A 71,133-nucleotide genomic window follows, 5' to 3' on the forward strand; every position below is an offset into this window, starting at 1 on the left:
ACAAAGTTCCGCCTGCCTAGTCTCTATCCTGGTGGTGCATCTAGCGTCATCAGAGGGCGTGTGTACATGTGTCTCCGACGGATCCCGTGAGATCCGGTCGGTGTTTGTCTTTGATGGATCCGGCCTTCGTTCGTCTACGTGTGTGTGGATGCACGTTGGATCCTTCCGATCTATGCTTCTCTTTCTCGGCAGCGGTTGCTGTTCTGGTGCGCTGGTTCTATGGGGTCTTAGAACAACAACAACTTTCCGACTATCTAATACAATAATATTTGCCCGGCTCCGATGAGGGAGGTGCGATAACGGCGGCACGCCTTCGGCTCGCTTCAACGCTTGTAGTCCTGGTGTTCTTTGTACTACCTTGACTGTTGATGAATAAATCAAAAGTTTTCTCGAAAAAAGAACATGTTGTAGTTGTGTGAGCATAGATGGATGTCATGTTGAAATAAATGATGTGGACCTATTGTTAGAGATACGACAGGTAAATCAACTCGGTGAAGAACGAAAAACACACAGGAGACACAAGATTTAACAGGAAAAACCCCTCCAAAACGAAGGGGGAAAACCATGGGCGCTAGCCAGCCAACCAAACTTCACTATATCGGAGGAGGCTACAAACGTCGGGGATTTACAACTGATCAACTTATCCTATGCAGCGGCTTACAAAAAGTATATATAACACAGGTGACCTAGGTTAATACTGGGTCCGTACGCTCCGCTTCGGCCCAAGCCTATCGGCGACGGGCCTCGCGCCGCTTGATCGTTAGAAGTTAGTCTTTCTCTTTATACTTGAATTTGAAGTATAACATAACACCTATTGGGGTATCGAGTCATGACCATGGGGTTAGGGGCGGGTAGGATCTATTGTTAGTAATCACCAAAAGCATATCATTGAATCTGTAGAAAATTCTTATATATATATATATATATATATATATATATATATATATATATATATATATATAAGAAAATGGTTGTGTACTCCTGGGAGTACGTACTCCCGCTTTTCATATATCACATAGATGAATTTTTTATACCACTTTATTATTTTTAATATACTTCATTAGTAATTATTAGATACCCCAAAATGAGTTCCATGAAAAAATTCATGTGAGTCTACATATTTTTAAATGTTTACGTATATACTGATGTGTTTGTACGTGAAAAAAGTATATTATAAAAAGTACATCACAGATGATATTTTTTCAACAAAACTCGTATTGGGGTATCTTAGAATATTTAATGAAGTATATTGAGAATAATAAAGAGGTATATATATATATATATATATAGTGTTACTATTCATCACCCAGGGTGCAGAATAAGTTATTCTTCATCCGAGGTAATCTTACGATCATTTCATAATTAAATTACGTTTGGAATTTAAATAGTAACATTTCTATTGATTCACTACGTAAAATTTGATATAAGAAAATAAAAAATATAGGTTATAAGACAAGAAAAATTGTAGTTTATGTGTATTTTAGACTATCTTTTTACGTTTGTAATTTTACATAACATAAAATATTTTTTATGGCGATTATATATTTTATTACGGTCTCTTTTTACGTCGGAAATAAGACAAAACTTATGGAACGTAAAATTGCGGTGCAAAAAAAGACCATAAGAAAATATATAATCGCCGTAAATAATATTTTATGTTATGTAAAATTACAAACGTAAAAACATAGTCTAAAATAGACATAAACTGCAAATTTTCTTGTCTTATAACCTATATTTTAATTTTCTTATGTCAAATTTTACATAGTAAATCAATAGAAATATAACTATTTGAATACCAAATGTAATTTAACTATGAAATGATTGTAAGATTACCTCGGGTGAAGAATAACTTATTCTGCACCGTGGATGATGAATAGTAACACTATATTCACTTATGACACATGTTTGATTAGTCAAATTGCTATCTTAGATGGTACATAGCCGAATTTTGGGTAAGTGCACCTATCCATCGATTTGGTCTTTTCTTGCATGCATCATGCGTGGCATCTCCCGCTTGCGTACGCGTCGCGTGCAATCGTGTCACAGGCGGGCACAACAAACACATACGAGTATTTACGTAGCCGCACGCCGGCACCACACGAACGCACGCATGCGACTCCTCCTCAACGAGAGAACACTTCAGGACACATGGCGGCGGCGGCGACGACGACGACAACCAACGGCGAGGAGGCGGCGGCGAAGGCCACCCGAGACAAAGAGGCAGACGCCGAGGAGGCTTACCAGCGCGCGGAGTTGCTCTACCACGCCGGCAACTTCACGGGGGCGTGCCGCCACGCCCAGAGGGCCCAGCAGCTCTTCCCGGCGCTCCCAGGCGTCGCGAACGCGCTCGCTGCCTACTCCATCCACGCCGCCGCGGCCGCTGGCCGCCCCGGCCGCCCCAACTGGCACGCCGTGCTCGCCTTGGAGAAGCAAGCCACCCCCATGCGCGACGCGATTCCTGCGGCTGTCCCTCCTCGTCCACCCTGACAAGAACCGCTCTGCCGCCGCCGAGGGCGCCTTCAAGATCCTCCGCCAGGCATGCGACACTGCGCTGATGTTTGCCGGCGACCGGAAGGACGCATCCGCTGCCTCGCCGCAGTCCTCCAGGCCGCGCAGCTCTGCCGCCGGCGACACCAATGCCGACACAAACAGAAACAGGCCTCCTTCCGGCGCCGAACACAGGCCGCGCCAGTCTACCGCCGGCGACACTAATGCTGGCACGAACAGAAACAGTCCGCCTGCCGGCGCCCAACACAGGCCGCGCAGGTCTACCGCGGGCGACACCAATGCCGACACAAACAGAAACAGTCCGCCTGCCGGCGCCCAACACAGGCCGCAGAGGTTTGCCAGCGGCGACACCAACGCCGACACCAACAGAAACAGGCCGCGCAGGTCTGCCGCCAGCGACACCAATGCCGACATGGGCAGAAACAGGCCGCCTGCCGGCGCCAAAGGAGACGGGCCGCGCGGGTACAAGTGGATCTACTGCTGGCACTGCAAGCGCGAATTCGGGCGGCAGATAGGCCCCGTCGAGGAGCTGGTGGGCACGGCGTGCCCACGGTGCAACATGCGGCTGAGGCCGCCGTGGGATAGGAAGACACTGCTAGATTTCACCGTCCTGGAAGCCTTCGCGCGCTGAACGGCCCGATGAGAGACACCGTGACTCCGCTGGCTCCTGGGGAGAAGACACGTGAACATTGAAGACTTTCTTAATTTTCTTCTTTTTTGCTTTATTAGTTGTTGTTTTTTTTGCGAGATTCATTAGTCAGTTTTGCTAAAGCACATCTAGATGTGCTATAAGTATTGCACATCTAAGTACTATGTCATTGATCTTATGTTAAGATTCGTGTAGATATTTTCTTTTTCTTTTTTCTATTTCTCTCTATGCTTAACTCATTCACTTAGGTGTGCAATAACTAGAGCACATTTAGATGTGCCCTAGACACACCCTTCATTAGTTGTTCCAAAGAATGTTCGTTTAGGAGTCTTATTATAGAGTAGAATTTTAGCACCCTGCATTATATAAGCAGCAGGCCCTGGTTGATTCTAATCACAAGAAAAAACAATTTTGAATCTTTTTGACATGAAAAAAAAAGATTTTGAATTCGAAGAAGAAGAAGCTGCCTAGTTTTTATTATTGTGTGGCATGCCCCATGCTCGTATCTTAAGACAACCTTCTCTTACAAACAATCCGTTGCTTTTACTATCAGTTTTGCTAAGTCTCAGTCAACTAAGACTTCGTTGAGTCTCAGTCAATGTTATATTTTCCAGAAAGTACATTGAGATCCGTGTAAAAAACAAATTTCATTTTTTCTTTTTTCTCTCTTGCATGTAATGTCATTTGATTAGGACTTGGTTAAATCTCAGTCAACTGAGACATAGCCACACGCTTTTACTATCGCGTGACGCGAATGGCTGCATGGTCGCCGCGATGAATAGGAAACATGTTTGACAGTTTGGGGTGGGATACATGGCCATCGTTTCACAGGAGATGATGGGCTTTAGAGGGAAGGGTGGGGGCGGCGAGGTGTGGCAATGCCACCGGCCATGGATGGCAACAACAAGGGTTCGGCTGTCGTCGAATTGGGCGGGTTAGGAGAAATTAGAACAATATAATCTGCGAAATCGACTCGTGCAAAGACTTAGGCCTCCTTTGGTTCACAGGATAGAAAAGTCATAGGAAATGATATGACACATATCTAAAATGATATGTGTTGCCCTGCAGGCGAGCCATTGTAGGGCTCACTACAGGCGGGACATAGTCGCGCCGAGCGTAGCCTGCACTTTTTGTTTCATTCAGAAAAAATGTATGTGGATTCATAAACTTTTAGAAAATCTTTGTGCCATTCACAAAAATATGTCAATTAAAAAAATGTTCACACATTCCAAAAGAAAAGTATGAGACATTTCTGAAAAAGGTTATACAAGTTCAATAAATATTCCATACAATTCATAAAAATTTTATGGTACATCAAAAAGTGTTCCCATGTTACAAAATATGTTGGCGACATTTAGGAAATTGTTTCCACAATGTATTTTTTTTGCATAGTTTACTATCAATCAAAAGAAATGTTTCAACGTATATTTGGAAAATGTTGACACATAAATGATTATTTTAATAAAACCCTAATCATGTATTTGTAAAATGTGTGAACTTGTATAAATGTTTTTTGGACATATACGATTCTTTTGCAATGTGTATTAAACATGTATAAAATTTGTTCCATGGGTATACTAAAAATGCACAATGTGTACAAAACAATTAGGCACGTGCTGATAAAAAACAAAACAGGAAAATAAACAAAGAAAAACGAAGGAAAAAATAATGAGGACAAAGAAAACCAGAAAAAACCATAGAAACCATGAAGAAAACCAATGCAAACAGTCTTTTTCAGTCAAAACGATAAATAAAATCACAGCAAAAAAACTTGCGCGGCAGCTATTTTAATAGGCTCAGTAACTCAGCGGCCAGAAGGTGAGACCGAGTGAAGAAGTCTCGCAACGGGCGAGAAGGGATCTCCTAACGCGTGACGCGCTGGCAACGAGCCAGCGCGCACGTCCATTCCCCACAGCGCGCCCCTGTTGGGCCGGACCACGAGCCGGCCGGAACGCCCTCCTGTGTATTAATTTCGATTAGTTTTCCTTTTTTCGATTATTTTAGTTTTTCTTCTTTAAAATAATTCGTGATTTCCAAAAATTCCAAACTTTAAAAAGTGGATTTTGAGAAAAAAGTAATCATAAAATGTTCGTGGATTAAAAAATGTTCACGATTTTGACAACCATTTAGTGGATTTGAGAAAAAAATCGAATTCAAAAAACATTATATTTATTTTTTAATGTTCAAAAAATGCACATTAATTTTAAAAAACAGTTCAAAACATGTCTACCTATTAAAAAAATGTTCATCGATTCAAATATGTTCACCGACTCAGAAAAAATGGTAACAATTTCAAAACAAATTGCAAAGGATAAAGATATGTTCACTATTTTGAAAAATGTTTGCCAATCTGAAAAAATTTTACGGTTCCATAAAAAATGTTTTCTAATTCAAAAATGTTTACCATTTAAAACAATGTTCGTGAATTTGAAAATTATTCATGACTTCAAAAATATGTTCATGAATTCAGAAAAATGTTCACCAATTTGAAAACTTGTTCACAAGATGAAAAAGGGAAAAAGGATAAAGATAAGAAAATAATAAGATGAAAAATAAAAATAAAAAACTAAGAGGGATAAAACAATGAAAAAAGAAAAAGACGGTCCGGGAAAGCTTCTAGAACCTTTCCAAAACCAGTATGGTGAAGAACCCGGACTGAACTGACCCATGCCGGGTTCTTCCCTCATTTTTTTCTTCTTTTTCCATTTTTTTCGTTACTATGATATTATGTGTTTATTTTATTTGTTTATTTGTGAAATATCCCTCCGTTTGTCAATAGTTGACATCGACGGAGGAAGTACATATGTAAGGTGGTATGAACAGCACCGACGATAGGTATGTCGCAGCATTGCTACAGCTACAAACTTTTTTTACGGATTGGAAGCTATAGACAAAGGTGTACTTATCTATTTGGGAAGAAGGAGGACCTCACCCCGAAATTCAGGGGGAAGGAGTGAATTATGAGTTGACACGTAAGTTCGTAAGATTAATTCTGTAAGAGTCATCCATAAGTATATCATTTTCGAGTATATCAGGGATCAACGATATTGTAAACGTTAAATGTTAGGAGATGTTTTTTGAGTGGTTCATCGAATCTATCTATCGAGAGGCCCACTTCGGCAGCCTCAGCGCCGCTTAGGCTAGAGGGCGCTCGAAGGCGAGCCATAGTGCGCCGGCCCAGGATCGGTGGCATCCAGCAACATGTTAAAAAACAAAACAGGATGGCTAACATCTACAGGCGTAGAACATTAACCACTGCACCACAATCAATATGATGTCCTATAACATAAACTGGCGCTATTTTACCGCTGTTTCAGTTCCAGTTAGGATTTTTCGAAAAACGAAAATGTCAATATGAAATAGAATTCATGAATATTGAAAATGTTGATCGATTCTGAAAAATGAATTCACGAGTTTCCCAGAAAAAAGTTCACAAAGTCGAAAAAGTTCATGAATTTGAAAAACATTCACGGGATTTTTGAAGAAAAGTTCACGTATAGAAAAAAGTTCGTCAGTTTTGACAAAAAAGTTCACGAATTTGATGAAAGTTCATCGGATTCTGGAAAAAATTCACTGGTTTGGAAAAACTTCATTGATTTTGACAAAAAAAGTTCACGAATTTGAAAAAAGTTCATCAATTTTGAAAAAACGTTCACGGATTTTCAGAAAAAGTTCATGAATACAGAAAAAAGTTCACCAGTTTTGTAAAAAAGTTCACGGATTTTAAGAAGTTCACTGGTTTTGAATAAAGTTCAATGAATTTGTGAAAAAGTTCACGTATCTTTTAAAAAGAGGAGCAAGAAAAAAATATAAGGTAAAAGAAAGGAGAGCATGGAACAAAAGAAGGAAAGGGAAGTAAAGAATCGCATGACGTTGGTTGTCCTGTTGGTTATCGAAGCTACTCCCTCCGTTCCAAATTACTCGTCGCGGACTTTTTTTTTTGAACCGGGCTTTAACCCCTTTCCATTGCATATGAACGGAAATACATCAGTTCCGGGAAACAATTCAGAGAGAGGGAAAGAGGTAAAGCGAGTTCGGGCATTGCTAGGAAACCCACTGCACCACGCCTGACATTGAGACGAGTGCCATGGGGCGAAAACCTAACAACGCCAATATAAAATCTGCCTACAGGAACAATTGACACAAACTCTAGGAACAGTCTAGACCCAAAACAAGACCACGAACAGACATATGAAGACCCAAAATGCCATCAGCTTCACTCGGATGAAGAAGCTTGAAAGCTATTCCCCCGCGATCGGACGCCTGCTCGCTGCGCACATCTTCATCATCTGCATCGTGTTTGACCTGGGTACCTCAGCCCCCGCGCGAAGCTCCTTGCCATCCTCTTCTTGTTGTAACCCTGTCTAATATAAGAGAAACGAGCACATAGCAAATACAATCTCAAACGGGGTTTTGATTTGCTTCTTTTCAAAAGTTGCCCGCTTTCGAGCCGGCCAAATGGACCAATAAGCCGTAGCAAGATCAACAGTATAGAACTTTGCTCCAGCAGGGAGAAAAGAGTAGCACCAAGCATAATATTGCCATTGGTTGCTGGGACATCTATCCGTTCCCAGAACCATCCCCACACAGCGCCAAAACCACCCTAGCTACAGGACCCTTGAAGAACAATTGCTGTGAAGTTTCTACTTCATTGCAGAACGAACAACAAGGATTTCCTGGCCACTTCTTTTTCTTCATCACTTGCCTCGTTAGCACAGCATCCTGGGCCAACTGCCACATAAAGATTTTGATTTTCAGAGGAACTTTTGCTTTCCAAATCCATTTATAATGGAAACCGCTTAAAGGGTTTTCCAGCCATTTATACATGGATTTAGTGGTGTATTTGTCGCTGCCATTAAAGCCCCAGAACACCTGATCACCCCCCTCGCATAGTTGAATCTCAGATATGACTCTACTCATTTCACCCCACTGCCTCAACATCTCAGGGTTGAGTCTACGTCTGAAGGAGGTTTGAGCATTCAAAAACTTGAACTTGTTAACTGTGCAGTCCTGGTCATTGCACACATCAAAAAGAATGGGGAACTGCTCCCGAAATGGGAGTGAACCCTTGATAGAGTCTTTCCAAACTCTAGCCAAGTCCCCGGATTTAGTATTGATCATTTTAGCAGCCATATATAAAGATGACCCCAAGACCACCTTTGTCTTTGGATCTGCATATCCTATTCCATTTAACTAGATGCTATTGCTTTTTCTTGTTGCAACCTTGCCAAAAGAATTTACGTCTATGCTTATCTAGCCTTTCAATGAACGTTTTGTTCATGAGCCACATGGACATATGGTACAGGGAGATCTGGGTGACCACAGAGTCTAGCAAGGTGAGTCTACCACCCATTGAGGCAGCATTACCAATCCAGGCATCAAAAATACTTGAGATATTTGTCCACTCGTCGCAGACATAGATGTATCTAGAACTAAAATACATCTAGATACATCCATACCTGCGACAAGTAATTCGAAACGAAGGGAGTAACTTCGAACGAGGAGATTGTGGTTGGAATCTCACCCGCGCAGAGTTTTTTGCCCTTTAAAACAGGAAAAGGGGATAAATGGGCCGGCCCAGCGTGCGTGCGTGCGTGTGGGTGGGGGGGGGGGGGGGCGTTTGTGGAAAGCGAAGTAAGGGGCGCAGAAGGAGCCGAATAGGGTTTGGCTCTATCTCTATAGAGGAGGCACAGGTGGCACGATCCGCCTGAACATTGGGCCAGGCTGGAAGTAACAAGAGGCACAAGTCCAGCCTTCTCTCTTTGGCCCATCTCGTCCCAACCCGAAAGAAATACGCGCAGCCTCTCCGATCTGGACCTGGAGTCGGCCACTCGGCCGCTACATAGCACACGCCGTACATCGTCCGATCTTCTCTCGCACGCGCGCGCGCGCGCGGCATCATATACACCGGCACCAACCGCCATTGCGACCGACTCCGCAGACACAGACGAACGACGAGCGCGGATGGCGGCGGAGGCGGCCAACAGGGAGGAGGCCGAGAGGGCGCTGCGGCGCGCGGAGGAGCACTTCCTCGCCGGCAACGTGGCGGGGGCGCGGCGGCTGGCCGCCAAGGCCCGGCGGCTCTCCCCGTCGCTCCCCGGCGCCGCGCACGCGCTCGCCGCCTACGACGTCCACGCCGCCGCGGCCGGGACCCAGCACCGCGCGGGCTACTGGCACGACGTGCTCGGCGTGGGCCGCTCCGCGTCCGCCTCCGCCGTGAAGAGGCAGTTCCGGCGCCTGTCCCTCCTCGTCCACCCCGACAAGAACCGCTCCGCCGCCGCCGAGGGCGCCTTCAAGCTGCTCGGCCAGGCCTGCGACGCCCTCTCCTCCGGCTCCGGCGCCGGCCACGTCCCCTACTACAACAGCAGCCCCGCCAACACCGCGGCCTCCGCGCAGGAGTGGTACCGATCGCACCACGCGGCGAAGCAGCAGTCCACGCCGCCGAAGCCGTCCAAGCCGCCCGCGCCCGAGGCGCCGCCGCCGCCACCTGCCGCCGAGTCGGCGTCGCGCGCGAGGAGGTTCGTCCGCGTCCGGTGTGAGCGCTGCAGGGTGGCCAGGGAGGTCCCCGCCGGCGACCTGGCCGCCGGGGAGGCCAAGTGCGTCCGGTGCCAGACCGTGTTGCACGAGCAGGAGCAGAAGAGGACGTACGTGTGGACGTCGTCGGGCTCGTACCACCAGGTGCCCAGCGAGAATCCTCCGCCGCCACCGCCACCCACGAAGCCGCCGACGTTCCAGTGCCCGGCCCGGTGCCCGCAGTGCGAGACGCAGTTCACGTCCATGGTGTCGGCCGGCACGTGGAACCTCCGGTGCCGGAACTGCCTGAAGCGCGTCATGGTCAAGGTGAAAGGCCCCGAGGAGGCGACGTGCACGTGAAGTGGAACCACAACGTCTTCAGAGTTCAGATTCAGATTACCACTTCGAGTTACAACCTCCAGGGAAGGATGCAATGTGGAGTAGCTTTAAAACCTTGCAGTAGATGTAAACCTTTCTGTATTTCGTTGACAACATGCATGCCAAGATTATATATTTGCTTGATATATGTGTATATATGTAGTACCATATGTTTCTTACTGAATGTTGTTGGTCCAGGGGAAGACTGCTAAAGAATTTACATGTTGGAAAACATAAGCAGAGGTCGGCCAGGAGCTTAGCAATGGCTGCTGTGCGTGCAAGAAAGCAACCCAGGTGCTAGGTTATAAATCAAAGAGCAGGAAAAGTTAGGTTTGATCGTGCATCGGAACACCGAAACCGCATGAGCCGTGCGGGTGAAGAAGCTATTCAAAATCCTATGGAACCTACGTGCATCATCTCTGTTCTTCAGAACCATATACCACTATCCACGTCGATCTGAAAGACGGACATCAGAGCACCGAAACCGTATGAGCCGTGCGGGTAAAGCTACCGAAACGCTACAGAACCTACTCTCTTTCCCCTGTGCATCATCTCTGTTCTTCAAAACCATATACTATCTATCCTCCACGTCAATCTGAAAGACGGACCATCTGGCAAGAGCCGTATCAGTCCTCCTCGTCGTCGGGGCTCAGGAACGAGGCAAAGGACTTGCGAAGCTTGATGATGGATTTGTCACCCTGCGAGACACAAACACAGGGTTACTTGTCAAAGAGAATTCCATCCTACTGGGTACTGATACGCATCGAACTCTGTTAAAGCAATATATGGTTACATGACCAGAAAGGTGGTTCAAGTAATGATGCAGGGTGCTGAACAAACCTGCTTCAACTTCTTCAGAGATTCTTCTGCATCTGTTATCTTCTCCGAAACTGTTTTCTCAAGATCAGCAAGAGTGGTCTTTTCCTTCTTCCCTGTTAAACAGGTAGTATTTGAGTAAGAGCAAAGAATCTTGCACATACAAGACCTGTTTAAAAGACAAGTGACAGCAAAGATCTTTCCTACATAAGTAGTGTAAGCATCTACTTACTTTGCAGTTCATACTGAACTATCAGTTTCTCCTTTTCAACTTCAAACTTTGAGAAAAGATCTGCAGCATACAAGATGTCGATAAGTAGTCGACAACAGAGATGATTCACTATGTGGCAGGAAACTACAAATTCAGATCTCAGTATGCACAAGTATAACCTGAAGATACTGGCTCATCCTTGCAAACAAATACTAAATAATTATGTGTATTTAATTGCCAGTAGAACAATTTTTCGTAAAACTGTGCACAGTTCACCCAGCTTTAAAGGTTAACAAGGACATGGTTTTCTTTGGATACTGTTTGGCAATATAATTCTCCTACATGTGTCAGGGCAAGATAACAAACTCATTTATATGCAAATATGGTTATAATTCAAAAAGGATGCAGCTACAGTTTTTCTAGGGTCAAAAGCTAGGACAAGAGCAGACTATGTTCAACATATACTCCTGCCACGTGTAGAGTATGTATTTTTCGTAACATGTATAGTGTAATATGACATAGACTTCAGAAAATGTGGTAGAGGATGCACATTCAGCACACCTTTGAAATTCTGTACGTGTGCAGCCTTGTCTTTGGAGAACTTGTCATGAGTGGCTTGAAACTTTGTGTACTCGGTCTTCAATGAACCTTCACACTGCATTGCATAAAATTAAAGCTGGTAACCAAACTGTGGCAATATTATATAACCTGATGAATGTCATTGGATCAATAGAAGTTCAAACCTCTTTGGAAGCCTTCGTTAGAGCTTTAAGAACATTCTGCCTGCTAATGCAATCAGTAGCATTTGTCAGCAATCAGAGTACATATTAATAGCATTCATAGTTTTTATTATCAAGAATTAGCTTATATATGTTCATGTTGGAGCAATGAGTAAAAAGGATAGCAGGAAATTTGTATTTCTACACACAGAAAGTTAAAAGCAAGTGAAACAGTTCGGTTGTTCACCTTTCCTTCTCAAACTTTGTCTTGGTGTCCTGTACCATAGATTGAATCTCTGTTGCAACGCTGAAAGTGAAATGAATCTGTTAGTAAAGTAAATTCTACCAGCAGCTAAAAAGTGTGCAATATACATAAATTGGGACTTTTGTCAGACAGGAAAGGCTCAAAATATCAAGCCACTAAATATGCACACTGAGATGTCATCAATTCATCATATGAATCCATCCTTCATACCGGAATGATCATGTATGATATGCTTCCTTGTAAGTTTATGATCTACTGGCACAACACTACAGATAAGACCTAAGCAGTCATGACCAATCTGGAAACCATGGTATGCTGCCCTGCTAATTTGGTGATGCGAACACAGATTTCCAATGTCTAAATGCAACACAGCAGGTGGAAACAGTAACATGACTCCGAAGTCCTTGCAGACTATTGTGAGAGTGAGTCAGAAGAAAAAAGGGAAGGTGGATGCATAGATTCGATCAACAGAAGTATTTGTTCCACAAAGAAATGACACTCGTAAATCCTACTTCTCATCAAACTACAGATTTCTGGAACATAATTTCAGGTACAGGCATACAGCAGGCTATAGAAGCACTGATAACACTCATAACTCCACAATCCTACCATTGAAGGGAACAAATCTCCCATGAGTTCATGATCAACTGCACAACATTACAAAGTGCCTAAAATGTCTCTTACTCCCTCTGTAAACTAATATAAGAGCATTTAGATCACTAAGGTAGTGATCTAAACACTCTTATATTAGTTTACGGAGGGAGTACAAGTTTATGATCTACTGGCGCAAAATTACATACAAGACCTAAGCAGTCAGAAACAACCTGACAATAATGGTATGCTGTCCTGGTACTTTGGTGATGCAAACATAGATTTCCAATATCTAAATTCAGGTACAGGCATACAGCACGCTAGAAGCACTGGTAAACGAGTTTATGATCAACTGCCACAACATTACAAAGTACCTAAAATGTCTCTTACGAGTTTATGATCTACTGGCGCAAGATTACATACGAGACCTAAGCATTCACAAACACCTGACAACAAGGGTATGCTCCTGCTACTTTGGTGATGCAAACATAGATTTGCAATATCTAAATGCAATGCAATGCAGTAAACAGAAGCACTAACATAACCCCCAAGTCTTTGCAGGCTATTATGAGAATGAGCCAAGGTCAAAATTGGGAGGTGGATGCGATGCATATATTCGATAAAAAAAACTAGCTATGGTTCACTCTGAACAAGGCGGGTAAATCGTGTTGAACCAACTGGTGCACGCAACACTTCTAAGCCCTGTCATCGCATTGGTACCTACTACTCCAATCACCAAAAGGGCACCCGATCATTCACAAACAACATGACACTGGAAACTCCTAGTTCTCATCCATTTACAGACTCCTGAAGCCTAAATTCAGATACAGTATCCTCAAAACAAAAAAAAGATACAGTGCACTTATATATCAGGTTCAGAGACAGCGCACATCAGGTTCAGATAGGGCACGCAGCAGGTTGGAAACACAAATAACACACTCGTAGCCACTGAATCCTACCGCACGCTAGCATTGCGAGATCGACCGTGGAGAAACGTGGGGAGGTGGATGGGAGCGGGGATCACCTGGAGATGGCCTGCTCGGTCTTCTTCTGGCCGTCCTTGTGAGCCTTGTCCTTGATGTGGCGCAGCATCGTCACGATCTGCTTGAAGTCGCTGCCTCGGCGGATCCCATCGGAGCAAACACCAACAAATCACATGGCCAAATCAGTTAAGCGCACGCAGAATCCGACACGAACCGCCCGCGAGAGGGGGAGCGGCCAGGAAACCCTCGCCCTCGCCGTCGGCCCCTTCGATCCGAGCAACGCCGCGAGCGGGACGCGCGGAGCGCAGAGCGGAGGCGCGAATAGCGGTGGGAGGAGGGGGAGGGGGGAGGGGGAGGCACCTGTCGAGCTCGAGCTCGGGGTCGGAATCGTCCATGTCGCGCCGCCTCTTGTCGGACCGGGGCGCCTCGTCGGGGTCCTTGGCCCCGCCCCGCTTGCCGCCGCTTGCCTTCGCCTTCCCCGCGGCCGACATCGCTCGCCGGTGGTGGTGGAGGTGGACGAGACCGCCGCTTCGCCTTGCCCCTTCTCTCTCGCTTTGCCGCGGCGTGTGCGGTGTGTGTGGGTGCGTGTGAAGGGGAGAAGGGGGTTTTGCGGTGGTGGGAGAGGCTTGGGCTCTGCTTGTTGCTGGATCTCAGCCCAAAATTACAAATGATAGCAAGTCTAATACATACTCTAATTATTTTTTTCTCAAAAAAAAGACATACTCTGCTTATTCCGGATAAATATGCGCATATAAATGTCTGCACTTTATTAAGCATAGAATAGAAAGTCTAATTCTAATTGTGCAGTTAAGTTAGATACGATGAAAACCTATGGCAGAGTAGAATGGAGTTATCTGGAAGCTATCTTGAAGAAAATTGGATTCGCCCCCAAGGTTTGTGCAGCTCATCTTGAATAGGGTGACCTTGGTTACCTTGGCCATCTTGAATGGTGGCGTCTCAAAGGAGTGTAGGCCGACTCGGGCCTCATATCTCCTTACCTATTTTTTGCTGGTAGCTGAAGGATTGTGTTATATGTTAAAGCGTGAGGAAGTGACACCGGTGGGTATACAAGGGGCTCCCTTGGCACTTACCGTTAAACACCTTTTTTTTGCAAATGATACTCTGTTATTTTTGAAAGCATCTATCGAAGGGCTGCCTGGGCCAGAGATTCAGTGCAAAAGTATTGTGATGCTTCTGGGCAGCGAGGGAACCTATCCAAATCCTTTATTTACTTTGGTAAGGGCTGCTCTGAAAATAACTTACATGCAGTTAAGCAGATTCTAGAAGTAGAGAAAGAATCTCTTAATGACTAATATTTGGGATTACCGGCTGATGTTGGTTGGCAAAAGAATGGAGTGTTTGCATATTTGAAAGATAATGCCTAGAAAAGAGTTCAAGGGTGGATAGAAAAACTCTTGTTGTATATGGTTGGGAAGAGATTTTAAACAAGGCAATTGCCCAGGTTGTGCCAACATTTTCAATGTCCTGCTTCAAGCTACCAAGAGGATTATGTCAGCCCATTACGTCACTCATACAGAGTTTCTGATGAGGAAGCAAGAGAAAGGAAGATAACATGGGTCTCATGCGATTCCAAGTGCATGCCAAAATATATGGGGGATTGGGTTTTCGTGATATTGGTAATTTTTAAGTTGTGTATCTAAACAAGCATGGAGGCTCTTGAAGGAACCTACTTCATTAAGTATCAGACTTTTGAAGGCACGATCTAAATGTCCTTGGAAGCTCATCTTGACAGGTTTAGAGAGGAATTTTGGAAAGGTGCGATGTACTACGCCAAGGAATATCAGGATTATGCAAGAAAACTTACCACGGGATCATATGCTGAGACCAATGTGCATGGAATCACCTACCGCTTATGTTCTGATGTCAAAATTGTTTGTGTCGGCCACAAGAACATGGGACGTGGAGAAGCTGCAGGAGGATCTCTCATAAGATTGTCAAATTTTTTTGTGTCGGCCACAAGATCAAATGCGAAAGGGACTGTGTTTAACAAACGAATGGTGGTCTAGCGTTTAGTGGAAGGAATCATCAATTGGACACAATTCCCCCATGACCATAATCACAAATCAAATAAAAAAACTGGTAAATTTCCTCTCGTAATTCAATTTAGTTCCCCACTACACAATTGTTCAACCAAAGTTATAACTTTACCCTTGGAACGGAGGTACCCTCTTAGGTGATGGTACTCCCGTAGAATTGTGTCGCAGTATCATATGAATTTAACCGTTGGATTGACATACATGGATGGCCCATATTAACTTTGGGGACACTGTAAAGAACTCAAAATGGAAACTGAACTATGTCAAATCTAGATTCATCTCTGTTTGATATCTCCATAAAATGCCTGGTACCTATCGCTTTATACTATCTTTAATGGAAGTGGCTTCTCTATATAGTTCAAGTGCCGTCTTCATGATCTTCGGTTGTGATAAAAACTGCAATCTTCTCTGGTATGGAGGATGAGTGGAGAGATAGTACTCTTTGAATGTTTCAAATTGTACCAGCCTTGTATTCTTTCTTAAAGAACGTGAGTGCCATGTGTGGATCGAAACCAGCGGCAGCGAGTAGTAGGATTCCGATGTGGTCTGCCTCTGTTTCCGTCCTACAAAGGTAACAACACATACCATCGGGTCTTCTTATCAAAGAATACGCGAGCACTCATTTTTCTGATCATATAAGGTATTTATGTGTAACATGCACAATGTAAATTGCCATGTTCCCGCAGAAAAATAATAATGTAAATCACCATAAACAATAATGTGTAATGAGAAGCAGACATACCTTCGCCGAAAGTAATAATAGAGGGGTTTAGTCACCCACTTGGTCGAGCTGATTTCAGATTCGTGCCTTGCGATGATGTGCGCAACCTAAGAAAAATATTTGAATGTTAATTGGAGTCCACCTGAAAATATAATTCGATAATAACATGAGATGAGTTCATTAGTCCAACGGACCTACCTCATGGGCGATAGCAAATGCAATCTCACCATCGGTCTTGAAGTGGTCGAGCAATCCCGTGTACAGTACGATTTTACCGCCGCGCGTGCAGTAGGCGCCGGTGTTGCCCTTGTGATCCACCACGATCACCTCCCAGTCGAGCCCATGGAGATGCCTCGTCTGAGGCGGAGGTAGCCATGCCTTCCCCTTATGCCGGTTGCTGGCGACGCGGAGGATGACAGCGTCGTCGATGCCGGCGTGGATGATCCTCTCGGCGATGCGACGGGCGCGGACGCTACGTACGTACGTACTCGAATATTCAGGCATTCAGAAACACAAGGTTCAGAGCGTGTCCAATAGTTCTTTTTTTTTTAACATCACTACAGATATAAGCGCTCATATGCACGTGCATACACTCATCCCTATGAACGCACACACGCATACCCTACCCCTATAAGCATCTCCGAAAAACTGAGCTAGCATATCATCTTGAAAATTTACGAAGTTACCGTAGGCACCTCGACGTCGACGGGACGTCTCCTCCCACTAAATGCGCATCGCCGGAAAAATAAATTCAGAAATAAATGCGAGCACCAGGATTTGAACCCTGATGGACTGGGGATACCACAGTCCCTCTAACCATCCAACCACAAGTTGGTTCACCCGTGTCCAATAGTTCAATTCACCAAGCTGCACCTAGCAATTGGTCACGGGTAGATAGTTCAATCGATCATCCACAGCTAATAAAACTCACCTTCTAAGACCAGATGATCCCTTAGGGCATCTCTAACGGCAAGCCGCAAATTTTCTCGCGTGTCCGTCCACGGATACGGATGCGAGAGAGGCCATCCAACACTAGTTTGTATATGCCTGTTAGCAAATTCAAATTCAAACACTAACTCGAACAACGCGCCGAATCACATCTGCGCCGGATCCCCGATCGCAACCTAAAAGAGACAAATGTGCTTAGTTTTTATAGCCCGAATCCAAAAGAATATTAGTCCGGCAATCTGTGCATTTCTACCATGTCGTACCAGCAATCCTAACAAGTTGCTCCCCGATCAAAGAGGTGTCGTTGCGGCCGCGTAGGCAGCCTCCGCGTCCGCCTCCTCTGTTGTTGTGTTCCATCGCCGATGTAGGTGTAGGACTGCTGCGTGGCCGTCTGGGTGTATGACTGCTAGTGCTGTTGATAGTTGTCGAACTAGGTGGGATCGAAGTCTTCCACTTGCCCATCCTCATAGCCCCCTCCTCCTCCGTCGCCTCCGTCGTGGATGATGCCAAGCATCTTCCTATCCGCGTCGTACGCCATCTCCCCCGCTCTCGGTATTGCAGCAAACAGCGTGCGGGCACCCATCTGCTCCCCGCCCACTGTCCTCACCCGGAAGAGCTGCGGCGAAGAATACTCAAAGCTCACGTAGCCTAGATTGCCTGAGCGGCGACCTCAGCTTCGTCGCTGCCGGCGCACTGTATGCGGCCGACACGCATGTCTTCGCGAGAGCGCGTCCGCAGTAGGCCATTGTTGGTGGTGGGAAGGAGCCGTCGCTGTTGCTGCCTTGCGCGCACCAGAGGAGATGCGTAGTTTCAGCGAAGTTGTTCATTATGGTGCTCGCTAATTGTTGTACATTCACGGCGAAAGGTGGTGACAAGTGGTGAATTGTATGTGCGACACTTGTCATAACCCGGAAGTTTTGCACTTTTCCATAGGCTTATTTTTTTCAAAACGAAACTGCTTCTTGGATGATACTTGTGCCTGACTTGTGCATAATGTGCACATCGGGTAAATGCTGTCCGCCTGGATTCAATTGCCGTGTGTGAATCATGCATATTTTGTCGTGTGCATAGCACGACTCTTTTCAAAATGTTTCATCTTATGAACTGTGCATTCAAATCACGAACCGCTTTTATTATTGGGTTTCCCACATTGAGATCTTCAAAACTAGATCTCATGCTAGTAGTTATAGACAAACCTTTTTTTCTCTCAAAAAAACCATAAAAACTGGAAACAGGAAAAACATGTAACAAAAGAATTGAAACCAAAAAAAAAAACTGCGAAACACAATTGCGTTTTTCACTTTTTGTGAAGAGCACTCGTGCTTTCACTTTTGGGGAATCACAGATGCGCTTTTCAGTTTTCGAAAAGCATGGTTGTGCTTCATCGTGAAGCACACATGTGCTTTTCATATAGTGTGCTTCTTGCGAGAAAAACTAATAAATATTTTTTTTCAAGGAAACATAGGAAAAACCAAGCAAATCCAAAACCTTGAAAAAATCAGATAAAACCCTAAAACGTGTGCAGAAAAAAAATGTGATCCCGCGAGAGCGCCCAACACATGACATGTAGCACCGCTGGGACGCTCCCCTTGCTGCCAGCTAAGAATCCCCAAGGGGAACCTGTCAATTAGTTGATCTTTGTTTTATTGAAAATCTGTGAAGTTTTGGATTTGACACAGCTACTTGGGCAAGCATTTTACGATTAAGAATCAATTTCTTCTTATACAAATTGTGTATTAATTTATTATAACTATTGAATACTTTATATACCCGAGCTGTTGTGCTTATCCGAGTGATCCACAAACGATGAAAATCCCTCTTTTGCCTACCTCTATTCTCCTTTATTGCAGTCACCGAGTAATGCTAGATGTGCTAAAATTTACGTAGATGTTTTACCGGATTGCTGATTTGGAGGATTATGATTGAAAGTGGGGGGATGAAGGGGACCACCCCCACCGAAATTCCCCGGGCGAGGGGGGGGGGGTCAGTTTGGAAGGTTACGTAACGTAAACCTTTATAGGTGTAGGATTATCGCCCTTCACTCCCTCTTTTCGACAGTGTTATGTGATTGTTGGCCCAATAACGCATGGGCTACTGGTTCCACTTCTTCCTTTCTCTCTTGGTCGAATTGAACAATAATGCCATAAATATGAATTGTTCTATGAAAACTTTTGTTAAATGGTTAGAAAGTGTGTTTTCATGTGTGAAATTATAACTTATTACTACCTTCGATCTACAATAAATGTCGCAGTTTGAACTAATCCCAATTTAAAACCGCGACACTTATTTTGGACCGGAGAGAGTACCATTTTTTTTGTCATAAACTTTTGTGTAAGTGAACAAACTAATAAGTAATGTGAAAAATGCTACTAGAACTAGCATCGTGCATACATATATGGACTTTTTACTGAACAATGTGAATCATATTTGAAAGTTGGTGAACAAAAAGTAAGTAGCCTATGTAGTACTAACATTCTAGTGCTTGAGGAAAACAAATTTTGTAAGTGGACAAAAAACTGGGTTACATGAACCGCTATTTTAGAATTCTTCAGATTGGTGTGACGTCGAGGTGAAGTTAACAAGCAACTGGGCGTCAATCTGTTTGGTGTCTTGGTGCTAAAAAAAACTCCATTTGTGGACAAAAAACACGCCGCTGCGCTACAGCAGGAGAAATATTCTTTTTTTGCGCAGCACAGCAAGAGATATTAACCTGCCACATTCAGCAGGCATTTTTTTCTTCAATTAACGATTGATGAAAGAGGTAGCGACGTACCCACAAAAGAAAAGAAAAGAAAAAGAGACTCTCTAACAAACTAGTTGGCTGGGATCTTCACGGAGAGAAAAATCCTGAATGATCCCACGAGAATCTACAACTAACTGCGTCGCTAACTAAATTCAGAGAATTATTAGTCGATCTAAGAACAGTCTACTCATTGCATGATCAAATAAACATCACTATCTCTATTTTACAGATCAATGCGCGGGCACGCCTGGCACGCAGCCGAAGGCTCTGGCGACGAAGGCCAAGCAAGGGCAGACGAACTTCTTCACGAACCTATGCATGGCGCCGCCGCGGCGTGTCCCGAGCGGCCCCGGCGACCGCCGACGATAGCGATGATGGGCGACGCGCGTGTACATCCGCGACGCCGTCGTCACGGCCCCCGCCTCCGACGAGCGGACATTGCCGTCCCGAAACGCCTCGAAGAGGACCATGTCCTCGAAGCTCACGTATCCCAGATCACCGTCGCGGCGACGCCTGTCGAAGCAGACCTCGGCTTCGTCGCTGCCGGCGCACTGCACGCGGCCGACGCGCACGTCCTCGTGGGAGCGCGTCCGCAGCAGGCCATTGTTGTTGTTGTTGTTGTTGTTGGGGAAGGAGCCGTCGCTGCTGCTGCCCTGCGCGCAGGAGAGGAGGTCGCCGGCGTTGTCGTTGTGGTGGTGGGCGAGGAGAGGCTGGGAGCGGGAGTGGGAGATCGGCATCGGAGGCGTGAGGCGGCGGCGGCACTAGGAGGCGGCGGCGGCGGCGAGAACGAGGACTGTGAACTGTGATCTAAGTTGGTCTAGAATCAAGGGAAGTGGTTAAGATCAATGGGCTGCAGCGCTGGGCAGGTGGATATTCCCCCATGGGACGCGCGGGCGCTGACCGCGTACGCGTCGCAGGCTGACTAGCCGGCCCCACATCTGGTGGGCCCACGGCACATCAGGTGGGCCTGCCGCCACCTCTCCTTCCCGCCACGCGTCGCCCCTGGCCGCGGCAGAAACAATCTCAACGTCGCCGTCGTCCGAGCCGACGCGCTGGGCCCCTCACGTCAGTGGCTGGAGCCCACCTCCCCAGTCCGCATCCACTCGAACTGGGTGAGCTCTCGTCCCCTCCTTCCCCGGCCGCTCCACCTCCACTCCTCTTCTCGGACAGTCCACACCGCCGTCGCCGCTCGCGGGAGCCATGCGGGCCCTAGTCTCCCCGGCCCCAGCCGCCGCCGCATTCCTCCCGCGGACTCCGAGCCCCGGCGCGAGCCCTCGAGGTGCCACACCGGCCTCGCGGCAGCGCTCTTCTTCCGGTGGCCGCGCTGTCGCCGCCGGGGCTGCTGCCACGGGCGACCACTGGGGCGCCGACGACCAGCAGCACCACCGGGAGCAGCAGCAGTACCGCGGCGGCGCCGGCAGGGGCGGCACCAGGCGCGCTGGGCCGAGCGTGCAGTGCGACGTGGACGTGGTGTCGTGGCGCGAGCGGCGGGTGTTCGCGTCCGTGGCGGTGGCCGCCGACGTCGACACCGTGTGGCGCATCATCACCGACTACGAGCGCCTCGCCGACTTCGTCCCCAACCTCGTGCACAGGTACGCGTTTCCTTCTCGTCCACCGCCGTCTCGGTCCCGCCTTCTTCACCATGGGAGCACCGTTGAAGGGTTCTGATTTGGCGGAAATTTCGTGCAGTGGGAGGATCCCGTGCCCGCACGAGGGCAGGATATGGCTGGAGCAGAGGGGGCTGCAGCAAGCGCTCTACTGGCACATCGAGGCACGCGTCGTGCTGGATCTCCGGGAGGTCCCCGATGCCGTACGTGCTGTCTTCTCTTCACCATAATCTCCTACTGGCAGTTGTTGTCACAGTTCAGATGTTACTACTTACTAGTAGTAGTACATTTTTCTCATTGATCGCAAATCGTGGGGCAAAAGATTGCAAATCGTGGGGCAAAATGAGATTTCACTGAAATGTTTGCAGTGCGCTCGAACTGAATGCATTGGCAACATCTGTGCATGATCAGTTGATTAGGTCCCGACTACTGAATACATTTTACTGTCGGTGTCTCTGCATGTGTTGTTTCTCCTTGTTAAGTTGCGGGTAGCAGATTTAAAGAGGATGAATGGTCTCCCTAGTTTTCTACTTATGTTGAGCTATGTGTCCTTATTTACTCGATTGTTTGCTAACAATTGCTGCGCAGGTTGATGGACGAGAGCTCCACTTCTCCATGGTCGATGGTGACTTCAAGAAGTTTGAAGGGAAATGGTCCGTCAGGGCTGGTCCAAGGTGGGCATCTGGTGGTCATTTTTATGCGTTGTTTGTAACATATGCCTTCAGTGAGCATCTAGCTTTTTAAGACCATAGTGACTTATCTTCTACCACTTGATGCCCTGATATAGAAATATTTTGATTCAGGGATCCTTAGATATTTCATCGCCTTAGGCTTTTGAACATCAGAAAAAGAATTCCGTTCATAAATCTTATATGACCCCTGTTTCGTTTTGTAACAGGTCCGCTAGTGCGATTTTGCTGTATGAAGTTAATGTGATACCACGATTTAATTTCCCAGCAATATTTCTTGAGAGGATTATAACGTCAGATCTTCCTGTGAATCTTACAGCCTTGGCTTTCAGATCTGAAAAAATGTATTTAGAAAACCATAAATTTGGACCTACAAAATTTACCGGTGCAGAGTCCAAGCCACTTAACTTGCGTAGTGCAACAGTCGAGAATGATGTCATCTCTTCTAGTAAGTTCAAAGAAGCACCTGCCTCTTCTGGTTTTGGTGGTGTGCTTGCTTCACCTCCTCCTGAGGTTAATGGCAAATGGGGTGTATATGGAAGTGTCTGCAGGCTTGATAGGCCTTGTGTGGTAGATGAGATCCATCTTCGACGATTTGATGGCCTCTTGGTAACTGACGAAGCTTATACCTATCAAATCCTTGGATTCTTAAATTTCACGGAAAGCACACTAAGAAAATTGTCTTCTCTTGTGGAATGCTTTGGGTGAAGGAGCGTGAAGGGGCTCACAGGTGTGTTGTTGCTAGTATCACCGTGAAAGCACCAGTTCGAGAAGTATGGAATGCACTAACAGCATATGAGAAGTTACCTGAGTAAGCAGTTTTATCTTTATGCAGTATTTGGAGTTCACATAGTCTATTTCCAATACGCAGCTATTATCTAATATAGCTATCTTGTAGGATTATACCAAACCTGGCTATCAGTCGGATTATTCTTCGTGATAATAACAAAGTTCGAATATTACAGGTACAAATTCTGTTAATATTTTACATGAGGTCCTGGTTGCTTGTTTGTAAATAGCATTTAAGTTTGGGGTTGTAGCGTTGCATGGATTTTTCACAGAGTTGTCAGTCCACAATTTCACTTTCTGCTTGTTAGCTTGCTTATCTTTTGTAGTTTCTTTTTTTGGCTTTTACCCAAGAGATTTCTGAAACTTTCTGATGCTTAAGAGTTCAATGTTTTATTTCACATATATTGTCGCAGAATACTTTACAGAAGGGATCACACTTGTGTCCTACCAGTGAAAAAAAAAGATCAATGCCCCCTGTCCCCAAAGATCCTTCTCAAAAGAATTTAGTTCAATTTGATTGTTTTGTGAGCTGTGCAAGTTTTGTAACATCTCAGTTTTTTTTTTCAGGAGGGCTGCAAAGGCCTACTTTATATGGTACTTCATGCCCGTGTTGTAATGGATCTTCGTGAGAAACTTGAACGTGAGATCAGCTTTGAGCAAGTTGAGGGCGATTTCTACTCATTTAAAGGAAAATGGCGCCTCGAACAGCTCGGAGATCAGCACACACTGCTGAAGTATATGGTCGAGACTAAGATGCATAAAGATACCTTTCTCTCAGAGTCTATCCTTGAAGAGGTATGCACAACCTTGTTCTAGGAACAATATGTGCATTTTATGCATGCGACTTCTTCCTACTTAATCCAAAAAAGAGCTTATTGTTGTGGAGTAGAAAAGTTGGAATAGAAAATGGTTGTGTGTGCCCCCATCCTTCTACATTATTTATTTCGGAAAGAACTACACTAGCTCTGACGTAACCCTGGGGTGTTACTCTTTACTCCCTCCGTCCCATAATATAAGAGCGTTTTTTACACTACACTAGTGTCAAAACGCTCTTATATTACGGGACGGAGGGAGTAGAAAGCAACCTTTGTGTGGATGTATCATCTTGTTCAATGTACCATCATGCTCATGTGACAGACTTTACCTTTTATCCTTTACCCATTCATTTTATTTCTTCCATCAGTTACAGTCACAGGCTTGTTCCTGACAAATGTTGAACTGAATGTATCTATATACTCTGAATCTGAAACAATATAAGCTTGTATCCGCCGCTATCTTTACAAATTGGCATTTGTCTCTCCCAATGAAATAATTGGTATTTCATTCCCTTGATAACAATAATTCTGCATTAGGTTATCTCTGAAGAGTCTCCTAGGGATTATTTTTCCCAATTTTATGCTAGCCACAAACATCTATCTCAGGCATCCAAATAATTCGTTTTGAAGGCATTCTTGTTACAAGGTATCATCGCTATGCAAACATGATATTGAACTTATAAAGACAGTTTTGCTGTCAAATATTTGTAGGTTACTTGTGTGGCATCATCATGCAAATGACAGTATTTTGTTCTCATCTTTGGGGAGAAATAAACCAAAACATTTTATTTTATCCTTTTCAGGTCATATACGAAGATCTTCCGTCAAATTTATGTGCAATCCGTGATTATGTTGAAAAGGCAGAAGCTGAGAGAGGTAATTCCATAATTCACTCGGATGCGCCAACCAATCGAGATACTGTTCCTATGTATTACACAGAAGGACGGCAGCCGGAGCAAGCACCTGTACATTGCTCTTCAACTTCCACAAGGCAAAGATCAAAAGTTCCTGGCCTGCAAAAGGACATCGAGGTCCTCAAATCTGAACTTGGTAGCTTTATTGCAAAACATGGTCAGAATGGTTTCATGCCTAAGAGAAAACATCTTCGGACACATGGAAGAGTTGATATTGAGAAGGCCATAACACGGATGGGTGGGTTCAGGAAGATTGCCACCTTAATGAATCTCTCCCTTTCTTATAAAAATCGGAAACCAAGGGGTTATTGGGATAATCTCGAGAACTTGCAAGAAGAGGTGAGAGAAAATACTTTTTCTTCTCTCCCTCTGCTTTGTAAACGTCCAGTCCCATACAAGGCTGCTAGTATATCATGGTTTTCTTAGCTTCAGAGTTGTATCATAATATCTTGGACTACACCTTTCCCCATTAGATTTTCTTAAATAACTTTGACATTGCTAGTAAGGGAAATGATAGTGCACACTCCAATCGTTGTATGCCATACCATACATTTTGTATTATGTTTGAAATTTATTTATTTATTTATTATGATATGTTCAGTTTATGATCATAATTTAACACCGAGAATGACCATTGTGTGCAGATCGGGAGATTCCAGAAGAACTGGGGGATGGACCCTTCTTATATGCCAAGTAGGAAGTCTTTTGAGAGGGCAGGTACTGACTAATTCTACTTGGACCAAATTTAGAATGGGGTTGACCATTTTCCCTACTAATGTTGATTGCAGTTGGTACCCCATTTGGGTATGTAATTAGTCAATGTATCGTTTTTATGGCCTACTTTTATATGGTCAGGTGGCTGTGGGCCATGCCACTGCACTACCTTGCTAGTGTAGTAGTGTTGCTTAAGATATCTGGGACCCCTCACTCTTCAGCACCAAATTTTTGTACTCCCTCCGTTCCAAATTACTCCGTTTCAAATTACTCGTCGCAGAAATGGATGTATCTAGAACTAAAATACATCTAGATACATCCATACCTGCGACAAGTAATTCGGAACGGAGGGAGTAGTTTTCTACTCTACAGCCGTTATTGTTGACGTTTATCGGTCCACGATCAAACCGGATGAAATTGATGCACCGCACTAGTTGACATTACTGGTCGCATTCACGGTTTCGTATATGCCAGATTGATGAGGGCAACGGCAACATGGTCGTGCCATGGGTTTCTATCTATCATGCTAGTGCCACCAGTCGTGTGGTCTCTAATTCTCAGTTGGTCCACCATGGCCGGTCTTCCTTCCTAACGGTCTCCATACTCCGTTTGTTGTGGTTGGCAGGGCGGTACGACATTGCTCGCGCCCTGGAGAAATGGGGCGGCATACAGGAGGTCTCCCGGCTCCTCTCGCTTGAACCAAGGCGGCCCCGGAAGCAAGCGGACCCCGACGGCGAGAGCCAGCCGGAATCTCCAAGCGCCGCCGCCGCGGAGCACCACCCGAGCAGCAGCAATGCAGACAAGGCGAGCGTGCCCCTGGACGCGCAGAAGTGGCTCCTCAAGCTCAAGGACCTGGACATCAACTGGGTCGAGTACTGATTACTGAACAGCAGGGGGCTCACTCCGGCGTAGTTCACTAATCCAGCCTGTAAACGACTGTGTATGTATGTACAGAAAAAAGGTAATGCACTGGCTGAGTTTTTCCAGCCCGGAACGCCCGCTGGTTTAGGGGTTCTCCGCCGCGAAAAAACGACTTTCTGAACACTAACCTGTGAAAGCTCTAGAACTGGAGGTTTCTGTACGGCGAGTTTGTCTGTCTGTATTTCTTGACATGTGACTTGGGATGTCTCTAGAACACTGTCAGCTTCCTCGTCGCTGTCAGACCAATTGGTAAAAGGGAATCATTAGAAGTGGGAAGTGCCGCGCGCGCATGGTGGGACGGGAGAGGACGTTGTTTCGGTGCTTGCATTGCACTGGACGGTTGTTGGATCGACTGACCTTTTCAAGCACACGTGCGTTGAAAAAACATGGAAGAATATCTGTGCTCTAGATCTTTCCTTTCCGTCTTCTTCCTCCTGACCGACTTGTTATTAGCCGGACAGTGATGTGCCGTGTGCTCCTGTTTCTTTCACTAAATAATACCCTCCTTTCCAAAAATTTTGTATTAGATTTGTCTAAATACGAATATATCAAGACACGTTTTAATATTAGATACATTCATGTATCTAGGCAAATCTAAGACAAGAATTTTGGGACGAAGGGAGCACTACGTCCGTTCGGAATTACTTGTCGCAGAAATGGATGTATCTAGATGTATTTTAGTTTTAGATACATCTATATCCAAAAAAAGTAATTCCGAACCAAGGGAGTAATAAAATAGTATAACGACCTGGAGTGTAGATGCAAGATAAGATGCGAGGGAGCGAGCGTGTGTGTTTTCTCAGGCGACATGGAGTGGACGCCGGCTGCAAGCGCCAAGTGAGAGCAAGTGGATGCTTTCTTTTTCGTGGCAGCGTAATCGATGGCCGTGCAAGAGAAGGACAATGAGCCGATAAGGAAAAGAAAAATGAGCGAACAAATCAGCAGGCCGCAGTGCAAAAAAAGGAGTATATAAATGGAAGAGAAAAAAAGGAGGTCTCGCCGGGATTCGAACCCAGGTCGCCAGATTCAAAGTCTGGAGTGCTAACCACTACACTACGAAACCAATTGATGACACCTTTTCTCTCTCGTCCTATTTAATGTTAATCCAAGAAATCAAAGCATCGAAGTGGATCTGAGGACCTCCACTATAGCGGCTGCTGCGTGGCAAACCTACCATTAATGGAGACCCCAGTCACATGCCTGTGTCCTCGTAACGTAGACCTAGCATTAATGGAGTGGAGTCCCGGGTGCATCTCATCAGCCAGTGATGACAAAAGGCGACACATGGCATGATGCAGGCTTCTCTTGTGGTTGGTGTGGTGCCACTTGATGATCCACAAACGGGTCCCGGCCAATTCATTCATCCATTCGTCCAACTTGCACACTTGTTCAAGTTGATGCACAGGTCTGCCCGCTGAGAGCACCCACGCCCGTCCAACCTCCATTGCACCCAGCCCAGTTGCGCCAAACTGCCAGTGCCATACCACCAAGGCACTGCTACTAGTGACAATCATCCAGGAGAGCTACTGAGAAACACCCAGGTCACATGATTGAAGCACCAACGCAGAGTGCGGTCAGAGGATCATCGATCCAAGTTGCCTAATCCGGAGCACGGACGCGCCCTCGGATTAGTGACCAAACGGCCCTCAAATAATATCATTTGCAATCACATTAGTGTATCCCCACCCCCGCCAGCGGGCGGGGCGAAACCTAGCTCCGCCCCCGGCCTCCTCCTCCCTCGCCGCCACCTAGGGGTGCCGCCGGGTGAAGCCCGGTCGGCGTGGACGGCGGCGGGGTCACACCCTCTCCTCCTCGCGGAGCTCCTGGCCGGCGCGGGACGGCAGGCTGCAGGAGGCATCGGGCTATGGCGGGGCTCGGCGGCGCGGATCCGGGAGCTCCTGGTGGTGCCGCTGGTGCAAAGTGACTTTGTTTGGTTTCCGTGGGATCGAATATGGTCGTGACAAACTCCGCCCACTGAGGATAGAGACCATCGGCAAGGTAGTATCCCATGTTGTATGTGTGCCCGATGACGGTATAATTATACGGTGGAGTTACCTCATCACAAAGTCTCCTGAACAAAGGAGATTCGTTGGGGCAGATTGATGTCATTGCACGAACCTGGCATGCCAAAGAAAACATGTCAAATCCACAAATCTTTCGATGTCATTGCTTCAAGTACGATGGTGGCGTCTTTGATGTGTCCTTGGTATTGCCCACACAAACCTTTTAGGCAGTTCTTTTCATTGCCAGTGCATGCATTCAAGTGAATCCAACATGCCTGGGAATCCTCTTAATGCTCTAATTGTCAACATTTTTTTTAATGTCCTCCACAATTAGCTCTCTCAGGTATTCCGGTCCCAACACTTTCACCACAGTGCATGCAAAATGCACTATGGTCTCCAGGAACGTGCTCTCTCTCATACGGATTTCAGTATCAATTGGATCCACGCCCTTACCGTAAGAAAAGCATTCTAAGAGCAACAATGCATTTCTGCAGAGGAGAGAAAGCAAGTTGTTTGCGGCAATCCTTCATCAGCCCTTCTCCACGGGAGTCACTACACGCAGGAACAAATTTCTACTCATTCAGAAATGACGTTGAAAGAAACCTTCATGGTATGTTGGGTTCGTCGTGAAGTACTACATCTACAGAAGCCGTGCACCAAAAATCCTATCCAGGAAATAACTCTACGACCCTTCATGGAGCCCTTGAAGTTCAGTGTGTGCTCCTCTGCCTTCTTCATCTCCTCTTGAATGCCCCCCATCATCGTTTCAGCATCTTCGTCATCCGAATCCGATGAGGGGTGGACTCGTTGTATATGAATTCGTCATGGTCGGGGTTCCCATAGCCATCATTCCACACGAATCCATCAGTGACCTACAAGTTGTGACCAAAAGAATAAAAACTGACTCGGACAGTTCGTCGAACACATGGAGCGCGAGGTGTATATATAGGGGGGGAGTTGGACATATCGAGGCACAGCGACCTTGATTGGTGGCGGCACGGTCGGCGGCGGTGTAGGTTGGGGCCTTCGATGGCGAAATCCTAGGTTGGGAACGATGACGGATCAAAGATGACGACAAAACTCCGGTGGCAGCTGTGCTGACGAGGGAGAAAAGAGAAGAGGAGAGGTCTGGTCAGGCAAGGATGTGTGGAGGTATGCAAATTGGCGTTGGCCCTTGCGGTCAGCCCTATGTGGCGACCACATCCTGACGTTCCCATATCCGCTCTAGATATGGGTCAGATACAAGGAATGCCGGTCAATCCGGGCGTTGTTGTGTTGGATTTGTGAGGTTCCGTTGGATGACGACAATCTTTTGTCCAGTCAATTACCTGGTAGCCCGTCCAGGGCGTTTGGGCGGATTTGAGAGCTCCGGTTGTAGATGCTCCCAGCATCCATTCCAGCATCACCAATTCAAATCTGAAATGCATCACAAATGTCGCCTCTCATCCTAAAATAGCACTCTGCCTCAAATTTGAATTATTTGTACAAATTACGATGATTTGCGTTCGGTCTAGTTCTATTACTTACTCCCTCCATTCCACAATTTAGTGCTTCCTCTATCCACGTGCTTCAACTTTGACCGTAAATTTAACTACCAAGACCGATTGCGGCGGGAGCAAAAATTATATCAGTGAATTCGTATTTGAAAAAAAAAAATTCAAATATATAATTTTTTCTCCCGCCACAGTTGGTCTCGTTGGTTAAATTTATGATCAAAGTTGAATCTCGGAAAGCGCAGGCGCACTATATTTTAGAATGGAGGGAGTACAACTTTTGGATAATTTGGCTCATGAGTCACATACATACGTGCTTCTGAAGTCTGCCAAATATCACAGTCACAGGCAGAGTGAACGACAGCTTCCGTGCTCCACCAAGAACAAAACCAAGCAGATCCTAGAACTGCCTACCAAATCCCTAATTTCCTCGATGATCTGCACGATTCCCCTTCGATCGCAGCACGGAAGCATTTTCCATCGTTTTCGCCGCCTCATTCCGCTGCCCGGAGAAGATCGGCATTGGCATTCTCACATTGTCATGTATGGCTCCGACGAGCGCAGCGGGAGCGACGCGATCTCGCGGGTGCGGGCGGAGGCCGACCGCCCCACGGACATCTCCTGCTCCACGTTCGGCGACGGCACGGGCGCCGGCGGCGCCGCCACCGACGACGCGAACGTCGACGCCACGCTGCTGCTCACGCCGCTGCCCGAGCCGCCGCCCGTGGTGGCCGTGGTCACCGTCATGAAGCTGTCCGACGACTTGGGCGGCGGCGGCCGCTCCAGCTCCATGATCCCCTCCAGCATCTGCACCACCTTGCCCATGGTCGGCCGCTGCGACGGCTGCTCCTGGATGCACCAGAAGCTCACCTGCAGCGCGCGCTCCACCTGCGCCATGTCCACCTCCTCCCCGGCCAGCCGCCGGTCCACGATTGGCAGGAGGTTCCCCTTCTCGTACTCCTCGTACGCCCACACCGAGAACTTCTTCCGGTTCGTCTCCTCCGAGATGTCGAAGTTCCGGTGGCCGCTCACCGTCTCCAGCAGGACCATGCCGTAGCTGTACACGTCCGACTTGACGGTGATGGGCAGGTTGGCGAGCCACTCCGGCGCCAGGTACCCCCTGGTGCCGCGCACGCTGGTCAGCGTCCGGTGCCGGTGGTCCTTGGGGTTGATGAGCTTCGCGAGACCGAAGTCCGACACCTTGGCGTTGTGCTGCTCGTCGAGGAGGATGTTCTCCGGCTTGATGTCGCAGTGCACGATGGTGTCGCGGCACTCCTCGTGCAGGTACGTGATGCCGCGCGCCGTGCCCACGGCCACCGCGAACCGCGTCGCCCACGACATCGCCTTGCCGCTGTCGTTACTGTTGCTGTTGCCGGCGCCGAAGAGGAAGGAGTCCAGCGAGCCGTTCTTCATGAACTCGTAGACGAGCAGCCGGTGCCGGCCCTCGGAGCAGAAGCCGATGAGGCGGACCAGGTTGAGGTGGTGCGTGCTGCTGATGGTGGCCACCTCCATCCGGAACTGCTTCTCCCCCTGCTCGATCCCCTCCAGCTGCTTCACGGCCACCACCGTCCGGTTCGCCAGCACGCCGCGGTACACCGCGCCGAACCCGCCGGCGCCCAGCTTCTCCTTGAACCCCTTGGTTGATCTCTGCAGCTCGCGGTACGAGAACTGCACCGGCGCGCCGGACGCGTACTCCAGCAGCGCGTACTGCGCCGACGCCGGCCCGTACTTCGGGCTGTTCCGGCAGAACACCCACCACAGCGCCCACTCGGCCAGCACCAGCCCGGACACCACGCCGAGGACGACCAGGGCCACGACCCACCCGCGCAGGCCGGAGGACCCCGAGGAGGACGAGTCGCCGGTGCTGAGGGGCGGGTTGGGCTCGCCGGGGAAGCAGACCTTGACGAAGGACGTGCTGGGGAGCGACGCCGACTGGTAGGCGCTGACGAAGTTGGAGACCTTGAGGAAGCAGAGGCCGGAGCCGTCGGAGAGCGCGGTGGAGGCGACGCAGGAGCTGCCGGAGAGGCAGTTGAGGCGGCATGCGGTGATGCCGACGAAGAACTGCTCGGTGGTGATCTCCGGCGTGTAGGTGAGGAACTGCGTGTTGTCGAGCTGGAGCATGGTGGAGTTGCCCGGGCAGTTCTGGAGCTCCACCTTGCGCTTGCAGCCGCTGCGGGGGTTGGAGGCGTCGTTGAGCTGGAAGTTCCGCGACGGGCACCCGCACACCGGCGACGTGCCGTTGTAGCCGCACACGCCCATGTTACCGCAGTAGCCGAACACCTCGCACTGGTCCGCCACCGCGGACCACTGCTCCGTGGCCGTGCCGCTGCCGCGCCCGGCGCTGTAGGCGCGGAAGTTGCCGTCCGAGTCGAGGCGCACGAAGCGCAGCATGTCGCCGCTCTCGCCGTAGTTGCTGCTGTAGGCGACGACGACGGGGGCGTTGAGCGTGCCGTCGGTGAGGGAGACGATGCCGTTGGTCTGCATCGTGAGCGTCGGGGAGCTGAGCGTCTTGTTGGCGGTGAAGGTGGAGTTGTACCCCTTGTTGAAGTAGGTGACGGTGGCGGAGCCGGCGGTGGCCCACCTGAGCGTGAGGTTGCCGGTGGCGCGGTCGACGGCGAAGACGTAGGGGCCCGAGGTGAGGTTCATGCCGGAGGCGAAGTTCTGGGACATGACCACGGTGTCCGTGGGGTGGTCGAAGGACTGCCACAGGGCGCCCCCCGTGGAGTTCTTGAGCACGAGGTTGCCGCTCTCCTGGAGGGCGGCCGCGGAGACGCCCTGGCCGGCGGTGCCGGACGACCAGAGCACGGCGCCGGAGCCGTTGACCAGCTGCAGGTCGCCGGTGGAGGAGAGGCGGAGCGAGCCCCCCGAGTCGACGGGCGCGCCGGCGCCCGCGGACCAGACGGAGATGCCGCCGGCGTAGGTGACGGCGGCGACGGAGAGCGAGGGCGCGGTCGGGGACGGCGCGAAGGCGAGGGAGAAGGTGGAGTTGGGCGAGGACCACGCGGCCGAGTTGCCGCCCGGCGAGAGGGTGGAGCCCAGGGGCATGTCCTTGCCATGGGACAGGAAAGGGAGCAGCAGGAGCAGGAAGCAGCGGCAGAGGACGGCGAGATCCCCCCGTGAAGGCCGCATCTTTGTTGGACGGAGCGCGGATTCTTGCGCCGGGAGGTGCAGCGGAGGAGCTAGCGGGGGCTATGTAGCTCGGCTTCCCCTCTCATGGCGTCAACTGCGGCTGTGAATCGGGAATTGGGCAGAGGGGGAGAGGCAGGGGAGGGGAGGGGATGAGCGTGAGCGAGGGAGGGAGGAAGGGAGGAGGAACTAGCCGGAGCAGGACAGCGACTGTGACGCACACTGACCGTGCTTGGTCCTTGTAGACTAGTTGTTCGGTCAAATTCCCGTATGTTCTTTTCTTTTTTAATTTTCACCCGGGGATTCCTCATCTGAATTGTATTCATTTTGTCTATAAGGCTTTGCAGCCCGTCGCAAGATAGGTTCAAGTGAACCAGAAATACATGAGGTACAAGGAGTAGAGATAAAGCAAAATAACACACACTGACCACACACATAACAGAGGAGAACAATGAGGGAGAACTCAACACCACACAACACACCAAAGAGCACCGTCAGTGAAATCGAACGACATCGGCCAGCCGAGTCCAAGCCATGACACTGCATCGTCGACGCAATCGAAAGGCTCCGCGCATCCGAAACTGCACAACGTCGCGACACCACCTGTGTCGAGGGGCACATTCGAAGAGGCACGCGAGGCCGAGACGACGCCACGATACCTGTGTGCCACCAGCATAGTCGAAGGGCATCGCCTAGCAGACCAAACCACGACACTGCACCGTCGACACAATCGAAAGGCGCCATGCATCCGAGACTGCACAACGCCGCGACACCACCTGTGTCGGGGGCACATTCGAAAGGTCACGCGAGGCCGAGACGATGTCACGGCACCTGTGTGCCACCGGCGTAATTGCTGGGCACCGCACTAGCAGGGACACACCAAGAAGCACTCCGCACGAACACCACCGAAGAAGAGCACAAAACAACCGTCGACCCCGAGCCGGCCGCACCACCACCACCGAGCCGCCACCCCGCAAACATCAACGACACCACCTCCAACCACTGGTCTCTGTAACCAAGCCAAGCTCCAAGACGAGGCCCTCATGAGGGAATGTGACGTTGAGCGCCACCATCGTCTGACTCAGGAGACCTGGACCGAAGTTTCCTCCGGAGCATCACAGGCAAGGAGGCGAGCACAGCAACACGACGCCTTCAACAAGGGGATAGTGCAAAGCACTGCCGTCGTTGGCTTTGACCGCAACCGAAGCTCGGCTTTCACCGGCTGTGTCACCACCCCCACCCAATAGCCTGGAATCCACCAAGACGCCCTCCGCCAGCAATGTAGAAGAGGAAGCCACAGCCTGCCCACGAACAGAAGCTGCCACACCACGCGGAGCCTCCAAATGCAGGCACCGAACCGAGCAGAGCTCGATCCAAGGCTAGGCAGACTAGTGCCTGCTTGGCGTCGTGGTCACCGCACACCTCGTGCGTCGACGCCGACGCGAACACAGACCCCATGCCAGGGCCTAGCTGGCCGGAAGAGCCGAGTCGCGCCCAACTTGCAGCAGATGAACCCCAGCCTCCTGCGCAGACCCACCGCGGCCCTCAAGCCGAGGGGGATGGCCCCGTCGCCGCCTTCACGTCCGAGGAAGGAGGCCAGCCACCGAGCAGCCGCAACCGCCACGCGCGCCGTGGGTGCCCCCAGCTTCTCGCGCCCGATTGGATCTGAGGCGCATCAACAAATCGTACAGGAGCCGCAGACCCGATTGGATCTGAGGGAGAAGGACGCCCGTCGCGCGCCGGCTGGCCGCAGGTGACAACCGGAAGGCAGCCGGTGCACACAGAGGCAGAAGGCAGGGCACCGAGGTCGGCTGCGGCGTGCCGGAGCGCCAGCCAGAGCACCGACGCATGAGACCTCAGGACTGAGCTCCGCCGTGCCCGAGAGCAGCCATGCGCCGCAGCAAGGTCCCCGCCGCCGCCGTCAGCCTCACGGCTTCGCGTTATGGCGTCGTCCGGCGGCGGCGGAGAGGGGGACGTCCGGATTTTTAGTGGCGGCGGCTAGGTTTTGCAGGTTCCGCCCGAGTCGCCCACACGGGAGCGACGCGGGGGCACGGGGGAAAACTAAACTGAATCGGTTTTTGCGCGAAGAAATCCCGTATGTTTGTAGTAGTAATTAAGAGCTCTGTAGACCAATGCGAATTTTAGCCGAGTAAAATGCACACTTGTTTGGGCTTGTAATTTATTATAGTTCACAAACTTGTTTGGGATCGTGACATCCAATGCTCTTATATTCCATATATTTCCATTGGATGACATACAATCATTCAAATTTCCTGCCTAACTAATGAACAAACGGCTGTTTATGCTACCAGTGGTTAGTTGGAGTAGTATAATTATGGCCTATGCTAATCAACTGCTGGCACCAACCAAAAACAAATAAGGTATAGTAGAATGGTCAAGGTGTCTCCGGACCAGACGAAACAAGTGGGCGAGCATGGCCGGTGAGCTCAAGACCAAGCCCACCCACACACCTCTCTAATGTCAGCTGTTCTAAGTGATCTCAGCCGTTCAAGATCCCACGGAGGGCCCTGACGAGCCGGTGGCGACTGCACCATCGACACGTACGCTTGACTTGGTGGCACCTGCACCGCTGGTCGCCGGTCGGAGGGTCAACAGGGGCGGCTTGTGGACGATCGAGCAGCCCACTAATTATCTTTGGTTACAAACCAAATGAACTTCTTTTGGTAACACCGCCATTTTTTTTCACCATCTTGTTTGACTTTCGTTGGGTTAATTTTTACTGGATGATCATGAGCGTGCACGCTCGTCGGTGACAATGCAAAACAAAATAACCTACCAGCGTCAAAAGTATTGAATATTTGTATTGACTTTGACTTCGGGGATTGAGATTTTTTATACAGTAGCAGAACTTTATGTGAGGATCCAGGCTAGCTGAGCAGAACATGGTCTTACGCGTACAACAACGATGTCAGTATGTCACGATCACAGCCATCAACTTACATCCGTATGATAGTATTCAACATAATCTTACACTGTTGGGTCATTACGACCAAGTCCTGCACATGAGAGCCAGGTGGGAGAAACATCAAATAAGGCCATGTTTGGAAATTGGAATACAGACTACCAAACCAACATAGGACGCCCCAAACCCCTCCTCAAACGCCTAGACAAACACTCAGATCATTGACAAATAAAAGTAATCCAATCTAGACGGACGCCTTAAACCGGCCTCAAACGTCTGAGCCTCATATCCAGCCCAAATGAGACGGATATGGGGTGGCCCAAGCGTGACCGGGCGCGTCTGTCACGTAGAACCCGACCCACACTAGCCCACCCAATCCCACATATATCCATCCCCATCCGCTCCCCGGACCAAACCCTAGCCGCTCCACGAGGTGTATCGCAGCCACCTCACCAGAGGCGGTGCGGTCCGTCCGGCGTCTGAACGTGATGGCAGATGCGCAGCCGCTTCGTTGGCACTTGGCGCGCTGAGGCGGAGGTGAACACATGGGCGGCGTCCGACACAAATATGACACATTGTGCGGGGAGCGAGCGCGGGAGACGATAACTGTGGGTGTCAAAACCGGCGGATCTCGGGTAGGGGGTCCCGAACCGTGCGTCTAGACCAGATGGTAACAGGAGGCAAGGGACACGAAGTTTTACCCAGGTTCGGGCCCTCTCGATGGAGGTAAAACCCTACGTCCTGCTTGATTAATATTGATGATATGGTCAGTACAAGAGTAGATCTACCACGAGATCGGAGAGGCTAAACCCTAGAAGCTAGCCTATGGTATGATCGTTGTTGTGTATGTTGTCCTACGGACTAAAACCCTCCGGTTTATATAGACACCGGAGAGGGTTAGGGTTACACAAAGTCGGTTACAATGGTAGGAGATCTGCATATCCGTATCGCAAAGCTTGCCTTCCACGCCAAGGAAAGTCCCTTCCGGACACGGGACGAAGTCTTCAATCTTGTATCTTCATAGTCCAGGAGTCCGGCTGAAGGTATAGTCCGGCCATCCGGACACCCCCTAATCCAGGACTCCCTCAGTAGCCCCTGAAGCAGGCTTCAATGACGACGAGTCCGGCGCGCAGATTGTCTTCGGCATTGCAAGGCGGGTTCCTCCTCCAAGTACTTCATAGAAGATTCTGAACACAAAGATAGTGTCCGGCTCTGCAAAATAAGTTTCCACATATTGCCATAGAGAGAATAATATTTACACAAATCTAATCTGCTGACATATTCCATAGTATGACACACCACGGCCAAGCCTTTATCCGAGTCGTTTCATTATCCCACCTCAGCGCGTCATGCGAGGCGGTTTCCTTGGCACACCTTGTTAAAGCAGAGATCGTGTCCCCTTATTCCGGGATTCTCATCAATACGGGCGTGGGTAACCCAACCGCGCCATTGATTACGACGCTTGGAGATAAGCGAGTTTTACCAGGCTGGTGGGGACACGTAGTTGCGTCCACCCATATAAGGGGATAAGGATCCACCTTTTCACCTAGGCCTTCTTCCTCCCTTGCTTATCCATTCCCGCGCACTCGAGCTCCAGCGCCCAAGTCCGCACTCCCCACCTCAACCTTCTCCAGCCATGTCCGGAGCGGGAGGCAAGTGGATGGTCTCCTCCGTCACGGAGGGACACATCAAAAAACTGAGGAAGGCCGGATACTTGTCTAACGACATTGCGTACCGGCTTCCCGAAAAGGGGCAGCTCATCCCCACTCCTAGGCCCCATGAGAGGGTGGTGTTCCTCCCCCATTTCCTCCGCGGACTGGGCTTCCCTCTGCACCCATTTGTTCGGGGGCTCATGTTCTACTATGGCCTGGATTTCCACGATCTGGCCCCGAACTTTGTCCTCAACATCTCGGCGTTTATCGTCATGTGCGAGGCTTTCCTCCGCATCCGCCCCCATTTTGGCCTATGGCTCAAGACTTTCAATGTCAAGCCAAAGGTGGTGCGCGGCAACCAGGCGGAGTGCGGAGGCGCCATGGTGGGCAAGATGGCCAACGTCTTATGGCTCGAGGGCTCCTTTGTGGAGACCCTGAAGGGGTGGCAATCGGGGTGGTTTTACATCACCGAGCCGCGCGACCCCGAATGGGTCGCAGTCCCCGAGTTTCGATCCGGACCCCCTACGCGGCTCACCTCCTGGAAGGAGACGGGCCTGTCGTGGGGTAAAAAAGGAGAGCTGACCGGACTCCAAACATGCGTCCAAACCCTGGTGGACAAGAGGCTCAAACTTGTCAACGTAGTCCAGGTTATGCTCATCTGCCTGATCCTCCCGTGTCAACAACGGGCTTTCAACCTGTGGGAGTTTGACCCGGCGCGGCGCCAAACTCTGAGCAGGCTCTTCAACACGACGTACGAAGATGCCTGGAAGGTGCTTTTCAAGGGCGCCGAGGCCCCCGCATCCGCTACCGAGGATCGCGGATTCAGTACGCAGCGTCACGCTCATGCGGTAAGCTGTTTTTTCCTTTTACAGGGTATCAGTTTTTCATAGTTTGACTCCATGCGGGGTCTAAGCTCCCTTACCTTTGACAGGATTGGCAGGTGACGTCCCGACAGATCAACTGTCCGGCTCCTTTGCCCGAAGGCCCAGCGGACGCTTGCTTGGCGAAGCTGCTGGTTCCGGCACCCTATGTGGTGCCGGAGAAGAAGGCCACGAAAAAGGCCACGGGGACTCGAAAGAGTGCCCGTCGCCAGGAGGTGTCGGATCCATCATCCGACGGTTCCGAGGCGCATTCCTCCCGTGAAGACGAGGAGGAAGAAGAAGAGACCTCTCCCCCTCCAACGGGAGGAGAGAAGAAAAGGAAGGCCGCCCTCTCTGGGGAGGCCGGAGGGTCCAAGAAGGGGAAAACCCTTCCTCCGGACTACTCCACCGACGCCGATGACGGCGGAGAGGAGTGGCCGCCCAGGGCCAAGCCCCTGGCAAAATCGTAAGTATCCGGATACCAGAGTAATTCATAGTATTCGTTTATTGCACAACTTTCCCTTATGTCGAATATGTTTATGCAGCCCACCCAAAGACCGGCTCGATGCGTCGTCGAGCGGCTCACTGGACTCGTCGGATGTGAACTCACTTCCGACGGCTTCCTCCCCCCGCCCTACGGACGACACCGAAGTGTTGTCCCAACAGGTTCCAAGCCGGGAGGAGGTGGTCCTGGAGGCGCCGCAAGGCAACCTCCCGGACTCCAGGAGTAAAGGGGATGAAACCCCCCAGGGCTCCAAGTCCGGCTCTAGGCCGGACACTGCTCCAGAACCTTCAAAGGTTCCAGAGTCCGGCGGGGGACCTCCTTCCAAGAGGAGCAAGCCCACCGTGCCGGTGACCCCCGTCCAACCGGAGGCGCCAGACAATCTGTTGGAGGCGCTCCAAGGCGCCTCCATCGACGAGGAGCACCGCACCATTATGAGTGCGGTGGTCCGAAAGGTTCAGTCCGCCAAGAGCGGACTGACTGAAGCTTGTACTAGCCTTTTAACAGGCTTTGAGGTAAGTAAAGAATGTCTAAATAATATTACCGCATAGACAGTAGCCCCTGATGCTCTGTTTGGCGTTCGGGAAGAAAAGCCGAATAGAGGATCAAATAAAATTCGCAGGAGTCTAACAAAAAGGAGTCAATATGCGTATGCAGGCTTCTCTGCTTGCGTCCGCCGCACTGACTGCGGAAGTGGACACGCTAAAGCAGAACCTCGAGTGGTCCGAGCAAGAGCTCGGGCGTGCCAAGAAGCAGCTCGAGGACAATGAAGGCAAGAAATACCTTGTTTAAATATATATATAAAGGTGCAATTGCAAAAATGACAGGATTATCGTGGCTATTGTAGGGGCCACGTCTGAGGTGGTGACCCTTAAGCAAGCGCTGGTCGAGGCTGAGAAGAGGGCGGCCACGGAGCGCACCGAGCGGGAGAAGTATGGGGCCGAGGTTGGCAAGGTACGGCAAGAGCTCCAGGCTCTCATGGAAAAACATGAGAGTTTGGAGCTTGACTCAAAGACACGAGCGTCCGAGCTCGCGGTGGCTATTGAAAATGCCAAGTCTGCCAAGGCCGAATCCCAGAAGACCCTCCAGGAGTTGGATGAGGTGAAGAAGATAGCGGCGGGTAAGGCATTCTTTATGCAAAGCAAACACATAAACATGAGTTACTTGTTACTTACCCGAATCCAGAGCTCTCCAGGAGCGTTCGCAGATCTTCCCTGGAGTGTGTCCGATGCCGCCGCATTCTATCGAGCCGAGGAGGGCAGCTCGACAGAGAAGGTGTTCTGGTCTCAGTATGCTGAGGCCGGACACCCCGTGCCCCTGAGCGACCAGCTGAAGCAACTGGTCGAGCTCCACAAGGCGGCCGAACATGCCATGAAGGGCCTCATAGTTCGGCTGTGGCCTGGAGGGGCTCTGCCTGGGAGCTATTTCGGGCTGGTGCGGCGGCTGGTGGAGGCCTGTCCAAGGCTCGAAGTCATCAAGCGCTCCGTCTGCATTGAAGGTGCCCGTAGGGCCCTTGCCCGTGCTAAGGTGCACTGGGGCAAGCTGGATGCTGAGAAGCTTGTGAAGGACGGGCCACCGCCGGGGAAAGAGCATCGCAAGCCCGAGAATTATTATAAGGATGTTCTGAAGGGTGCCTGCCTTGTGGCGGATGAATGTTCTAGGGATGTAACTTTTGAGTAAAACTTGCTCGTTTTGTCCTGTGTGCTGAAAACTTGTTCATATGCGCTAAGCAATGCTGTTGGAATTTAAAATATTACCTTCTGTGCGGCTGTTTATCAATTCTGAGAGATGGCAAGTCGTCGGCTTCTGCCCCCGTGCCGCTAGTGCTGGGGTGTTCGGGGATAAACCTGAGCGCTCCTTTTCCCATGTTTGGATCCTTCGAGGGAGGCGCTCAGCCCAACGAACAAGGCAATCGGACTATAATGCGTGAACACTCTCACTTAGCCATAGAATTCTATAATCTTAAATTTCGGCGAAGCCCCTGGTATTCGGAAGACTGAGTTTGGGGTGCTATCCACGCCTTGGCCGGACAGAGCCGGCTCCTCGCTCTAAGTGGCATAAGTTGTTAGGGACTCGAAAAACCTCTCGAACAGCGACCAACTCTCGCTTCATCATGACAGTCAGTTTTAGCTTTCTCCACTGAGGTGCTCGACCCAGCTCAACTGGGGCACAATCGCAGTGGTTCTCCTAGTGCTACCTTAGCCGATATAGCGGAACGTAAGGCACCAAAACATAGGAGCCGGGCAAACCCAACTATTGACCCAAGACATGATTCGGAGCCGATGCATATAATGCTATAAGTTCGGGGTGCCGCACTTGTTAAAGTGTTCGGACTTCTCACACCATATTGAGGGGTACTAAAGCCCCTGGCGTATTTAGGCCGTACCAAAGTGTACGGGTGCAATATGTCGTTAAGAAACATATATATATATATATATATATATATATATATATATAAAAGAGTAGTGCAAAAATAGACAAAAGCTATGCACTATTTATTAAAGAGGGCTGCGATCAAAGCAGAACAATACAAATAATGCGATAAGCAAAAGGTTGGACTATGTAACATGTCCGTTCCAGGGGCAAGCTGCGGAGTAGTATGCGAAACAGGTATACTGCTCGTGATAGAGACCACCTGGGAGTTTCGTAATGCGGCGTGGCTTGTCTGCTTCCCTGGTTCTTGCATCGTTTGTGCGGCAATTGAACTGCCGAACAGGCCTTCCGAAGTGTGGAGTCCTGAAAGTAAGAGAAAATTAAAAAATCGGCAGCCCCTGGTGCGGTTTAAGCTGTGTTTCAGGCGTGCCGTGATGGTGCCCCTTCCCCTGTACCCATGGTATTTTTAGAGCGTAGTTATGTACGCGAAGTACTGGTGTCGCATTTTTGCGAGGGTTGGGGTTGGGGCCGCATTGCTACGCCTGCTCGGATCGTGCCAGGCGGTCTTGTTGTAGGTTACTCCCGGCGCGCTTGATGGTGTCCGGTCGTTTAATGACCGGACTGGAGAACTGCCTGGAGAGGCTGCTTTGTACTTCCGCTGCAAGGGCCGCCGTGTGCTCCTCCGTTCAGAGGGAGCGTTCGGTGTTTCCATTGACCGTAATTACTCCTCAAGGGCCTGGCATCTTGAGCTTAAGATATGCGTAGTGCGGTACCGCATTGAACTTGGCGAATGCGGTTCGCCCGAGCAGTGCGTTATAGCCACTGCGGAATGGGACTATGTCGAAGATTAACTCCTCGCTTCGGAAATTATTCGGAGATCCGAAGACCACTTCAAGTGTGACTGAGCCTGTACAGTTGGCCTCTACACCTGGTATTACGCCTTTAAAGGTCGTTTTGGTGGGCTTAATCCTCGAGGGATCTATGCCCATTTTCCGCACTGTATCCTGGTAAAGCAGGTTCAGGCTACTGCCGCCGTCCATAAGGACTCTAGTGAGATGAAATCCGTCAATAATTGGGTCTAGAACCAATGCGGCGAATCCGCCATGACGGATGCTAGTGGGATGGTCCCTTCGATCAAAGGTGATCGGGCAGGAGGACCATGGGTTGAACTTTGGGGCGACTGGCTCTACCGCGTATACGTCCCTTAACGCGCGCTTCCGCTCCCTTTTGGGGACGTGGGTTGTGTATATCATGTTCACCGTCCGCACTTATGGGGGAAAACCCTTCTGTCCACTGTTGTTCGGCGGCCGGGGCTCCTCGTCGTCATCACTATGCAGCCCCTTGTCTTCATTTTCGGCGTTTAACTTGCCTGCCTGCTTGAACACCCAACAATCCCTGTTGGTGTGATTGGCCGGCTTTTCGGGGGTGCCATGTATCTGGCACAAGCGGTCGAGTATTCAGTCCAAACTGGACGGGCCCATAGGATTCCTTTTGAATGGCTTTTTCCATTGACCGGATTTAGAGCCTCTGAATCCGGCATTAACTGCCGTATCCTCAGCATTGTCGCCGTTAATGCGGTGCTTCTGCTTATTGCGACGCGACCTGCCACTACTGTCCTTGGTATCCGAATTACCAGGGTTCTTGGTCATATTGTTGCTACAAGCAAGCCAGCTGTCTTCTCCCGCGCAAAAGCGGGTCATGAGTGTCGTCAGTGCTGCCATAGACTTCGGCTTTTCCTGTACAAGGTGCCGGGCAAGCCACTCGTCACGGATATTGTGCTTGAAGGCTGCTAGGGCCTCAGCATCCGGACAGTCGACTATTTGATTTTTCTTTGTTAGGAACCGTGTCCAGAATTGCCTGGCCGATTCCTCTGGCTGCTGAATTACATGACTTAGGTCATCGGCGTCTGGGGGTCGCACATAAGTGCCCTGGAAATTGTCGAGGAATGCGGCTTCCAGGTCCTCCCAATAACTGATTGATCCTGTTGGCAAGCTGTTAAGCCAATGCCAAGCTGGTCCTTTAAGCTTGAGTGGGAGGTATTTGATGGCGTGGAAATCATCACCGCGGGCCATGTGGATATGAAGGAGATAATCCTCGATCCATACCGCAGGATCTGTTGTGCCATCATATGATTCAATATTTACAGGTTTGAAACCCTCGGGGATTTGATGATCCATTATTTCATCTGTGAAGCATAGTGGGTGTGCGGCGCCTCTGTACTGGGCTATATCATGTCGTAGCTCCAATGAGCTTTGTCTACTGTGTTCGGCCCTGCCGAATTTGTGGCCGGCATGACGGTTACCGTCTCGAGCCGTGGGGCGCCCACGCGATCCATAGATCGATCTTGTTTGCCTTGCCTTGTCCTCCAACATATCTCATAAATCCGGCGCATATTCCCGTGCCTTGGTACGGGGTGCGGGTTGAGTGGAGGGCCGAGAGGCCTCTCTGTCGCGGCCACGAGGTGGCCGGTCGGCCGCATCAAGTGCTTCCTCCTCTAATCGGGGTAGCAACCTGCGCTTTGGGTAGCTCTTGGAGGGGCATTCGAGTTTATGCTCTTCGGCCGCAAGGACTTCAGTCCATCTGTCGACTAGCGAATCTTGATCAGCTCTAAGCTGTTGCTGTTTTTTCTTGAGGCTTCTTGCCGTGGCCATAAGCCTGCGTTGAAAACGCTCTTGCTCGACGGGATCCTCTGGCACGACGAATTCATCGTCGTCGAGGCTTGCCTCGTCTTCGGAGGGAGGCATATAATTATCGTCCTCGACCTCTCTGTCTGCCGCTCTCTCATGAGGGCTGGTTTCTCCATCCTCCTGTGCTAAATCTTGCTGGAAGGGGTTTTCTTCGGCACTTTCCGGAGTATTATTATCTCCCGTGCTGGAATCACCGTATTTGTTTTGGCGGGATTTTGAGCAGCGCCGCTGACGCCGGCGCTTAGGCTGTTTCTTGGAGGTGTCCACCATGTATATGTCATATGACGAGGTGGCTTTCCAGGGCCTGATAGGCGCTGGTTCTTCATCGTCTCCTTCATCAGCGTCCATACCGTCGATGTCTTCGGAGTCGAAGTCGAGCATGTCGGTTAAGTCGTCGACAGTGGCTACAAAGTGGGTGGTGTGTGGGCTTTGAATTTCTTCATTGTCTGAATCCCAACCTTGCTAACCGTAGTCTGGCCAGGGCTCTCCAGATAAAGAGAGAGACTTCAGTGTCTTCAGAATATCGCCGAAAGGTGAGTGCTGAAAGATGTCCGCGACAGTAAACTCCATAATCGGCGCCCAATCGGATTCGATTGGCAGGGGCGCGGAGGGTTCGGAGTCCGGAGAGGAGTCCGGCTCCTTGGAGTCACGAGTCTCGCAGAGTGCGGGGCTGGTGTTCGGCTCGATCGCCGTCGGGATCGCAGCCCCCGAGGCGGCGTCCAACCACCCATCCTCGATCGGCGCAGTTGGCTCCGAATTAAGGGTCGAAGCCGATGCGGGTGCGGCCTCTAGGGCACTGTTCGGCGGCAGAGCTAGATCATGCTCGTCGTGATAGTGCGGCGCGCTCGGCAGTGGCTCGAGTCCGTCGAAGATCAAGTCCCCACGGATGTCAGCCGTGTAGTTTAAACTTCCAAATCTGACCTGACGGCCAGGGGCATAGCTTTCGATCTGCTCCAGATGGCCAAGTGAATTGGCCCGCAGTGCGAAGCCGCCGAAGACAAAGATCTGTCCGGGGAGGAAGGTCTCACCCTGGACTGCATCGCCATTGATGATCGTAGGAGCCATCAAGCCTGACGGCGACGGCACAGAGGAACTCTCAATGAAAGCACCAATATCGGTGTCAAAACCGGCGGATCTCGGGTAGGGGGTCCCGAACTGTGTGTCTAGGCCGGATGGTAACAGGAGGCAAAGGACACGAAGTTTTACCCAGGTTCGGGCCCTCTCGATGGAGGTAAAACCCTACGTCCTGCTTGATTAATATTGATGATATGGGTAGTACAAGAGTAGATCTACCACGAGATCGGAGAGGCTAAACCCTAGAAGCTAGCCTATGGTATGATCGTTGTTGTGTATGTTGTCCTATGGACTAAAACCCTCCGGTTTATATAGACACCGGAGAGGGTTAGGGTTACACAAAGTCAGTTACAATGGTAGGAGATCTGCATATCCGTATCGCCAAGCTTGCCTTCCATGCCAAGGAAAGTCCCTTCCGAAAATGGGACGAAGTCTTCAATCTTGTATCTTCATAGTCCAGGAGTCCGGCTGAAGGTATAGTCCGGCCATCCGGACACCCCCTAATCCAGGACTCCCTCAATAACCCTCACGGTGGTGGATATTGGTGAGGCGGAGTCACATTCTTCGACGCCCCGTATGGTGCACCAGTCCGAGTGCCGCAACCGTGTCATAGTGGATATCGCCGGCTCCTCCCAGGAACGATCCGTCATAGATCTCACGTCCACCGACACCATGAAGGTTCCGGGCTCCGACGAGGAGGATTAAGGCATGGGAGACGACGGCGACTCGAGTCCCGTTAGCCGGTGCGTGCCCCATGTCCTACTCTAACTCGGCAGCGACCGAAGCAACACTTCGAGGGGCAGCTGACCGCGGGACATGGGCATGGCAGAGTCAGACGAGCTCCGCTTAGATTAGGTTTTACGTTGCATGTAATAGTATGGATTTGAGGTTTCTAATTGAGGTATCCGAAGATTGTCCGGTCACTGTCCGCAGACGTGTCCGGACGCGTCCGCGGGCATTTGAGGGGTCGGATTGCTGTATCCGACTGTAGATGCTCTTAGTCCATTAATATGTGAAAATACACTGAGCTATTTTGTGGGACAAATCACTGGGGAGTTTGTCTTGAATATATTACCCAAAGAGACCAAAAGCCAAGAGAGAGTTGCACTCTTGGTTTCGGTTGATCCATTTTATAAGAAAAGTCGGATCGAAAATCTAAACAATTTAACTCATTTATGAGGAAAATTGTGCAAAAACCATGCAAATAGCAAAGAAAAAGAAAAGAAGAGAAAATCAGGTGTCCTTGACAAGGCATACCCCAACCAACAAAACATCATTACCATCACCAAGAGAGACTTGGTGTGTTGTCGAGGGTATAACATACCAAGACTTTACTAGATGCCAAGAACACCTATGTGAATATAATGCCAATCCCCATGACACGATATAGGAAGACGAACAATCAATAAGAAACATAGGCATGACCACAGGCTCCGCCAAAGGAGCCATGATACTAGAGCAATGCAAGTTGAGAGGTTGTCAAGGAACATGAACCTTGATTGAGAACTCCACCGCGAAAAGCTAGACTAATTAGCAAGTATGGATGCATCTTGCGTCGTTATAGAACAAAGATATCAACTGAGATATCACCAAAAGCACGTTGCTCACCGCAACACAACAACCACCATGGAGGGTATTGAGAATGCACGGCTATACGGGGTAGAAAATGGACACACTACGACATCAAAGGCACCAACACCGAACCACGAAGAACACATTCGAAGACGAATACATGAGGATCAATTGACTGCTCAAAGCACCAAGATTTCCGTTGTATGTGTTGGGGAACGTAGCGATAATTCAAAAAATTTCCTACGTGTCACCAAGATCAATCTAGGAGATACTAGCAACGAGAGAGAGGGAGTGCATCTTCATACCCTTGAAGATCGCTAAGCGGAAGCGTTACAAGAACGCGGTTGGTGGAGTCATACACGCAGCGATTCAGATCGCGGTCGATTCCGATCTAAGCGCCGAACAACGGCGCCTCCACGTTCAACACACGTACATCCTGGGAACGTCTCCTCCTTCTTGATCCAGCAAGGGGAGAGGAGAAGTTGAGGGAGAACTCCGACAGCACGACGGTGTGGTGGTGATGGAGCTCGTGGTTCTCCGGCAGGGCTTCGCCAACCGCTACGGAGGAGGAGGAGGTGTAGGAGATGGGGAGGGCTGCGCCAGGGGAAGGGTGCGGCTGCCCTCTCTCTTCCTTACTATATATAGGGGAAGGGGGAGGAGGAGGCCCCCTAGGGTTTCCCTAGGGGAGGGGCAGCGGCCACAGGGGAAACCCTAGATGGGTTTGGGCGCCCCCACCCCTAGGAAACTTGCCCCCCAAGCCGGAAGGGGTGGCTGCCCTAGGGGAGGCGCCCCCATCTCTCCAAGTTACGTGAGATGGGGTGGGAGGGGCACTCAGCCCCTTAGTGGGCTGATGTGCCCCCTCCCCTTGGCCCATAAGGCCCCCCAACGCTTGTCGGGGCCTCCAACACCCCTTTCGGACACGCTGGTCGTCACCCGGTACCCCCGGAACAATTCCAGACTCCAATACCCTTCATCCAATATATCGATCTTCACCTCTGGACCATTTCGGAACTCCTCGTCATGTCCGGGATCTCATCCGGGACTCCGAACTGTTGGAAATATGCCCTAGAGGCAATAATAAATTAGTTATTATTATTATATTATATTTCATTGTTCATGATAATCGTTTATTATCCATGCTAGAATTGTATTGATAGGAAACTCAGATACATGTGTGGATACATAGACAGCACCATGTCCCTAGTAAGCCTCTAGTTGACTAGCTCGTTGATCAATGGATGGTTATGGTTTCCTGACCATGGACATTGGATGTCGTTGATAACGGGATCACATCATTAGGAGAATGATGTGATGGACAAGACCCAATCCTAAGCCTAGCACAAGATCGTGTAGTTCGTATGCTAAAGCTTTTCTAATGTCAAGTATCATTTCCTTAGACCATGAGATTGTGCAACTCCCGGATACCGTAGGAGTGCTTTGGGTGTGCCAAATGTCACAACGTAACTAGGTGGCTATAAAGGTGCACTACGGGTATCTCCGAAAGTGTCTGTTGGGTTGGCGCGAATCAAGACTGGGATTTGTCACTCCGTGTAATGGAGAGGTATCTCTGGGCCCACTCAATAGGACATCATCATAATGTGCACAATGTGACCAAGGAGTTGATCACGGGATGATGTGTTACGGAACGAGTAAAGAGACTTGCCGGTAACGAGATTGAACAAGGTATCGGGATACTGACGATAGAATCTCGGGCAAGTATCGTACCGATAGACAAAGGGAATTGTATACGGGATTGATTGAATCCTTGGCATCGTGGTTCATCCAATGAGATCATCGTGGATCATGTGGGAACCAACATGGGTATCCAGATCCCGCTGTTGGTTATTGACCGGAGAGTTGTCTCGGCCATGTCTGCATGACTCCCGAACCCGTAGGGTCTACACACTTAAGGTTCGATGACACTAGGGTTTATAGGGAAAGTATGTACGCGGTTACCGAATGTTGTTTGGAGTCCCGTATGAGATTCCGGACGTCACGAGGAGTTCCAGAATGGTCCGGAGGTAAAGATTGATATATAGGAAGTATGGTTTTGGCCACCGGAAGTGTTCCAGGCATCACCGGTAATGTACCGGGACCACCGGAGGGGTCCGGGGGTTCACCAGGTGGGGCCACCTGCCCCGGAGGCCTACATGGGCCAATAGTGTGAAGGGACCAGCCCCTAGGTGGGCTGGGGTGCCTCCCACCAAGGCCCAAGGCGCCTCCAAGAGGGGAGGGGGCAAACCCTAGGGCAGATGGGCCCTAAGGCCCACCCCAGGTGCGCCTCCCCCTCTCCCCCTTGTGGCCGCCACCCTAGATGGGATCTAGGGCTGCCGCACCCCTTGGGGTGGAAACCCTAGGTGGGGGCACAGCCCTCCCTCTCCCCCTATATATAGTGGAGGCAAAGGGACAGCCCAACACACGAAGTTCTTTCCCTGTTGGCACAACCCTACCTCTCTCCCTCCTCGTCTCTCGTAGTGCTTGGTGAAGCCCTGCTGGAGTTCCGCGCTCCTCCACCACCACCACGCCGTCGTGCTGCTGCTGGACGGAGTCTTCCCCAACCTCTCCTTCTCCCCTTGCTAGATCAAGGCGTGGGAGATGTCACCGGGCTGCACGTGTGTTGAACGCGGAGGCGCCGTTGTTCGACGCTTAGATCGGAATCAACCGCGATCTGAATCACTGCGAGTACGACTCCTTCATCCGTGTTCTTGCAACGCTTCCGCTTAGCGATCTACAAGGGTATGTAGATGCACTCTCCTTCCCCTCGTTGCTAGATTACTCCATAGATTGATCTTGGTGATGCGTAGAAACTTTAAATTTCTGCTACAATCCCCAACAGTGGCATCATGAGCTAGGTCTATGCGTAGTTTCTATGCACGAGTAGAACACAAAGCAGTTGTGGGCGTCGATTTTGTCAATTTACTTGCGGTTACTAGTCTTATCTTGATTCGGCGGCATCGTGGGATGAAGCGGCCCGGACCGACCTTACACGTACTCTTACGTGAGACAGGTTCCACCGACTGACATGCACTATTTGCATAAGGTGGCTAGCGGGTGTCTGTCTCTCCCACTTTAGTCAGAACGGATTCGATGAAAAGGGTCCTTATGAAGGGTAAATATAAATTGGCATATCACGTTGTGGTTTTGGCGTAGGGAAGAAACGTTCTTGCTAGAAACCTATAGCAGCCACGTAAAAACTTGCAACAACAATTAGAGGACGTCTAACTTGTTTTTGGAGCATATGCCTTGTGATGTGATATGGCCAAAAGGATGTGATGAATGCTATATGTGATGCATGAGATTGATCATGTTCTTGTAATAGGAATCATGACTTGTATGTCGATGAGTATGACAATCGTCAGGAGCCATAGGAGTTGTCTTAATTTATTTATGACCTGCGTGTCAACATAAACGTCATGTAATTACTTTACTTTATTGCTAAAGCGTTAGCCATAGTAGTAGAAGTAATAGATGACGAGACAACTTCAAGAATACACGATGATGGAGATCATGGTTTCATGCCGGTGACAACGATGATCATGGAGCCCCGAAGATGGAGATCAAAAGGAGCAAAATGATATTGGCCATATCATGTCACTATTTGATTGCATGTGATGTTTATCATGTTTTACATCTTATTTGCTTAGAACGACGGTAACTTAAATAAGATGATCCCTCACTAAAATTCAAGAAAAGTGTTCCCCCTAACTGTGCACCGTTGCGAAGGTTCGTTTTTTCGAAGCACCACATGATGATCGGGTGTGATAGATTCTAACGTTCGAATATAATGGGTGTTGACGAGCCTAGCATGTACAGACATGGCCTCGGAACACATGCGAAACACTTAGGTTGACTTGACGAGCCTAGCATGTACAGACATGGCCTCGGAACACGGAAGACCGAAAGGTCGAGCATGAGTCGTATAGAAGATACGATCAACATGAAGATGTTCACCGATGTTGACTAGTCCGTCTCACGTGATGATCGGACACGGCCTAGTTAACTCGGATCATGTTTCACTTAGATGACTAGAGGGATGTCTATCTGAGTGGGAGTTCATTAAATAATTTGATTAGATGAACTTAATTATCATGAACATAGTCTAAATTGTCTTTGCAAATATGTTGTAGATAAATAGCTCACGTTGTAGCTCCCTGTTTCAATACGTACCTAGAGAAAGACCAAGTTGAAAGGTATTGTAAGCAATAATGCGGACTGGGTCCGTAGTCCGAGGAGTGTCCTCACTGCTACACAGAAGGCTTACGTCTTTGATGCACCGCTCAATGTGCAAACCCCTACAACGTCGTCTGTGGATGTTGTGAACACCTGACAGACACATCCTGATGACTACTTGATAGTTTAGTGCACCATACTTTACGGCTTAGAATCGGGATTCCAATGACGTTTTGAACGCCATAAGACATATGAGATGTTCCAAGAGCTGAAATGGGGATTTCAGGCTCATGCCCGTGTTGAGAGGTATGAGACCTCTGACAAGTTCTTTTGCCAACAAGATGGAGGAGAATAGCTCAGCTAGTGAGCATGTGCTCAGAATGTCTGGGTGCTACAATTACTTAAATCAAGTGGGAGTTAAACTCCCAGATAAGATAGTGATTGCTAGAGTTCTCTAGCCACTATCACTAAGCTACTAGATCTTCGTGATGAACTATGACATGCAAGGGATGGAGTTGATCCCGGAGCTGTTCGCGGTGCTTAAGACCGCAAAAGGTAGAAATCAAGAAGGAGCATCAAGTGTTGATGGTTTGACAAGACCACTGGTTTCAAGAAGGGCAAGGGCCAGAAGGGAAACTTCATGGATGGCAAACCAGTTGCCGCTCCAGTGAAGGAACCCAAGGTTGAACCCGAACCCGAGACTAAGTGCTTCTATTGTAAGGGGAACGGTCACTGGTAGCGGAATTACCCCAAATGCATGGCAGATAAGAAGGCTGGCAACTTCAACAAAGTATATACGTGTTATTAATGTGTACCTTACTAGTACTCTTGGTAGCACCTGGGTATTGGATACCGGTTCAGTTGCTATTATTGGTGACTTGAAGCAAAAGCTACGGACTAAACGGAGACTGGCTAAGGGCGAGGTGACGATATGTGTTGGAAGTGTTTCCAAAGTTGATAAGATCACCATCGCACGCTCCATCTGCCTTCGGGATTAATATTGAACCTAGATAAATGTTATCAGGTGTCTACGTTAAGCATGAATATGATTAGATCATGTTCATGCAATACGGTTATTCATTTAAGTTAGAGAATAATGGTTATTCTGTTTACATGAATAATACCTTTCATGGTAATGCACCCTATGTGAATGGTTCATTGAATCTCAGTCGTGGTAGTACACATGTTCACGCCAAAAGATGTAGAGTTAATAATGATAGTACCACTTTCTTGTGGCACCGCCGCTTAGGTCATATTGGCGTAAGATGCATGAAGAAACTCCATGCTGATGGATGTTTGGAGTCACTTGATTTTGAATCGCTTGACACATGCGAGCCATGCCTCATGGGCAGGATGACTAAGACCCCGTCTTCAAGTACAATGAAACGGGCAAGTGACTTGTTGGAAATCATACATGCTGATGCGTGTGATCCAAAGAGAATTGAAGCGTGCGGTGGATATCGCTATTTTCTCATCTTCACTGACGATTTGAGTAGATATAGGTATATTTACTTAATGAAGCACAAGTCTGAAATATTTGAAAAGTTCAAGCGGTTTCAGAGTGAAGTTAAGAACCATCATAACAAGAGGATCAAATTCCTACGATCTGATCGATGAGAATTTCTGAGTTATGAGTTTGGCAATCACTTAAGATATCGTGGAATTGTTTCATAGTTGAAGCCACCTGGAACACCATAGTTGTAATGGTGTGTCCAGACGTCGTAATCGAACCTTATGAGATATGGTGCGATCTATGATGTCTCTTACCGATCTACCGTTTTCATTTTGAGGTTATGCGTTAGAGACAGCTGCATTCACTTTAGATAGGACACCATCTAAGTCCGTTGAGACGACGTCGTAAGAATATGGTTTGGCAAGAAACCAAAGTTGTCGTTTCTTAATGTTTGGGGCTGCGATGCCTAAGGCTTCAGCCGAAGAAGCTCGAACCAAAAGCGGACAAACACATCTTCATAGGATACCCAAAGGTGACAGTTGGGTATACCTTCTATCTCAGATCCGAGGGCAAATTGTTTGTCGCTAAGAACGGGTCCTTTCTCGAGAAGGAGTTTCTCTCGAATGAATTGAGTGGGAGGAAGATAGAACTTGATGAGGTTGTCGAACCTTTACTTCAACCAGAGAGTGATGCAACACAGAAAGATGTTTTTTGTGGCACCTACGTCTGTTGAATAGGAAGTTAATGATAGTGATCATGAAGCTTCAGATCAAGTTGCTATCAAACCTCGTAGGTCGACAAGGATATGTACTACTCCTGAGTGGTACGGTAATCCTGTCTTAGATATCATGTTGTTAGACAACAATGAACCTACGAGCTATGGAGAAGCGATGGTGGGCCCGTATTCCGACAAATGGTTAGAAGCCATGAAAATCGAGATAGGATCCATGTATTAGAACAAAGTATGGACTTTGGTGGACTTGCCCGATGATCGGCAAGCTATTGAGAATAAATGGATCTTTAAGAAGAAGACGGACGTGGGCGGTAATGTTACCGTCTATGAAGCTCGACTTGTGGGAAAGAGTCTTTTCACAAGTTCAAGGAGTTGACTACGATGAGAATTTCTCACCCATAGCGATGCTTAAGTCCGTCGGAATCATGTTAGCATTAGCTGTATTTTTCGATTATGAAATCTGACAGATGGATGTCAAAACAAGTTTTCTTACCAGTTTTCGTAAGAAAAAGTTGTATGTGATACAATAAAAGGTTTTGTCAATCCTAAGGATGCTAAAAGGTATGCTGGCTCCAGCAATCCTTCTATGGACTAGAGCAAGCATCTCGGAGTCGGAATATATGCTTTGATGGAGTGATCAAAGCTTTTAGGTTTATACAATGTTTGCTAGAAACTTGTATTTACAAGAAAGTGAGTGGGAGCACTACAACATTTCTGATAAGTATATGTGGATGACATATTGTTGATCCGAAATAATGTAGAATTTCTGGAAAGCATAAACGGTTGTTTGAAGAGTGTTTTTCAAAGGAAGACCTGGATAAAGCTGCTTACATATTGGGCATCAAGATCTATAGAGATAGATCAAAACGCCTGATGATACTTTCAAAGAACGCACACCTTGACATGTTTTTGAAGGAGTTCAAAATAGATCAGTCAAAGAAGGGGTTCTTACCTGAGTTGTAGGGTGTGAAGTTGAGTAAGACTCAAAGCTTAACCACAGCAGAAGAAAGAGGAAGGACGAAGGTCATCCCCTATGCTTTTGTCATAGGCTCTATACGGTATGCCATGCTGAAGTACCGCACGTGATGTGTGCCTTGCCACATGTCTAGCAAGAGGGTACAAAGGTGATCTAGGAGTGGATCACCAGATAGCGGTTGAAATTATCCTTAGAGGAATAAGGAAATGTTTCTCGGTTATGGAGATGATAAAGAGTTAGACGTAAAGAGTTGCGTCGATGCAAGCTTAACACCTATCCGAATAGCTCTGAGTAGAGATTCCGGATACGTATAATGGAACAACAATTTGGAATAGCTCCAAGTGGAACGTGGTAGCAGCATCTACGATATGACATAAAGTTTTGCGAAATACATAGGGATCTGAATATGGCAAGACCCGTTGACTACAACATCTCTCACAAGCATAACATGATCAAACCCAGAACTCATTGAGTGTTAATCACATAGTGATGTGAACTAGATCATTAAGTCTAGTAAACTCTTTGGATGTTGGTCGCATGGCGATGTGACCTGTGAGTGTTAATCACATGGCGATGTGAACTAGATTATTGACTCTAGTGCAAGTGGGAGACTGTTGGAAATATGCCCTAAAGGCAATAATAAATTAGTTATTATTATATTATATTTCATTGTTCATGATAATCGTTTATTATCCATGCTAGAATTGTATTGATAGGAAACTCAGATACATGTGTGGATACATAGACAACACCATGTCCCTAGTAAGCCTCTAGTTGACTAGCTCGTTGATCAATGGATGGTTACGGTTTCCTGACCATGGACATTGGATGTCATTGATAACGGGATCACATCATTAGGAGAATGATGTGATGGACAAGACCCAATCCTAAGCCTAGCACAATATCGTGTAGTTCATATGCTAAAGCTTTTCTAATGTCAAGTATCATTTCCTTAGACCATGAGATTGTGCAACTCTCGGATACAGTAGGAGTGCTTTGGGTGTGCCAAACATCACAACATAACTGGGTGGCTATAAAGGTGCACTACGGGTATCTCCGAAAGTGTCTATTGGATTGGCACGAATCGAGACTGGGATTTGTCACTCTGTGTAACGGAGAGGTATCTCTGGGCCCACTCAGTAGGACATCATCATAATGTGCACAATGTGACCAAGGAGTTGATCACGGGATGATGTGTTACGGAACGAGTAAAGAGACTTGCCGGTAACGAGGTTGAACAAGGTATCGGGATACCGATGATCGAATCTCGGGCAAGTATCGTACCGATAGACAAAGGGAATTGTATACGGGATTGATTGAATCCTTGGCATCGTGGTTCATCCGATGAGATCAGCGTGGAGCATGTGGGAACCAACATGGGTATCCAAATCCCGCTGTTGGTTATTGACCGGAGAGTTGTCTCGGCCATGTCTGCATGACTCCCGAACCCGTAGGGTCTACACACTTAAGGTTCGATAACGCTAGGGTTTATAGGGAAAGTATGTACGCGGTTACCGAATGTTGTTCGGAGTCCCGGATGAGATCCCGGACGTCACAAGGAGTTCCGAAATGGTCCGTAGGTAAAGATTGATATATAGGAAGTATGGTTTTGGCCACCGGAAGTGTTCCGGGCATCACCAGTAGTGTACCGGGACCACCGGAGGGGTCCGGGGGTCCACCAGGTGGGGCCACCTGCCCCGGAGGCCTACATGGGCCAATACTGGGAAGGGACCAGCCCCTAGGTGGGCTGGGGCGCCTCCCACCAAGGCCCAAGGCGCCTCCAAGAGGGGAGGGGGCAAACCCTAGGGCAGATGGGCCCTAAGGCCCACCCCAGGTGCGCCTCCCCCTCTCCCCCTTGTGGCCGCCACCCTAGATGGGATCTAGGGCTGCCGCACCCCTTGGGGTGGAAACCCTAGGTGGGGGCACAGCCCTCCCTCTCCCCCTATATATAGTGGAGGCAAAGGGGCAGCCCAACACACGAAGTTCTTCCCCTGTTGGCGCAGCCCTACCTCTCCCCCTCCTCGTCTCTCCTAGTGCTTGGCGAAGCCCTGCTGGAGTTCCACGCTCCTCCACCACCACCACGCCGTCGTGCTGCTGCTGGACGGAGTCTTCCCCAACCTCTCCTTCTCCCCTTGCTAGATCAAGGCGTGGGAGACGTCACCGGGCTGCACGTGTGTTGAACGCGGAGGCGCCGTTGTTCGGCGCTTAGATCGGAATCAACCGCGATCTGAATCGCTGCGAGTACGACTCCTTCATCTGCGTTCTTGCAACGCTTCCGATTAGCGATCTACAAGGGTATGTAGATGCACTCTCCTTCCCCTCGTTGCTAGATTACTCCATAGATTGATCTTGGTGATGCGTAGAAAATTTTAAATTTCTGCTACGATCCCCAACATGAATAACCTTTGGTAACCACATACTATTTCCCATAACAACTCTAGCGTCACCGAACCTTAAGTGTGTAGACCCTACGGGTTCGGGAACCATGCAGACATGACCGAGACATCTCTCCGGCCAATAACCAATAGCGGGATCTGGATAACCATATTGGCTCCCACTGTTGGAAATATGCCCTAGAGGCAATAATAAAATGGTTATTATTATATTTCTTTGTTGATGATAATTGTCTATTGTCCACGCTATAATTGTGTTATCCGGAAATCGTAATACATGTGTGAATACATAGACCACAACATGTCCCTAGTGAGCCTCCAGTTGACTAGCTCGTTGATCAAAGGATAGTCATGGTTTCCTGACTATGGACATTGGATGTCATTGATAACGGGATCACATAATTAGGAGAATGATGTGATGGACAAGACCCAATCCTAAGCTTAGCTCAAAAATCGTGTAGTTCGTTTGCTGTAGCTTTTCTGAATGTCAAGTATCATTTCCTTAGACCATGAGATTGTGCAACTCCCGGATACTGTAGGAGTGCCTTGGGTGTGCCAAACGTCACAGGTATCTCCGAAAGTGTCTGTTGGGTTGGCACGAATCGAGACTGGGATTTGTCACTCCGTATGACGGAGAGGTATCTTTGGGCCCACTCGGTAATGCATCATCATAATGAGCTCAATGTGACCAAGTGGTTGATCACGGGATCATGCATTACGGCACAAGTAAAGTGACTTGCCGGTAACGAGATTGAACTAGGTATTGGGATACCGACAATTGAGTCTCGGGCAAGTAACGTACCGATTGACAAAGGGAATTGTATACGGATTGATTGAATCCTCGACATCGTGGTTCATCCGATGAGATCATCATGGAGCATGTGGGAGCCAACATGGGTATCCAGATCCCGATGTTGGTTATTGACCGGAGAGGCGTCTCGGTCATGTCTGCATGTCTCCTGAACCCGTAGGGTCTACACACTTAAGGTTCGGTGATGCTAGGGTTGTAGAGATATTAGTATGCAGTAACCCGAAAGTTGTTCGGGGTCCCGGATGAGATCCCGGACGTCACGAGGAGTTCCAGAATGGTCCGGAGGTAAAGATTTATATATGGGAAGTCCAGTTTTGGCCATCGGGAAGGTTTCGGGGGTTACCGATATTGTACCGGGACCACCGAAAGGGTCCCGGGGGTCCACCGGGTGGGGCCACTTATCCCGGAGGGCCCCATGGGCTGAATTAGGTGGGGAACCAGCCCCTAGTGGGCTGGTGCGCCCCCCTTGGGCCTTCCCTGTGCCTAGGGTTGGGAAACCCTAGGGGTGGGGGCGCCCCCCCACTTGGCTTGGGGGGGAAGCCACCCTTGGCCGCCGCCCCCTTGGAGATCCATCTCCCTAGGGACGGCGCCCCCCAAGGCCCCTATATAAAGAGGGGGGGGAGGGCAGCCGCACCCCTTGCTCTTGGCGCCTCCCTCTCCCTCCGTAACACCTCTCCTCCCCGCTTGTGCTTGGCGAAGCCCTGCCGGGATCCTGCTGCATCCACCACCACGTCGTCGTGCTGCTGGATCTTCATCAACCTCTCCTTCCCCCTTGCTGGATCAAGAAGGAGGAGACGTCTTCCTATCCGTACGTGTGTTGAACACGGAGGTGCCGTCCGTTCGGCACTAGGTCATCGGTGATTTGAATCACGTCGTGTACGACTCCATCAACCCCGTTCTCTTGAACGCTTCCGCACGCGATCTACAAGGGTATGTAGATGCACTCCTCTCTCCCTCGTTGCTAGATGACTCCATAGATTTATCTTGGTGATGCGTAGAAAATTTTAAAATTCTGCTACGTTCCCCAACAGTGGCATCATGAGCTAGGTCTATGCGTAGTTACTATGCATGAGTAGAACACAAAGCAGTTGTGGGCGTCGATATTGTCAATTTGCTTGCCGTTACTAGTGTTATCTTGATTCGGCGGCATCGTGGGATGAAGCGGCCCGGACCGACCTTACACGTACGCTTACATGAGACTGGTTCCACCGACTGACATGCACTAGTTGCGTAAGGTGGCTGGCGGGTGTCTGTCTCTCCCAGTTTAGTCAGATCGGATTCGATGAATAGGGTCCTTATGAAGGGTAAGTAGAAATTGGCAATTCACGTTGTGGTTTTGGTGTAGGTAAGAAACGTTCTTGCTAGAAACCTATAGCAGCCACGTAAAAACTTGCAACAATAATTAGAGGACGTCTAACTTGTTTTTGCAGCAAGTGTTTTGTGATGTGATATGGCCAAAAGGATGTGATGAATGATATATGTGATGTATGAGATTGATCATGTTCTTGTAATAGGAATCACGACTTGCATGTCGATGAGTATGACAACCGGCAGGAGCCATAGGAGTTGTCTTTATTTATTTATGACCTGCGTGTCAACATAAACTTTATGTAATTACTTTACTTTATTGCTAAAGCGTTAGCCATAGTAGTAGAAGTAATAGATGACGAGACAACTTCAAGAAGACACGATGATGGAGATCATGGTGTCATGCCGGTGACAACGATGATCATGGAGCCCCGAAGATGGAGATCAATAGGAGCAAATGATATTGGCCATATCATGTCACTATTTGATTGCATGTGATGTTTATCATGTTTTACATCTTATTTTCTTAGAATGACGGTAGCTTAAATAAGATGATCCCTCGCAATAATTTCAAGAAAGTGTTCCCCCTAACTGTGCACCGTTGCGAAGGTTCGTTGTTTCAAAGCACCACGTGATGATCGGGTGTGATAGATTCTAACGTTCGAATACAACGGGTGTAAGCCAGATTTACACACGCAATACACTTAGGTTGACTTGACGAGCCTAGCATGTACAGACATGGCCTTGGAACACGGAAGACCGAAAGGTCGAGCATGAGTCGTATAGAAGATACGATCAACATGAAGATGTTCACCGATGTTGACTAGTCCGTCTCACGTGATGATCGGACACGGCCTAGTTATCTCGGATCATGTTTCACTTAGATGACTGGAGGGATGTCTATCTGAGTGGGAGTTCATTGAGTAATTTGATTAGATGAACTTAATTATCATGAACTTAGTCTAAAATCTTTACAATATGTCTTGTAGATCAAATGGCCCACATTGTCCTCAACTTCAACGCGTTCCTAGAGAAAACCAAGCTGAATGACGATGGCAGCAACTATACGGACTGGGTCCGGAACCTGAGGATCATCCTCATAGCTGCCAAGAAAGATTATGTCCTAGAAGCACCGCTAGGTGACGCACCTGTCCCAGAGAACCAAGACGTTATGAACGCTTGGCAGTCACATGCTGATGATTACTCCCTCGTTCAGTGTGGCATGCTTTATAGCTTAGAACCGGGGCTCCAAAAGCGTTTTGAGAGACACGGAGCATATGAGATATTCGAAGAGCTGAAAATGGTTTTCCAAGCTCATGCCCGGGTCGAGAGATATGAAGTCTCCGACAAGTTCTTCAGCTATAAGATGGAGGAAAATAGTTCTGTCAGTGAGCACATACTCAAAATGTCTGGGTTGCATAACTGCTTGACTCAGCTGGGAGTTAATCTCTCGGATGACGCGGTCATTGACAGAATCCTTCAGTCGCTTCCACCGAGCTACAAGAGCTTTGTGATGAACTTCAATATGCAGGGGATGGAAAAGACCATTCCTGAGGTATATTCAATGCTGAAATCAGCGGAGGTAGAAATCAAAAAGGAACATCAAGTGTTGATGGTGAATAAAACCACTAAGTTCAAGAAAGGCAAGGGTAAAAAGAACTTCAAGAAGGACGGCAAGGGAGTTGCCGCGCCCGGTAAGCAAGCTGCCGGGAAGAAGCCAAAGAATGGACCCAAGCCCGAGACTGAGTGTTTTTATTGCAAGGGAAGTGGTCACTGGAAGCGGAACTGCCCCAAATACTTAGCGGACAAGAAGGCCGACAACACTAAAGGTATACGTGATATACAAGTAATTGATGTGTACCTTACCAGTACTCGCAGTAGCTCCTGGGTATTTGATACCGGTGCAGTTGCTCACATTTGTAACTCAAAGCAGGAGCTGCGGAATAAGCGGAGACTGGCGAAGGACGAGGTGACGATGCGCGTCAGGAATGGTTCCAAGGTCGATGTGATCGCCGTTGGCACGCTGCCTCTACATTTACCTACGGGATTAGTTTTAAACCTCAATAATTGTTATTTAGTGCCAGCTTTGAGCATGAACATTGTATCAGGATCTCGTTTAATTCGAGATGGCTACTCATTTAAATCCGAGAATAATGGTTGTTCTATTTATATGAGAGATATGTTTTATGGTCATGCTCCGATGGTGAATGGTTTATTCTTAATGAATCTCGAGCGTAATGTTACACATATTCATAGTGTGAATACCAAAAGATGTAAGGTTGATAATGATAGTCCCACATACTTGTGGCACTGCCGCCTTGGTCACATAGGTGTCAAACGCATGAAGAAGCTCCATGCAGATGGACTTTTAGAGTCTCTTGATTACAAATCATTTGACACGTGCGAACCATGCCTCATGGGTAAAATGACCAAGACTCCGTTCTCAGGAACAATGGAGCGAGCAACCAACTTATTGGAAATCATACATACTGATGTATGCGGTCCAATGAGTGTTGAGGCTCGCGGTGGCTATCGTTATGTTCTCACCCTCACTGATGACTTGAGTAGATATGGGTATGTCTACTTAATGAAACACAAGTCTGAGACCTTTGAAAAGTTCAAGGAATTTCAGAGTGAGGTTGAGAATCAACGTGACAAGAAAATCAAGTTCTTGCGATCAGATCGTGGGGGAGAATACTTGAGTCACGAATTTGGCACACACTTAAGAAAATGTGGAATAGTTTCACAACTCATGCCGCCTGGAACACCTCAGCATAATGGTGTGTCCGAACGTCGTAATCGTACTCTATTGGATATGGTGCGATCTATGATGTCTCTTACCGATTTACCGCTGTCATTTTGGGGCTATGCTTTAGAGACTGCCGCATTCACTTTAAATAGGGCTCCGTCGAAATCCGTTGAGAGGACACCATATGAATTATGGTTTGGGAAGAAACCTAAGCTGTCGTTTCTAAAAGTTTGGGGATGCGATGCTTATGTCAAGAGACTTCAACCTGAAAAGCTCGAACCCAAGTCGGAAAAATGCGTCTTCATAGGATACCCTAAAGAAACTGTTGGGTATACCTTCTACCTCAGATCCGAAGGCAAGATCTTTGTTGCCAAGAATGGGTCCTTTCTAGAGAAAGAGTTTCTCTCGAAAGAAATAAGTGGGAGGAAAGTAGAACTTGATGAAGTATTATCTCTTAAACCGGTAAGTGGCGCAGCTCAAGAAAATGTTCCTGAGGTGCCTACACCGACTAGAGAGGAAGTTAATGATGATGATCATGAAACTTTAGATCAAGTTGCTACTGAACTTCGTAGGTCCACGAGGACACATTCCGCACCAGAGTGGTACGGCAACCCTGTCTTGGAAATCATGTTGTTAGACAACGGTGATCCTTCGAACTATGAAGAAGCGATGGCGGGCCCGGATTCCGACAAATGGCTGGAAGCCATGAAATCCGAGATAGGATCCATGTATGAAAACGAAGTATGGACTTTGACTGACTTGCTCGTTGATCGGCGAGCCATAGAAAATAAATGGATCTTTAATAAGAAGACAGACGCAGATGGTAATGTGACCATCCATAAAGCTCGTCTTGTCGCTAAGGGTTATCGACAAGTTCAAGGGGTTAACTACGATGAGACTTTCTCACCCGTAGCGAAGCTGAAGTCCGTCCGAATCATGTTAGCAGTTGCCGTATTCTATGATTATGAGATATGGCAAATGGACGTCAAAACGGCTTTCCTTAATGGTTTCCTTAAGGAAGAATTGTATATGATGCAGCCGGAAGGTTTTGTCGATCGTAAGAATGCTGACAAGGTGTGCAAGCTCCAACGCTTGATTTATGGGCTGGTGCAAGCATCTCGGAGTTGGAACATTCATTTTGATGAGATGATCAAAGCGTTTGGGTTTACGCAGACTTATGGAGAAGCCTACATTTACAAGAAAGTGAGTGGGAGCTCTGTAGCATTTCTCATATTGTTTGTGGATGACATACTGTTGATGGGAAATGATATAGAATTCTTGGAAAGCATAAAGGCCTACTTGAACAAGTGTTTTTCAATGAAGGACCTTGGAGAAGCTGCTTATATATTAGGCATCAAGATCTATAGAGATAGATCGAGACGCCTCATTGGTCTTTCACAGAGTACGTACCTTGACAAGATATTGAAGAAGTTCAAAATGGATCAGTCAAAGAAGGGGTTCTTGCCTGTATTGCAAGGTACGAGCTTGAGCACGGCTCAATGCCCGACCACGGCAGAAGATAGAGAAAAGATGAGTGTCGTCCCCTATGCCTCGGCCATAGGTTCTATCATGTATGCTATGCTGTGTACCAGACTTGATGTAAACCTTGCCGTAAGAAGGTACCAAAGTAATCCCGGCATGGAACACTGGACAGTGGTCAAGAATATCCTGAAGTACCTGAAAAGGACTAAGGACATGTTTCTCGTGTATGGAGGTGACGAAGAGCTCGTCGTAAAGGGTCACGTCGATGCTAGCTTCGACATAGATCTGGATGACTCTAAGTCACAAACCGGATACGTGTATATTTTGAATGGTGGGGCAGTAAGCTGGTGCAGTTGCAAGCAAAGCGTTGTGGCGGGATCTACATGTGAAGCAGAGTACATGGCAGCCTCGGAGGTAGCACAAGAAGCAGTCTGGGTGAAGGAGTTCATTACCGACCTAGGAGTCATACCCAATGCGTCGGGCCCGATGACTCTCTTCTGTGACAACACTGGAGCTATTGCCCTTGCCAAGGAGCCCAGGTTTCACAGGAAGACCAGGCATATCAAGCGTCGCTTCAACTCCATTCGTGAAAGTGTTCAAATGGAGACATAGAGATTTGTAAAGTACATACGGACCTGAATGTGGCAGATCCGTTGACTAAACCTCTCCCTAGAGCAAAACATGATCAACACCAGAACTGCATGGGTGTTCGATTCATCACAATGTAACTAGACTATTGACTCTAGTGCAAGTGGGAGACTGTTGGAAATATGCCCTAGAGGCAATAATAAAATGGTTATTATTATATTTCTTTGTTGATGATAATTGTCTATTGTTCATGCTATAATTGTGTTATCCGGAAATCGTAATACATGTGTGAATACATAGACCACAACACGTCCCTAGTGAGCCTCTAGTTGACTAGCTCGTTGATCAAAGGATAGTCATGGTTTCCTGATAATGGACATTGGATGTCATTGATAACGGGATCACATCATTAGGAGAATGATGTGATGGACAAGACCCAATCCTAAGCTTAGCTCAAAGATCGTGTAGTTCGTTTGCTGTAGCTTTTCTGAATGTCAAGTATCATTTCCTTAGACCATGAGATTGTGCAACTCCCGGATACCGTAGGAGTGCCTTGGGTGTGCCAAACATCACAACGTAACTGGGTGACTATAAAGGTACATTACAGGTATCTCCGAAAGTGTCTGTTGGGTTGGCATGAATCGAGACTGGGATTTGTCACTCAGTATGACGGAGAGGTATCTCTGGGCCCACTCGGTAATCCATCATCATAATGAGCTCAATGTGACCAAGTGGTTGATCATGGGATCATGCATTACGGCACGAGTAAAGTGACTTGCCGGTAATGAGATTGAACTAGGTATTTGGATACCGACGATCGAGTCTCGGGCAAGTAACGTACCGATTGACAAAGGGAATTGTTTACCGATTGATTGAATCCTCGGCATCGTGGTTCATCCGATGAGATCATCGTGGAGCATGTGGGAGCCAACATGGGTATCCAGATCCCGCTGTTGGTTATTGACCGGAGAGGCGTCTCGGTCATGTCTGCATGTCTCCCGAACCCGTAGGGTCTACACACTTATGGTCCGGTGACGCTAGGGTTGTAGAGATATTAGTATGCAGTAACCCAAAAGTTGTTTGGGGTCCCGGATGAGATCCCGAACGTCGCGAGGAGTTCCGGAATGGTCCGGAGGTAAATATTTATATATGGGAAGTCCAGTTTTGGCCATCGGGAAGGTTTCTGGGGTTACCGGTATTGTACCGGGACCACCGGAAGGGTCCCGGGGGTCCACCGGGTGGGGCCACATATCCCGGAGGGCCCCATGGGATGAATTAGGTGGGGAACCAGCCCCTAGTGGGCAGGTGCGCCCCCCTTGGGCCTGCCCTGCGCCTAGGGTTGGGAAACCCTAGGGGTGGGGGCACCCCCCACTTGGCTTGGGGGGAAGCCACCCTTGGCCGCCGCCCCCTTGGAGATCCATCTCCCTAGGGACGGCGCCCCCCCAAGGCCCCTATATAAAGAGGGGGGAGGGAGGGCAGCCGCACCCCTTGCTCTTGGCGCCTCCCTCTCCCTCCGTAACACCTCTCCTCCCCGCTTGCGCTTGGCGAAGCCCTGCCGGGATCCTGCTGCATCCACCACCACGCTGTCGTGCTACTGGATCTTCATCAACCTCTCCTTCCCCCTTGCTGGATCAAGAAGGAGGAGACGTCTTCCTAACCGTACGTGTGTTAAACGCGGAGGTGCCGTCCGTTCGGCACTAGGTCATAGGTGATTTGAATCACGTTGAGTACGACTCCATCAACCCCGTTCTCTTGAACGCTTCCGCGCGCGATCTACAAGGGTATGTAGATGCACTCCTCTCTCCCTCGTTGCTAGATGACTCCATAGATTGATCTTGGTGATGCGTAGAAAAATTTAAAATTCTGCTACGTTCCCCAACACCCACATGTTCCACGATGATCTCATCGGATGAACCACGATGTCGGGGATTTAATCAATCCCGTATACAATTCCCTTTGTCTATCGGTATGTTACTTGCCCGAGATTCGATCGTCGGTATCTCCATACCTCGTTCAATCTTGTAACTGGCAAGTCTCTTTACTCGTTCCGTAACGCATGATCCCGCGGCTAACTCCTTAGTCACATTGAGCTCATTATGATGATGCATTACCGAGTGGGCCCAGAGATACCTCTCTGTCATACGGAGTGACAAATCCCAGTCTCGATTCGTGCCAACCCAACAAACACTTTCAGAGATACCTGTAGTGCACCATTATAGCCACCCAGTTACGTTGTGACGTTTGGTACACCCAAAGCATTCCTACGGTATCCGGGAGTTGCACAATCTCATGGTCTAAGGAAATGATACTTGACATTAGAAAAGCTTTAGCAAACGAACTACACGATCTTGTGCTACGCTTAAGATTGGATCTTGTCCATCACATCATTCTCCTAATGATGTGATCCCGTTATCAATGACATCCAATGTCCATGGTCAGGAAACCATGACTATCTATTGATCGACCATCTAGTCAACTAGAGGCTTGCATTACAAAAAAAAGACACATCCGTGTCATTTTGGGCCGAATGAATTTTTTTTGTCATACATATGACACTTCTATGACGACAATTGTGACAAAACCCGGTATCATCGTAGATGTGGTGGGCTCCTACTTCTATGAAAAAAATCATGACAGAAAATGGGCTTTTCATCTTGGGCGGGCCGGAGACGCAGCTGCATGACATTCTTTGGGCCGTCCATGACGGAAAAAACCGTGGTAGAAGCGAGGGCGAGGAAAATTTCGGGGAGTTCCCAGTTACGGTGGGAGGTCGGGGGCCGAGCGATGCACGTTTCTCTCGTACACATAGACGCGTGTGTGCGAGGCATTGGCTCTAACTGAACCCGAGCGTGGCGTTGGGCTCTAACTGAACCCGAGCGATTGCACTGCAGGCTACGTGTTACTGAACCCGAGCGATCGATCGATGACTGTTAACTGAACCCGAGCGAGCGATTCCTTCGCTACTGCTGCTAACTGAAGCCGATCGATTGGATGAACAGTGAGCATTACCGGGGGGGGGGGGGGGTTGTATGAACAGTGAGCGGTGGCGTTGCCTCTGGATGAACATGACCCCGTGGTGTGGAGGGCTTGATGAACAGTAGACGGTGGAGGGGTGCCCGTGGAGGGGTGGTTGAACAGGACCCTGTGGTGTGGAGGGGTGGTTGAACAGGACCCTGTGGTGTGGAGGGCTGGATGAACAGTAGACGGTGGAGGGGTCGTTGAACAGTAGCCGGTGGAGTAGCGCGTGGTGGAGGCTGGATGAACAGGAGGCCGTGGAGACTGGAGGAGGTCGATGCTAGCCCGTGGAGGCTGGAGGAGGTCGACGGTGGAGATGAACAGTATCCCGTGGAGTCCCGTTTTGCTGTACGCCACACCCCTCCCGATGAACAGGACCCCCGTTTCGACCATAGGAGGTCCGTTTCGTCCGTTTTGCGGTACGCCACACCCCTCCCGATCAACAGGACCCCCATTTCGACTGTAGGAGGTCTGTTTCCTCCGTTTTACGGTACGCCACACCCCTCCTGATCAACAGGACCCCCGTTTCGACCGTAGGAGGTCAGTTTCCTCCGTTCTGCGGTACGCCAGACCTCGTTTCCATCGCCTGTTCCGTCCAAGCCCTCCCGATGAACACGACCACGCATTCCGTTCTGACCCAGCCGGTTGGCTCCCACGCGTTCCATTGCCTCCCGATGAACATGACGCATTCCGTTGCCTCCCGATGAACACGACGCATTCCATTGCCTCCCCATGAACATGACGCATTCCGTTGCCTCCCCATGAACACGACGACGACGCTGTTTCTCTGTTCCCACCCAGCCATGTACACCAGCCCTGGCCGTACGTATGCGCGAGTAGGTGTTCGAGACCCTGCCCGTATGTACACATACGTGGCCGTATTTTCTTTCTTGCACCCTGGCCGCTATACGTACGTGTACATGCTACGTGCGCGCCTCTACTACGACACGTGCGCGCCTCTACATCGACCAGTATGTACGTACACGTTCTCCACTAGAATGACAACGCTACGTACGCTTTGACCAGGTGGGTCCCGACTGTCAGGCACTTCCTTGCCTGCGAAGATGTAGCTGGTGGGTCCCAGCAGTCAGGGGGGCGAATCGTTTTTTTTGGCCGGACGCACTTCCTTGCGTGCAAAGGTGTAGCTGTTGGGTCCCAGCAGTCAGGGGGGCGAATCATTTTTTTTGCCCGGACACACTTCCTTGCGTGCGAAGGTGTAGCTGGTGGGTCACAGCAGTCGGGGGGCGAATTGTTTTTTTCGGATGCACTTCCTTGCGTGCGAAGATGTAGCTGGTGGGTCCCAGCAGTCAGGGGGCAAATCATTTTTTTTCGGACGCACTTCCTTGCGTGCGAAGATGTAGCTTGTGGGTCCCAGCAGTCAGGGGGCGAATCATTTTTTTTTGCGAAATACGGTGGCCCGTTCGGTGGGTCCCCGCTGTCAGGTGGAGCAATAATTATTTTGCGCGTAATAAGGAGGCACTTCCTTGTGGCTATCGTGGACCCAGCTGTCAGCCTCTCCACGTACACTCCACGTCCGATGGAAGTCGTTCCTTGACCACGTTGACCACGCTGCGCCGAGAGCATTGGTATGTCTCCAACGTATCTATAATTTTTGATTGCTCCATGCTATATTATCTACTGTTTTGGACATTATTGGGCTTTATTATCCACTTTTATATTATTTTTGGGACTAACCTATTAACCGGAGGCCCAGCCCAGAATTGCTCTTTTTTTGCCTATTTCGGTGTTTCGGAGAAGCAGAATATCAAACGGAGTCCAAACGGAATGAAACCTTCGGAAGCGTGATTTTCTCATCAGATAAGACCCAGGAGACTTGGACCCTCCGTCAAGAAAGCCACGAGGCAGTCACGAGGGTGGAGGGCGTGCCCCCCTGCCTCGTGGGCCCCTTGAAGCTCCACCGACGTACTCCTTCCTCCTATATATACCTACGTACCCCAAATGATCAGGGACGGAGCTAAAAACCTAATTCCACCGCCGCAACTTTTTGTATCCACGAGATCCCATCTTGGGGCCTGTTCCGGAGCTCCGCCGGAGGGGGCATCGATCACGGAGGGCTTCTACATCATCATCCAAGCCCCTCCGATGAAGTGTGAGTAGTTTACTTCAGACCTACGGGTCCATAGTTAGTAGCTAGATGGCTTCTTCTCTCTTTTTGGATCTCAATACAATGTTCTCCCCCTCTCTTGTGGAGATCTATTCGATGTAATCTTCTTTTTGCGGTGTGTTTGTTGAGACCGATGAATTGTGGGTTTATGATCAAGTCTATCTATGAATAATATTTGAATCTTCTCGAATTATTTTATGTATGATTGGTTATCTTTGCAAGTCTCTTCGAATTATCAGTTTGGTTTGGCCTACTAGATTGGTTTTTCTTGCCATGGGAGAAGTGCTTAGCTTTGGGTTCGATCTTGCGGTGTCCTTTCCCAGTTATAGAAGGGGCAGCAAGGCACGTATTGTATTGTTGCCATCGAGGATAACAAGATAGGGTTTTTATCATATTGCATGAAACTATCCCTCTACATCATGTCATCTTGCTTAAGGCGTTACTCTGTTTTTTAACTTAATACTCTAGATGCATGCTGGATAGCAGTCGATGAGTGGAGTAATAGTAGTAGATGCTGGCAGGAGTCGGTCTACTTGTCTCGGACGTGATGCCTATATACATGATCATACCTAGATATTCTCATAACTATGCTCAATTCTGACAATTGCTCAACAGTAATTTGTTCACCCACCGTAGAATACTTATGCTCTCGAGAGAAGCCACTAGTGAAACCTATGGCCCCCGGGTCTCTTTCTTATCATATCAATCTCCATCACTTTATTATTTCTTTGCTTTTACTTTTTTACTTTGCATCTCTATACCAAAAATACCAAAAATATTATTTATCATCTCTATCAGATCTCACTTTCGTAAGTGACCGTGAAGGGATTGACAACCCCTAAGCGCGTTGGTTGCGTTGAGCTATTGTTTTTGTGTAGGTACGAGGGACTCGCGCGTAGCCTCCTACTGGATTGATACCTTGGTTCTCAAAAACTGAGGGAAATACTTACACTACTTTGCTGCATCATCCTCTCCTCTTTGGGGAAATCCAACGCAGTGCTCAAGAGGTAGCAAGAAGAATTTCTGGCGCCGTTGCCGGGGAGTCTGCGCAAAAGTCAACATACCAAGTACCCATCACAATCCCTATCTCCCGCATTACATTATTTGCCATTTGCCTCTCGTTTTCCTCTCCCCCACTTCACCCTTGCCGTTTTATTCGCCCTGTCTCTCTATCCTCCCTCTCTATTTGCCTTTTTGCTCATTTGCTTTTTGTTTTGTTTGTGTGTTAGTTTGCTTGCTTGTCGTTATGGCTAGTCCCTTATCTTCTCCGTTGACCCCTGAGTTCGAAATCTTTCACTTTAAACAAAGGTTAGGAGAAAACCTAAAAGATGCCTGGTTGAGAATAATGGAATCTCATCGTAATTGTACCTCTGAAATAAATCTGAGAATTTTGCTTCGCAATTTTTATGTTGGATTAAATATGTCTCATTGACAACTCTTGGATTCCGTTGCCAAAGGCAATTTTATTGAAATCAATCCCCATATTGCACTTGAAATTATAGAAGGTATAGTGGGAACACTACCTCAACAAAAGGGGCCTCATCCTACTCAGGAAGAGACACAAGTTTTTGAAAAAATTTGTGAAGTTACTAAAATCTTGCCGAAATCTCTTGGACCTCTTAAGAACATTAGTGGAAATATTCACCGCATGAATATGTTGATTACCCTTTGCAATAAGCGGTTGGATTCTTTAGATCTAAAAATTTCAGAATATGAAGGGAAACGTAAAGAACCTCCCGGATTCGAGCTTGATTCCGCTAAAAAGTTGAAAACCAAAGATGGCAATACCTAGATCTATTCTTGCTTGTTATGCCTAGCTAGGGGCGTTAAACGATAGCGCTTGTTGGGAGGCAACCCAATGTTATTTTTATTCCTTGATTTTTGCTCCTGTTTAGTAATAAATAATTTATCTAGCCTCTGTTTTGGTTGTGTTTTTTGTGTTTAATTAGTGTTTGTGCCAAGTAGAACCGTTGGGAAGACTTGGGGAAAGTCTTGTTGAACTTGCTGTAAAAAACAGAAACTTTAGCGCTCACGAGAACTGCTGTCATTTTTATTTGGAAAGTGATATTTAGTTAATTATTTTTTCAGATGATTAATAGATAAATTCCTCACGTCCAGAAATTTATTTTAGAATTTTTGGGGTTCCAGATCTTGCGCTAGCTACAAATTACTACAGACTGTTCTGTTTTTGACAGATTCTGTTTTTCGTGTGTTGTTTGCTTATTTTGATGAATCTATGGCTAGTAAAATAGTTTATAATCCATAGAGAAGTTGGAATATAGTAGGTTTAACACCAATATAAATAAATAATGAGTTCATTACAGTATCTTGAAGTGGTCTTTTGTTCTCTTTCACTAACGGAGCTCACGAGTTTTCTACTTTAAGTTTTGTGTTGTGAAGTTTTCAAGTTTTGGGTAAAGATTTGATGGATTATGGAACAAGGAGTGGCAAGAGCCTAAGCTTGGGGATGCCCATGGCACCCCCAAGATAATCTAAGGACACCTAAAAGCCAAA

General features: G+C 48.6%; 4 protein-coding genes and 1 non-coding gene across 6 annotated transcripts; 2 read left to right on the forward strand and 3 right to left on the reverse strand.

The window, feature by feature from the left end:
* Positions 1–8,807: 8,807 nt before the first annotated feature.
* On the forward strand, positions 8,808–10,032 carry LOC147976960 (uncharacterized). The gene has a single exon (XM_087519108.1). The coding sequence runs from the start codon at positions 9,122–9,124 to the stop codon at positions 10,028–10,030; it is 909 nt and encodes a 302-aa protein (XP_087375234.1). The 5' UTR covers positions 8,808–9,121; the 3' UTR covers positions 10,031–10,032.
* A 136-nt stretch (positions 10,033–10,168) lies between these two features.
* Positions 10,169–14,247, reverse strand: LOC125554946 (uncharacterized). 2 transcript variants are annotated; one of them, XM_087519110.1, is made up of 8 exons: positions 13,994–14,247; positions 13,675–13,764; positions 12,042–12,101; positions 11,819–11,858; positions 11,637–11,730; positions 11,097–11,156; positions 10,889–10,980; positions 10,169–10,746 (listed from the first exon to the last, which is right to left on the reverse strand). In XM_087519110.1, the coding sequence occupies exons 1-8, from the start codon at positions 14,122–14,124 to the stop codon at positions 10,675–10,677; spliced, it is 639 nt and encodes a 212-aa protein (XP_087375236.1). In that variant the 5' UTR covers positions 14,125–14,247; the 3' UTR covers positions 10,169–10,674. The 2 variants fall into 2 exon arrangements, with proteins under 2 accessions (XP_087375236.1, XP_087375235.1); XM_087519109.1 differs by having other exon boundaries at positions 11,819–11,861.
* A 6,970-nt stretch (positions 14,248–21,217) lies between these two features.
* Positions 21,218–26,616, forward strand: LOC125530192 (polyketide cyclase/dehydrase/lipid transporter). The gene is made up of 10 exons (XM_048694596.2): positions 21,218–21,694; positions 21,792–21,912; positions 22,298–22,383; positions 22,608–23,007; positions 23,109–23,209; positions 23,297–23,363; positions 23,755–23,982; positions 24,806–25,255; positions 25,561–25,633; positions 26,256–26,616. Exons 1-10 carry the CDS (start codon positions 21,303–21,305, stop codon positions 26,507–26,509), a joined length of 2,172 nt encoding a protein of 723 aa, XP_048550553.1. The 5' UTR covers positions 21,218–21,302; the 3' UTR covers positions 26,510–26,616.
* Positions 26,617–27,542: 926 nt separating this feature from the next.
* Positions 27,543–27,614, reverse strand: TRNAQ-UUG (transfer RNA glutamine (anticodon UUG)). Its single transcript has one exon. It is a non-coding gene; the product is annotated as a tRNA-Gln (tRNA).
* A 2,658-nt stretch (positions 27,615–30,272) lies between these two features.
* LOC147976961 (lectin protein kinase family protein) lies at positions 30,273–35,267 on the reverse strand. The gene has a single exon (XM_087519111.1). It carries the CDS (start codon positions 33,174–33,176, stop codon positions 30,579–30,581), a length of 2,598 nt encoding a protein of 865 aa, XP_087375237.1. The 5' UTR covers positions 33,177–35,267; the 3' UTR covers positions 30,273–30,578.
* Between the last annotated feature and the right edge of the window lie 35,866 nt (positions 35,268–71,133).

This window comes from Triticum urartu, chromosome 4A, assembly GCF_056163025.1.
Source record: "Triticum urartu cultivar PI428250 chromosome 4A, HENAU_Tu73, whole genome shotgun sequence".
NCBI classification, from domain to species: Eukaryota; Viridiplantae; Streptophyta; class Magnoliopsida; order Poales; family Poaceae; genus Triticum; species Triticum urartu.

Coding starts and splice junctions, on each gene's coding strand:
- LOC147976961 (XM_087519111.1), bottom strand. CDS start 33,176: ATGCGGCCTTCACGGGGGGATCTCGCCGTCCTCTGCCGCTGCTTCCTG.
- LOC125554946 (XM_087519109.1), bottom strand. CDS start 14,124: ATGTCGGCCGCGGGGAAGGCGAAGGCAAGCGGCGGCAAGCGGGGCGGG. Junction 13,765..13,993: donor CCCGAGCTCGAGCTCGACAG/GTGCCTCCCCCT, acceptor CCGCCGAGGCAG/CGACTTCAAGCAGATCGTGA. Junction 11,157..11,636: donor ACACGTACAGAATTTCAAAG/GTGTGCTGAATG, acceptor TGTATGCTGCAG/ATCTTTTCTCAAAGTTTGAA.
- LOC147976960 (XM_087519108.1), top strand. CDS start 9,122: ATGGCGGCGGAGGCGGCCAACAGGGAGGAGGCCGAGAGGGCGCTGCGG.
- LOC125530192 (XM_048694596.2), top strand. CDS start 21,303: ATGCGGGCCCTAGTCTCCCCGGCCCCAGCCGCCGCCGCATTCCTCCCG. Junction 23,210..23,296: donor GCATATGAGAAGTTACCTGA/GTAAGCAGTTTT, acceptor GCTATCTTGTAG/GATTATACCAAACCTGGCTA. Junction 25,634..26,255: donor GAAGTCTTTTGAGAGGGCAG/GTACTGACTAAT, acceptor TGTGGTTGGCAG/GGCGGTACGACATTGCTCGC.